At 36.0% G+C, this 72,089-nt stretch overlaps 1 protein-coding gene across 5 annotated transcripts; it reads left to right on the forward strand.

Moving 5' to 3' along the window:
* The first annotated feature begins 24,442 nt into the window (after positions 1 to 24,442).
* On the forward strand, positions 24,443 to 31,195 carry LOC131063464 (reticulon-like protein B1). Of its 5 annotated transcripts, none has more exons than XM_057997268.2 (7): positions 24,443 to 24,652; positions 24,821 to 24,953; positions 27,957 to 28,184; positions 28,768 to 28,948; positions 29,296 to 29,437; positions 30,098 to 30,167; positions 30,579 to 31,195. In XM_057997268.2, the coding sequence occupies exons 3-7, from the start codon at positions 27,962 to 27,964 to the stop codon at positions 30,743 to 30,745; spliced, it is 783 nt and encodes a 260-aa protein (XP_057853251.1). In that variant the 5' UTR covers positions 24,443 to 24,652; positions 24,821 to 24,953; positions 27,957 to 27,961; the 3' UTR covers positions 30,746 to 31,195. The 5 variants fall into 5 exon arrangements, with proteins under 5 accessions (XP_057853251.1, XP_057853250.1, XP_057853252.1 ...); XM_057997267.2 differs by having other exon boundaries at positions 24,868 to 24,953; XM_057997270.2 differs by lacking the exon at positions 24,443 to 24,652 and adding an exon at positions 24,659 to 24,781 and having other exon boundaries at positions 24,868 to 24,953.
* The last annotated feature ends 40,894 nt before the right edge of the window (positions 31,196 to 72,089 follow it).

Raw genomic sequence — 72,089 nt, forward strand, 5'->3', positions numbered from 1 at the left:
TGTTAGTAGTAAAAGTTGTTTGATTGCTCAGATTGATAAAAGTTGGTTATGGCATAGGAGAATGTGTCATGTGAATTTTGATTGCATGGTTAAGATAAGTTCCACTCAAGCTATAAGAGATTTTCCTAAGATTGTAAAGCCTACTAATCTGGTATGTAAGGAATGTCAGTTAGAGAAGCAGACAAGAGTTTATTTTAGAAGAAAATAGTATACTTCTAATGGGATATTCGATCTTCTGCATACTGATTTGTGTGGTCCCTCTAGAGTGAAAATTTTGTAGGGTGTTGAAGGTATTTCATGTTGTTGATTGATGACTATTCAAGAATGATGTGGGTTACTTTCTTAAGGGAGAAGTCTTAAGCATTGGAGAAGTTTGAGATTTTCAAAGCTAAAGTTGAGACAGAGACTGGCATGATCTAATAGAGGTGGAAAATTTACCTCCAGTGAGTTCAATTTCTTTTGTCAAGAGCATGGGGTGAAGAGACAGTTATCTGCTCCACGGACCCCTTAGCAAAATGGTATTGTGGAGAGGAAGAGCAGGTCACTTCAAGAAGCTGCTAGAACCATGGCGATTGAAATAATTTTTTTGCATATCTATTGGAGAGAAGTTGTGAGTACTGCAGTATACACTCTAAACTAAGTGTATATTAAAGGTGATACCGGTAAGACTTCTTACGAGTTATGGTTTGGTCATGCTCCTACAGAGATATTTTAGAATTTTTGGTAGTAAATGGTATATCATAAGAGATGAAGATCTAGGGAAGTTTGATGCTAGAAGTGATGAAGGAATCTTTTTTGGCTATTGTACTAAGAGAAAGGCCTACCAATGTTATAATAAGAGATTGAGGAAGATAGTTGAAAGTACTAATGTGAAGGTTGATGAAGGAAATGAGTATCAACCTAGATACTCCGGATATGATTCAGATGATCAGGTTGTTAGTGCAGATAAAGGAAAGCAAGTGCAAACCCAGAATCAAGTTCAGATTGCTCCGAAAAAGCTTGAGAATGAAGGAGAAGCTAGTGCAGAAGAAAGAGTTCAAGAGTCTAAAAATCATGAAAATCCTAAGACTCCTAGGTATGTAAGGTTGAATCATACAGAAAATCAGATTATAGGTGATAAGAATAAAGGTGTAATGACTAGGAGAAGAAATGCTGAAGAGTATTGCTTGATTTCTAAGAGTGAACCTAAAGATGTTGATGAAGCTTGTAAAGATGACAATTGGGTTAAATCTATGGAAGAAGAGTTGAATTAGATTGAAAGGAATAACACATAGATTTTAGTTCCCAGACCTAAGGATAAGAATGTAATTGGAAATAAATGGGTATCTAAGAATAAGTTGAATGAGTAAGGTGAAGTTGTTGGGAATAAAGAAAGACTTGTTTGTAAAGGTTATTCTCAAATGGAAGGTATTGATTTTGAGGATACTTTTTCTCTGGTAACTAGAATTGAAGTTGTTAGATTATTTATTGCTTATGTTGCTTACAAAGATTTCAAGGTTTATCAGATGGATGTCAAGTCAACCTTTCTTAATGGTGAGTTGGAAGAAGAAGTCTACATTGAGCAATCAGATGGTTTTTCAATTGACAAATTAGAAAGATATGGTTTGCAGGTTGAAGAAATCATTGTATGGATTGAAGCAAGCTCCAAGAGATTGGTATGCTAGATTGGATAAGTATTTGATGAAGCTTGAATCCAATAAAGGTACTATTGATAGTAATCCATACTTCAAGATTGATAATGATAACATCTTGATTGTTGAAGTTTTTGTTGATGATATTATTTTTGGTGGAAATGATGCTTTGTGCAAAATGTTTGCTAATGATATGTAGAATGAGTTTGAGATGTCTATGATAGGTGAGATGAATTTTTTTGGGGGGATTGTAAATTACTCTGTTGGATAAAGGTATTTTTATATCTCAATCTAAGTATGTGAAGGCATTGTTGAAGAAGTTTAGTTTGGATGATGCAAAGCCTATTGGTACACCTATGGTGACCAGATGTAAGTTGACAAAGGATGATGATTCTCCGAAAGAAAATCAGACTAGATACATATATATGATTGGTGGTTTATTGTATTTGACTCAAACTAGACCAAATATTATGAATGTTGTTTGTCTTGTTGCTAGATTTCAAGCCGATCCTAAGGAATCTCATGTTGTTTTCGTGAAAAGAATTTTTAGATATTTGAAAGGGACATATGATTTTGGTTTGTGGTATCCTACAGATGATGATTTCACTTTGAGTGCCTATACAAATTTTGATTGGGTAGGTGATGTTGACGACAAAAAGAGTACTAGTGGTGGTGCATTTTTCTTGGGTAAGAGATTGGTTTCATGGATGAATAAGAAGAAGAATGCTATATCTTTATCTACTGCAAAAGTTGAACACATTGATGTTGCCAACAACTATACTCAGGTGATTTGGATGAAGCAGATGTTGAAGGATATCAGAGTTACTTTTGATGAGACTTTTTATATATATTGTGACAATTCAAGTGCTCTAAACATTTCTAAGAATTCCGTGTTACATTCTAAAACTAAGTATATATCAATCAAGTTTCATTTCTTGAGAGAGAAAGTGAATGAGAAGGAAGTCAGATTGGAGTATGTATCTAAAAAGGAACAAATTGTGGATATCTTCATGAAGCCTTTGCCTAAAGATACATTTGAGTATCTCAGAGAGAAGCTAGGGGTGATTGCCCCTCCTGATGAGAACTAAGATGCATGAAGTTGCATCAGTCCAATGAATTTCACATAGATATCTTGTGATCCGTGACTACTCTTCTTAATGACTCAATAATTTAGACCTTGAAATCATACCTTGGGGATTATACATCCAACCAAGTAATTATCTTTTACCATGAAGGTTCACTTAATTGTCAACCTGGGGCATATACTTGAAATGGGTCTGCAAAGTATATGCACTAGAAAGACTAAACAACCACTTTTCCTATTGTTGGAATTAGAATGTTGGGAATAAATAACTAAAATACTTGTAAAGAAAACTAAGTACCTTATGGAAATCAACTAAGGAAAACAAAATTTATCCATGATCAATAAACAAGATTCTACCCGGTTCATAGTGGCTACAGACACAATCATAGGAAATATTCTAGTAGCTGCAAGAATAATTCGTGATCAGAATAATACTAAGTACATAACAAAAAATAACTAATAAAAGAAAACAAAGGAGTACTCGTTAAGTGCATCCAGATATATGAACCAAATGACTAAAGCTTAAAACACCAACTTTATTGATTTTAAAATACTTGACAACATAAGAATTTGCTAAAAGTCTATTTCTTTTAATTCAGAATTGTATTACTATAACTGAAACTATATTTTTCTCTCTACAACCACAAGAGAAGGTGGGAGGTTTATTTAAAGCATAAAATCTAACTAACTAGCATACCACTCCCACATTTTAAGGAGGAAGCATTTATTGAGCAAGGAGAAAGAAAAAGGCAAGATTACAAATGCCAAGAACCAATCAAATCTCGTTAGAACAACAGAGAGAACCTAGCATCATTTCAATCCTAAATCTACTCCTTCAACAAAGGGAACCATTAAGTCTTCAGCAAGTCATAACGAACCACTTCCAATCGCCAGCTAACTTCTTCAACAACGATCCTTGTTGTCCCTTCCTTGGCCAACGTTTCCATCATCTTTATTGTTGAGCATCCTGGACCGCTTCAACACCCTTCTTCAATCCCACATGAAGTTGTTTACATGCACAAATATAGGCCTAACTATTCCTACCAGAATAACATTCAAAATCTACATGTGTTATTGCCATGGATATTCCTCATAACACATTTATCTATCATATTGCATCAAAAAGGAACATATATCAGATAAGTTTATGCCATATGAACATATCACCAGGACATATAAAATGATATCACTTAAAAAAAGGGTTCTAAACTTAAAGATATAAACAGACTCCTAATATCCCATAAAAGACACATGCATATAGACAAAATAGAGCCATTATTTTTGGCTCATCAATCTGAATTGATGAGTGAGGCTGCTACTCAGGGGGAGTAGTTAGTATGTGGTTCAGATGTTCAGAATTATTTGTGTGTGTGTGAAAGGGGGAGAGATTATCTAGTAAGTGTGAGAGAATAATGATTTGTGTTGTATATGCCTTTTGCATTGATTTCAAAGGGGGAGAGAAGCATGTGAAAAATCCTATGGGGGAGAGAGCTTTGTTGAGTTGTGTGCATAATCTCAGGGGGAGATTGTTGATTTCTTTCTTTGCATTGATTGTTTTTCACAATCATATGTTACCATCAATACCAAAGGAGGAGTTTGTTGGATATTGCTGAGAAGTTTGTTGGAATGATGTGTTGTCATTGATGTCAACATATTCTTGTGTGTATTCTAGTGTTGCAGTCAGATTGGATGAGTTGGTTTGGCTAGTGTGTTGTAGTTGAGCTGTTGTGGTTTGATGGGTTTATATATACTTATCTCTAGTTGTTTTAGTAGAAGTTTTAGTAGTCCGCATGATTATTTGATCGAGTTATGAGATCTGGTATTATGGTTGGTTATTTAATTGTTCATGTTAATCGATATTTTGGTTTGTGCTCTACATTGCTCCAGAATTACTATATCTTGGTTTACGGATTTGGTAGAGTATTTGCGATATTCATGTGTCCTCAATTCAGATGATTTGTGATTTGGAAGTCCGTAAGTTAATCTTTCAGTTTGACAGTCGGTTTGGTCGGTGTTTTTGAGGTTCGGTATAATGATGATGGAGATTCTATTAAGTGGTGATGTTGCAGTTGTTTCTGGTGTGATTCACGTTGCTTGTGGATGTTTCTAGATAAAATCTTATATGTGTTGATGGTCTGCATTGATTATTGTGCATATTATTGATCATTTTCTTGATCTAGTGGTGTTCTTCATGTTATGCGACATTCTTGGTGATTGTAGCATGTTGCGGATGATCGAGGCATAATTGTTGGAGGTGTTGTTGTTAGTTAGATGAGAGGGGGGGTGAATCAGATAAAATCACAATACCAAATATTCATCAGATTCAACCTCGGTAGAACTTACTTGATATGCAACTATGACTGTAAATCATTCAAACTCATAAACTAATAAACTTGAAACATCAAAACACATTTAACACCAGATTTAACATGGAAACCCAAATAGGGAAAAACCACGGTGGGATTTCAGACCCACAAAGAAAATATACTCTTCTAGAGTATGCTCGGTTAAAAGCCAATCCTGTTAAAGATTACATAAACACATTGCTAGATGTGACCCGGTCAAGGGATTTCCCTCTGATCTATCAGAATCTTACACTTTGTTAGAAGTGACCTTGTCAAAGGATTTCAAACACTCATTCAGAATGTTACCTTGCTAGAGGATTTACAAATAAGATTGTTAGGTCCACTCGGTTAAGAGATTTCCTGTCACTTACAAAAATAAATAACAGTAATAAAATATATCTGCAACTTCACATCTAAAATATTAAAGCAGACTCTATGTGCTCAAAATAATCTTGTCATAAGACTTATCTTCCTCCTTGCTGGGCTTCTCAATCTGTTCTTCAATCAGATCTTCAATCTTTTGCACTCGATAATCACCTCTGCAGTATCCTGCTCTTCTATTTGCCCGCATCCTTTGTTCATCAACTATTCCTTATTTATAAGCAATTCTTAACCGCTTAATCTCCTTAATCACATTTTCCATGATTAATCTTAGCCATCAGATCTTCAAACTTGACTAGGTTCATTGAATCCTTCGAACTGAAAAATGTTTTATCTTGCCTTGAAACTTGTATACCTTCCTTGGTACTTGTGCTTGGTTATGACCGTTCAATCTGTGTTGTAGATCCAACTCTTGAATTTTCATTGTCGTTGATCCTTAACAAACTTCTTGCACGACATTCCAATCTTCTATAAATCTCCAGCTCATTGGCATCCTTCATTTAATAATGTATTTATTCATCCAATGCATTCTGTTACTGCTCAATTGATACTTGGTAAATACTGAACTTTACTCGGTAACTTCTTTCTTCTTTAACCGACACTGATAACCTTGGTGTTTACCGACTAGCTCCTTGCTCGATAAAATAGAACAGTATCAAACCTTTACTCATTCTGTTGCATGAAATCTTTTCTCCTTCTTATTCAGTCTTTGAATACACATATATAGGATATCAAAACAATCAAAATATCATAATCTCATCACTATCTAACTCGGTAATAGTTGTCCATTGAATAACTCATTACTCCCCTTCATTTTCACATTCTTTCTATGTCACTTACAGACATCTTTATACTCATCAAAACATACGCTTTAAGATATGGCAACATCATACTGAATCAGAAAATCAATTGCTTGACATCAATGACAAAATAATATTATTAAGATAGTAATCATCCTTTATCAATTATATCATCAATCTCCAACAACCTTCTCAATATCATCATGCCAACAAACTTAATGTAATGCCAACAATCTCCCCCTTTGGCATTGATGGCAATACCAACTTGATTTATTCCAATTGATTCGGACTGCTGTTATTCTTCTCCTGTTATCCTTGAGCTGAAAACTTCTCCTGTAATCTTCTCCCCCTGTCATTAGTCTTCTCCCCCTTTGACAACAATGCCAAAAGTAAAATTGATTCATGATTACTTCCCCTATGAAGTAATTTCCTTGCTGTTAAAATATATACAAATGTATCATCTCAGTCTCGGTCAGGGCATCTTGTCTTCATTCACTATTTCCTGCACAACTTTAGGCAACCTCCTAAAGTGTGTAAATCAACATCAACTCACAAATAGTATTCTATAGAGTCATAGAATTGATGCTTTCACCGAACTCTGTCAGTGAGTACTAGATAGGGGTAGGACCCCTAACTTACTTCTGAGATACTCAAAAGTGTCCCTTGGCAGTGGCTTTGTGAAGATGTATGCTATTTGTTCCTTTGTGCTAACATATTCCAACACAACTTTCTTTTCTTGAACTTCTTCTCTTAGATAATGATACTTTATAGAGATATGCTTTGTCTTAGAGTGCATTATCAGATTCTTTGAAATGTTAATAGCACTTGTATTATCACAAAATATAGTTACTGGCTCGGTAAATGTCTCATTCATACCTTCCAACAATTGTTTGATCCATGCTATATTGGTACAATTCAATGCTGCAGCGACATATTTAGCTTCAGCTGTTGACTGTGAAATGCATCCTTGTTTCTTGCTAGGTCAACTCACTAGTCTTTCTCCCAAAAAGAAAGCTCCACCGCTTGTGCTTTTCCTGTCATCAATATTTCCTACCCAATCAGCATCAGTATAGACTTTTAAGTCAAAATCATTCCTCTTTTTATATATTAAACCATAATCTTCAATGCCTCTCAAGTATCTGAAAATTCTCTTGATTGTTGTCATATGGGTTTCTTTGGGATCTGCAGAAAATCTTGTAGCTATACCTACGGCATGTGCTATATCAGGCCTACTGTGAACTACATATTGCAACTTTCCAATCATAGATCGGTAGAGTGTCTCATCAACAGATGCAGATTCATCATTCTTTAATAGTTTACAATTAGTAGTCATAGGAGTACTTATAGGTTTAGAATCCTCCATTCCAAATTTCTTCAAGATTTCCTTTATATACTTGGATTGAGTAATGAAAATCCCATTTTTCATTTGCAGTATTTGTAAACCTATAAAATACTTTATTTCACCGATTAATGACATCTCAAATTTTTTGCACATTTCATTTCCAAAGTTCTTGCATAAAGAATCATTTCCACAAAAAATAATATCATCAACAAATATGGCTGAAATCAGTATTCCATTATCCTCATCATTCTTCATATACATGTTGTTGTTTTCACTAGTCCTCATAAATCCAATCTTGATTAAGTAAGAGTGCAACCTTTCATACCATGCTCTAGGTGCTTGCTTTAGGCCATATAAAGCTTTGTTCAACTTCAATACCTGATCTTTATTCTTCTCTTCAATAAATCCTTCAGGTTGTTCAATGTAAACTTCTTCTTCTAGTATACCATTCAAAAATGCAGATTTAACATCCATTTGATATACCTTGAAATTTTTGTAAGCAGCATATGCCAACAATGTTCTCACTCCCTCAAGTCTTGCCATAGGTGCAAAAGTCTCACCATAGTCTATTCCTTCTTCTTGAGCATAACCTTTGCAAACTAGTCTTGCTTTATTCCGAATGACCTCACCTTTTTCATTTAGCTTATTTCTGAAAATCCACTTTGTACCGATTACATTTTTCTCTTTTGGTCTTGGGACCAATGTCCATGTTTCATTTTTCTTGATTTGTTCAATCTCTTCTGTCATAGCATTCACCCAATCTTCATTGCTTAATGCCTCTTTTACTATCCTCGGTTCAAACTCGGATATCAGACATGTGTTGTGTCTCAGTTTGTTCCTTGTCATCACTGAATCATCCTTATCTCCTATAATCTGACTTGATGCATGATTTCTTATGACATATTTTGCTAATATAGGCTTGGTAGGCTCTGTATGATCTTCTTCATCACTCAGTAACTAAGTAATTTCTTCATCGACTTTCTCGGTTGTACATATACAAACTCTTCATAATCTTCTAGTTTTTTGGATTTTCCTTCATCATTCCTTTCTGTAAATTCATCAACTTTCACATTTGCACTTTCCACTATTTTGTTAGATGATTTGATCAGACATTTAAATGCTTTACTCCTAGAGGAATAACCAAGAAATGTTCCTTCCTCAATTTTTTGATCAAATTTTCCATTTCTGTCATCTTTGTGATCATAACATCTACTTCTAAATATTTTAAAATAACTTACATTTGGTTTCTTGTCATACTAGATTTCATACGGTGTCTTCATAGTTCCTTTCTTCAGTTGAACTCGGTTCAGGGTGTAAAGTGCAGTGCTTATTGCTTCTCTCCAAAATATTTGAGGTACTCTCTTTTCTATCATCAAGGTTCTAGCACAATCTACAATTGATCTATTTCTTCTTTTAGCTATCCCATTTTGTTGTGGTGTTTTCGGTGCAGATACTTGTCTCTTTATACCATGATCATTGCAAAATAACTTAAATTCATCTGAAATGAACTCTCCTCCTCTATCAGATCTTAGACATTTCAACTGTCTTCCTATTTCATTTTCAACTCTTGCCTTATACCATTTGAACATTTGAAAGGCTTCTGATTTCTCTTTTAAAAACATAATTGACATCATCCTTGAGTAATCATCCACAAATAATATGAAGTGTTTATCACCATAATGACTTTGAAATTTCATATGACCACAAAGATCAATGTGTACAAGATCTAAAATTCCTTTAGAAGTGTAAGACTTACTTGTAAAGCTTTATTTTGTCATCTTACCCATCTGGCATCCTCGGCATATTGCATTCTCAGGTTTTTCCAAGCTCGGTAGACCTCTTACTCGGTGCTTCTTACTTATTTTGATCGGGTTATCAAAATTTACATGACAAAATCTTTTATGCCATAACCAGGTATCTTCTATTTTTGCATACAAACAATTGTTCCAAGTTGAGTCAAGATGAAATGTATTACCTCTTGTTTGAGTCCCGGTAGCAGCCAACTTTCCATGTTTGTCATGAACTTTGACAATTCCTTTCTGAAATTCTATTCGGTATCCTGTATTGTTTAGCTGTGCTACACTCAACAAATTGTATTTCAGACCTTCAACCCAATATACACCATCACATTTAGCATTTTCAAGAAGTGTGATAGATCCTTTACCTTTCATAGGACATGGTGCATCATTACCAAATCTTACATAACCTCCATCATAATCTTCTAATTTAACAAGCTTGTGTTTATCACATGTCATGTGATGTGAGCATCCACTATCTATGATCCAATAATCATTATTATTTATGTGTGATATTAAGGCTTTTTCTTCATACCTTTCTTCATCTAATCCATCTTTGATAGCTACATATACAACTTCCTTTGTCTCAATCCCATCAGATTTATCATCATTGATTCCTCATCAGCTACTAGGCATGTCTTTCTATCTCTCCTTCTGAAGTCTCGATGTCCTCTGTATTGGTTGTCTTTCTGTCTGTCATCTTGGTATTCTCTCTTTTCACTAGATTCTTTGTCAGGACAATTTGAAGCCATATGTCCAATTTTATCATAGTTAAAACATTTCAAAGGTAACTTTCCTTTATACTTACCTTTGCCTCTCGGTAACCTTCTGGCCAATAATGCTTCAAACTCTTCTTGCTTTCTGATTTCCTCATATAGTTTGTGTACTTCTTCCATGTTTTTGAAAAATCTCTCACTTGCTCCACTGTGATTTCCTTCAACATACTTATACATTCTATCATTGTAATCATTAGATTCATCAAGATGAAAAGAACTGAATGTAGATTCAACTTTGTTAATCGAAGACCTATTGTTATCAAAATTACTCAACTCAAAAGCATGTAGCTTACCGATAGTAGCATCCAAAGACACTGGCATGTTTGGTACAAACCTTAATTCATTAATTGCAGAGACTCGAATGGCATAAGCAGGTAGAAGAGTTCTCAACAACTTACTTGTTACATCCTTTTCTTCAATAGTTCCTCCTGCTCCTTTAATTTGATTGATAGTTTCCTTTAACCTTGTACTACATTGGATTATGTTCTCACCTTCATTCATTCTCATGGATTCAATTTGTCCTCTTAGACTGTCTACTTTTGCTCTTTGAACATGTTCATCACCACCAAACACAAATATAAGCTTATTCCTCATAGCTTTGGCATCATTACAACCTTCTAGATCATTAAACTCTGAGTCGGTCAATGTTGATGTTATTTCAATCATTGCTTGAATATGTTCTTGCTTTGCCTTTATCTCTTCCATTGTCATCGGGTAGGTGCTAGGTGCAGTGTAATCATTCTCTAGATAATATGTTGCCTATTCTCCAATTCCTGATAAGTGCAGCTTCATCCTTTTCTTTCTTGTGGAGAAACTTGACTTGTTCAACTTTGGTGCATCCCTTTTATACATCTTCAGATCTTGCCTCAAGTTCCTTTAAACTTTTCTTTCGGAGTTCTAGCTCTGATACCAATTGTTAGTTAGATGAGAGGGGGGGGGGTGAATCAAATAAACTCACAATACCAAATATTCATCAAATTCAACCTCGATAGAACTTACTTGATATGCAACTATGACTGTAAATCATTCAAACTCATAAACTGATAAACTTGAAACATCAAAACACATTTAACACTAGATTTAACATGGAAACCCAAATAGGGAAAAAACACTATGGGATTTCAGACCCACAAAAAAAATATACTCTTCTAGAGTATGCTCGGTTAAAAGCCAATCCTGTTAAAGATTACATAAACACATTGCTAGATGTGACCCGGTCAAGGGATTTCCCTCAGATCTATTAGAATGTTGCACTTTGTTAGAAGTGACCTTGTCAAAGGATTTCAAACACTCATTCAGAATGTTACCTTGCTAGAGGATTTACAAATAAGACTGTTAGATCCACTCGGTTAAGAGATTTCCTGTCACTTACAAAAATAAATAACAGTAATAAAATATATCTGCAACTTCACTTCTGAAATGTTAAAGCAGACTCTATGTGCTCAAAATAATCTTGTCATAAGACTTATCTTCCTCCTCGCTGGGCTTCTCAATCTGTTCTTCAATCAGATCTTCAATCTTTTGTACTTGATAATCACCTCTGCAGTATCACTACTCTTCTATTTGCCCACATCCTTTGTTCACCAACTATTCCTTATTTATAAGCAATTCCTAACCACTTAATCTCCTTAATCACATTTCCCATGATTAATCTTAGCCATAATATCTTCAAACTTGACTAGGTTCATTGAATCCTTCAAACTGAAAAACGTTTTATCTTGCCTTGAAACTTGTATACCTTCCTTGGTACTTGTGCTCAGTTATGACCGTTTAATCTGTGTTGTAGATCCAACTCTTGAATTTTCATTGTTGTTGATCCTTAACAAACTTCTTGCACGACATTCCAATCTTTTATAAATCTCCAGCTCATTGGCATCCTTCATTTAATAATGTATTTATTCATCCAATGCATTCTGTTACTACTCGGTTGATACTCGGTAAATACTGAACTTTACTTGGTAACTTCTTTCTTCTTTAACCGACACTGATAACCTTGGTGCTTACTGACTAGCTCCTTGCTCGGTAAAATAGAACAATATCAAACCTTTACTCATTCTATTGCATGAATTCTTTTCTCCTTCTTATTCAGTCTTCGAATACATGTATATAGGACATCGAAACAATCAAAATATCATAATCTCATCACTGTCTAACTCGGTAATAGTTGCCCTTTGAATAACTTATTACTCCCCTTCATTTTCATATTCTTTCTGTGTCACTTACCGACATCTTTATACTCATCAAAACATACTCTTTAAGATATGGCAACATCATACTGAATCAGAAAATCGATTGCTTGACATCAATGACAAAATAATATTAGTAAGACATTAATCATCCTTTATCAATTATATCATCAATCTCCAACAACCTTCTCAATATCATCATGCCAACAAACTTAATGTAATGCCAACAGTTGCGTGTTTGTGGTATTGGTTTAGGTCCAGACTATACCTTAGCTGACATAGTTTTGGTCCATATATATTGAACTGTAGCATGTGAGGTTATTTTTTTTTAATTTGTGTTGAGGGTTTGGCCAACCTTGAAATATAGGTTGATGATTTGTATAAATATATGTAATATTCATTTGTGAGATGTATCTGCTCTGTATCTTCGAGTGTGTGATCGAGTAAGTGTGTGAACAAGTGTCATGATCTTTCATAAGTGTGAAGAGAAGTGTGTGGCAAAGCAGATCAAACTGTGCTTAACCAGAACTGTAACCAGGCATGTGGAGATGCTATTTCATCAGTTCATGTAATCCAGATTATCAAGTCCGATCTTTGTAAGGTAGTGAGCCTTCCTCAGGGTTGTAGCCCTTCGTGTATTTGAACAATGAGCTCTAGGCAATGTGCCTAAATGCATGTGCATTCCCCATTGTAATATTTGCACTTACTCTTAATAGGGTATTATCTCATTGTGGGTAGGCTCCCACCATGGTTTTTCCTTAACTAGGTTTTCCACGTCAAAAATCTTGGTGTCATGTGTGTTATTGGTGTGGTAATGGTTTATGCTTTCATTGTTAATAATCAAATCTAAATTTAAGTTTGAGTTGTGTAGAGTTTGTGAACAAACTGATTCACCCCCCTCTCAATTTGTCGCATTGTTGCCAACAATAACATGTCTTTTTTTACACTTGTAAAGTCTTCATGTTTTTAGACAAATTATCCATCTTATCACAAACATATTCCTATCACCTAACTCGAAACATAAGTTTTTAGGTCAATTGGCGAGGGTGATGATATGTTCCTTGATTACGTCATCCACCAAGATTCAAACCCTCAAATGTATTATATAAGGGATGCGGTCAAGATCGTGCCTTAGGCTACTTGAACAAAATGGATACCCCTTAATCTCTGGTTCTCAATTGAAGAATTATCAACAAATTATTTATATTACCATAACTATCTTATTAACATCCAAATTCAAATAGATTATTTAACATCTAAGTTTAAAGTCAAAATAATTTCACATATTTTTGATAAACAACCTATATTATCACAACCATTATCATAATATCAAAACTAATAACAAACCCGATTTTTTAAGTTGTAAAACTTCATATTTTTTCATAAATGAATTATATTATAAGAATCATCTTCTAACAATAAAAAAGCATCTTAAAAAAGCACACATCTATAAAATCTTCACTCATGTAGTTACCTCATATACACAAAAACACATATATTCATGTTATTATAATCCACTTTCTAATGATTTTATTTATTTGTTTATTTAATCAATAAATTGTGGGATTAGCGTCGATGCCCAAAATATAACAAATAAAAAAATAAGGGACACTTCAGACCCATGAATGGGGAGCACAAAAAATACATAGTTGGCTAAAAACCTAGAGAGAGGTCAAGATTCCAAAAGAGAATTCAAAATTCAGAAAAAACATGAGTGAGCATAGCTACTAAGATCCCAACAAATCGTCTCCCATGTCAGAGGAGCTCAACTAGCCTTTTTTGCTAATACTTTCCTCATGGAGGAGGGCATCTATTGTCCACTAAGTTCCATCATCAACTACTTTACAACCTTATAAGCATAGCTTTTCTTCTTCGAGTTTGTGTCATTTCCTCTTTTTGATTGGTTAATTAGGTTTTGGGATGGCACTAGCTCTGTCTGAGACATAGTGTATTTTTTGACTAGAACAACCAAATCATCTATGAAACCTGCGTATTCCTCATCAAGATCCTCCAAAAATGGGTATGTGCCCTCTGAATTAGAATAATCCTTGCCATCCTCTTACAACTAAGCACCACCTAAGGTATCATCAACAGGCTGAGAGGAAACTAGAACCAAAGCCTTGTGCATGTCGCCCCTGGGTTGAGAGGGGGAAGACACCATAGGAGAAGTAATACCAAGAGGACCTCAAGATCCTGAGCAAAGAATTTTCTTTGATGCAAGCGCTAGAAAAGGTCCTCATCTGGGGTGCCTATCTTTCTAAACCATTTTTTCAAGCTGAATTTCCTCGAGACAAATTGCTTGGAGAAACACCTAGTAATCTTGTGACCAAGCAGTAATCTTGTGACCAAGCATGTTGCAACAAAAACACCTAAAGGACAATCTTTCATAGTTTAACAATTATGTCCGAGTTCCATGGGAAGAATGAATCACAATAGAATGATGCACTGTCTTAGAGATATCAATGATATCACAAACTTTGGTAAGTCTACAATGGGAAGCTCCACACTTAGTATCCAACTTCACAAAGGTACCAATTTGATCAACTATCTTGCTTATGAGCCCAATATCATGCATTATCAGAGGAGGATTATACAACTTGATCTCCATATGGGAATACAAGTAATTATTGTAGCAAGAAGATTGGAGAAAGGTGACCAAGGCGAAATGAAAAGGCCAAACTGGCCAAAAAAACAAGGGCCATTTTGCAACACATAAGGGCAGTCTTCCACAAAAATGAAACAGAGGAAGAAAAAGCCAAAATCTATAATATCTATTTCTAGGGTGAACATGCTACCCTAGGATGACTTCATCCACACAACAAATTGCTCAACTAATGGTCTTTTGCTCATGCACCTAATGAGTAGAGACCTCTTCCCAAGGTCCGCAACCACATTATATATGCACAAATTTGATACATGAAAGTCAATAGGGGTCTCCTCCAAAAAAACCTCAATGTCTCTAAGATTACAAACATGCAAGCCCTTTAAAATTGAAGTAGCAGAAGTCTCTAGAGAAGGTGGGGCATCCGAGTCCACCAAAGGTGGATTGTGGGGAAGATTACCTAGGCTAGCCGCAATGATACGAGATTTGCAAAATTTGCTACACTAGTGGTAAGGGTTGCACCAATTTTTGCAACCCTCAACAAAGAAGGGTGTCATTGGAGGGAACATCAAAAGAGGAATTGGAGAAGAAGGCTTACCATTTGTTGAAGCTCTAGGCGGAACAAGACTTGATCCAGTGCCCAAGAATTTACCTACAAAGAGGAGCAAGCCTTCAACACAAAACGTAGTTTGAGACCACTAGAATGTTGAACATTTTGCAAGGTGTGTGCCCTTGGTATCCTTGTGTTGTGCAACATAGTGCTTGGTTTTGTGGCATGACTCAATAGCCTCATGTGGATTCATTAAATCTCGCGGTTATAGCGAGCATTAATAGGTCGGTCTTTTGGTGCAACAACAACTGGGTTTCTAACAAGGGGTATCAAAACCTAGGTCACAGGTTCAAACCCCTTGCTTTCTCTAGGGGGATTGTTGCAAGGTGTGCACCCTTGGTCTCCTAGTGTTGTATAGTGCATGTTCGGGTTCACGCCATAGCTTAATCGATTAAATCTTGCGATTGTATCAGGCATTAATAGGTCGATCTTTTGGCGCTACGACAACCATGTTTCTAACAAAACCTTCTCCTTACCCTTGCACACCCGAGCCACATCACACTCCCACTTAGCAACCACCAAACTCCCACAACCCTCACACTCCTTTGCTATCCTTTCCTAGATATGTGAATTCGCGCATTGTGCTTGCCTTCATATTTATCCCCTATATATAATAATTTTATCTGAAATTTATATGTTTACTTTTTTTTAAAAGATGTTATATTTCCACAAATTTAAAATGTGTTTGAGAGTGTTTTGAATAAAATTGTGTCATAATTTTTTACATCAAAATTTAGAACAAACTTTAAAATTCATCATTAAATGGATCATACTTTATAATCTATCATCGAGATGGATCACCCTCCATAATCTATCATTACAATGTCTTTAAACAAGATTTGAAGCCAATTTAAATTCAAAACCTCTTTTTATATACAAATGGTACATAACAATAAATTGTTATAATTTGAACATTAACATATAATGTTCAAACTCATTTTAAAACTATAATAAAATTGAAATATAGTAATTTATTTTGCATATATAAAATAAAATCACTATTATTTGAATTTTTTTTTTTATCGATAACATTATGTATTATATTGCTAATAATAGAAAAGTTTTGCATCCAAGGTGTAGAAAGACAATCTGCATCACTAAGGGGTCGCACCCCTACTACAAAAAAGAACCCAAGCACCATCCCACCATGACCCACAACCACAAAAAGGGTCATTAGCAAATACAAACAACCACACATTAAACCCTGACCAACCCAAACCTAGCTACGAAACCACCTCAATGCCTCCTCTCTTGAGAAATTGGGAATACCCCTGCTGGGTCTAGCCTTCTGCGTCACGCTCCCTCCACCTGGCACCTTTCCCGGCCTGCTTCTACACAGTGACCCACACTCCACCACCTTCACCAAGGCCTCCCATCCATGTCCAGAGGGGCCTCGGACCGAATGGGAGTCACCTTCTCGCGAATCTTAACATGTTCAGTCGACCCCAATTGGCGAAAAAAGTTTACAATCTCGCCCCAGCCCTTCCTTGCGTCCTCCTCCTGCAAAGCAACCGACCGAGAAGTGGACCAGATGACAAAAGGCTGCAGCTCCCCAATGACCACACCAATCCTCCTGCACAGGCCTTTCGCCATCTTCAAACCCTCGCCAATGACAGCTCGGGCCACCACTTCCTGCAAACCACCTGCCCATTTGGGTCTTAACACCAGGGAAGTAATCCGTTGCACCTCCTCTACCGACGTCCCCACCTGCAAGGCCAAAGCTATAAAAAGCGATGAAATGTCAAGATTTGTTCTAGGCCACCAATCCTGAGTCAGAAATTCCTCTCCCAACAGTAGCCTAACTGCCCTCCAGAAAACATCTCCATCCACTCTGAAGATGTTCGTTAATCTAATCCTCGAGACCAGCCCATGAAATGCAGGCAATTGTCCATCCGATTCCAACGAAAAATTCGCTTCCATCCTTGTGCTCTGCTACAAAAGATGAAGCCCTGTACACTCCGCCTACCACCAAGAAATCACCACAAAATGCCAGGACTCAAAACACAAAGGCCTTTAAAGTCGCCTCCATCACATGTCATGAGTACATCACACGCTTCACTGAGCTCAAAACATCATCACCAGTCACTCCCACCACTCCCCTCCATCATCAACCAACACCTCAAGGCCACTTGCAGTAAAATTGTAGAACACACACCATGAGGAACTTAAATTCCCACAGAACCAAGGCAATGAATGGTCATTTCAAATCGATCTTGGGTTCACTTTTCTACCATAAGCCATTTACTCAAAATCATAGTCAAGAGGACTAAAATTTTTAAAGTCCTCAAACAAACTAAATCTATTTTCCAAAGAGCCATTCGCTCCCACATTGGAAAGTTTGTCAGCTTCCAAGGTTGCTTCCCGAAGGACGTGAGCCACCTTAAAGTCTTCAAATTCATTTAGCAGAAGTTGCATTCTATGCACCTGCTTGTCTAAATGCCATGCTTCCAATCGCCCTCGAGCTATCCCATTCACCACAACCTAAGAGTTGCCTTCCAAATGAAGTTTCTTGACCCCCAATTTCCCCGTCATAAGGATTGCTTCCAACTCTGCATTACATTCAGCAACGTTGTTCGTTCCATCCACCAATCTCTTGGCCCCAATGGCCAGAATGTTTCCTCGATCATCACGAGAAATCACCCCAACACCCGAGGCCCCTGGATTGCCCCTTGATGCACCATCAAAATTAATCTTAATCCACCCCTTCTTAGGCGGAGTCCACTCCGGGGTTGGTATCCCCTTATTCTGAAGATTAGCCCTCAGTAGCCCATCAACAGGCCTAAATTTAACCAGAGGCTAGCTTGACATAACACTAGCATCAAACTATGAAAAAGGAGTCTTGGCTAAATTCACCTGGGAGGCAGCATTAGAAACCAGTTCCGAAATGGCCCTCTCCAATCTAGTCAAAAAATGCTTACAATTTTTCGCTTTTCCTTCAAACACTCTTCGGTTTCGCTCCTTCCAAAGTTCCCATAAAACGGTAGAGGGCAAAATCTTCCATATGGTGGCAAAGATAGAATTTTTACCCCAAATCGGCCAAGATTCCAACCAATCACACAAGTTCCCAACCATGGGGCCCTTCCAATTCAATCTTTGTAGCCCAAAAAGCCACGCCTTCTGAGCGAACTCACAATTTAGCAGAAGATGGTCCACATCCTCCTTCGCCTTTTCACATAGCACACAACGATAAGGGCCTGCAAACCCCATTTTCCTCAGACGATCTCTAGAGAGGATCCGCTTATTGCCAACTAGCCAAGAGAAGGCTCCAGCTTTCGGAAGGCACACATTGTTCCAACACACCTTAGTTTCCCACTCCTTCAACTTGACATCACTTTCCAAAAGGGAGACTCCCACTTTCACAGAGTAGCAGCCACTCTTGGACCCGCACCAGAAAATTTCATCCTCCTCCCTTGAAAATGAAACTTCACGATTTTCCAGGATCTTACTCAAATATCTTTCCTCGTCTTCCCCCAAATTTAACACCCGAGGGTCTTTCCAACTCCATCTCTGTCCCAACAATGGCATATCTTGCGACAAAAAATCACTCACCTTTGATCCCCAAACCTGACAAGTCTTTAAAACTATTTGCTGGGGAGCCTGGGACTCTAATGATGGATGACCATCCCAGGAATCATGCCAAAAGTTCGCCTTACGCCCATCTCCAATACGCCAAGAAAGGTGATTTGTGATCAGGCTCCTACAACTCACCAAAAAGTTCCACAAAGCTAACCCTCTCAGGGGATCTCTCACTGTAAGAATCCTTTCCTTTTCTCTACTATCCAAATATTTAGCTTGGAGAATTCTGACCCATCTCTGCTCCGGTTTACTATACATTTGCCATACCAACTTAGCCCCCATGGCCTCATTAATAATCTTCCAATCATGGAGTCTCACCCCTCCCCCACCTTTGGGTTTACAAACTCTGTCCCATCCCATGAGCGGGATCTTATCCTGATCCTGATTTCCATTCCACAAAAACTTTCTCATCTTCTGCTGCATACTCTTAATGGTAGAGCCTGGGAGTTTGAAGCATGCCATTGGGAAAATTGGCATAGCCGATACAACTGACTTCAGCATTAGAATGCGACTAGCCAAAGAGAGCCACTTACTCTTCCATCCCTCCATTTTAGCTTTTCAACCATCTAATAACCCTTTCCAAATGTCTGACTTACCAGCTCCAACAAAGAGCGACATACCAAGGAACTTACCAGGCAGATGTCCGATCTTAATCCCAAACAGTCTAGCAATAGCTCTCTGGGACCAACCTTCCGTTTGGAAGAAGAAGATCTCCGATTTGAGCCAGTTTATTTCTTGACTAGTTGCCCAAGTAAATCTGTCCAAAACTTTCTTCATAACCGAAGCCTCATGCATAGAAGCAACACCGAAAAGACAGGTGTCATCAGCGAACTGAGAATGAGTTGTGGAGTCCACCCCTTGGGCAATCTCAATACCCTTCCACAACCCTTGAGCTCTCTTGTGAGCAATCGACTGACCAAGAACTTCAGCCATCAAAATAAAGAGAAAGGGGGATATCGGATCCCCTTGTCAAATACCCCTAGACGTTGAAAAGAAACCTTGAGGGCTGCCATTGACTATAACCGAGGCTGAGAACTGCATAATCATACTAGAAATCCACTTAATCCAAGACTTACCAAAGCCAAATCTAACCAGCACATCCAAAAGGAAAGACCTATCCACCCTATCATAGACTTTTCAAATGTCAAGCTTCAGGATCATTCTCCTTTGTCCACCCTTCATAGCCGTGTGAATAGCTTCATGGGCCACAATCACCCCATCCACAATATTCCTTCCAGGGGTAAAACCACTATGTTCACAAGAGATCAACTTTTCAAGAATTACCTTGAGCCTGTTAGCAGCAACTTTTGTGATAATTTTGTAGATGGAGTTGCACAGAGAAATTGGACGAAACTCCTCCATCCCATTCGGCTTGGCCTTCTTAGGAATAAGCGCCACTAAAGTGCAATTGAATTCCTTCAAAACAAAGCCTCTGGACCTAGATTCTTCAACCACAGCTAGCAAGTCTTCACCAAGCTCATCCCAAAAGAACTAAAAAAAGAAAGCTTGAAACCCATCTGGCCCTGGTGCTTTCTCCCCACCTAACCCAAAAACAACAGCTTTGACTTCCTTCAGTGAAACAGGCTCCTCAAGCATGATGTTGTCCTCCCTTGAAACTAAAGGAGGGATTAGCTCCAGCAGCTCAGTCTGCACGCCCGTCTGAGCAATCCCACTTCTCTTCCACAACTTTTCGAAGAAGTCCACAACCTCTTTACCTATGCGATCCAGGTCTTCAGTGATTGTTCCATCCACAAGCCTCAAGGAAAGAATTCTGTTAAGACTTCGCCTTGCTTTCACCGAACTATGAAAGAATTCCGTGTTCCTATCACCCGCTTTCGGCCAATTTTTGCGCGACTTCTATTTCCATTAAATCTCCTCCCTTTGCAGAACTTCTCCATACTTACTAAGAAGATCTTTCTCTGTGAGGAAGTCCACTTCATCCATTCCTTCCGCCATGACTTTTGCATTCAAAGCCCCCAAGTCTCCTTCAAGCCTACTCTTTTCATCAAAAATATTACCAAACACCTCCCTATTCCAAGATTTTAATTTATGTTTCATAAAACTAAGCTTTTTGAAAAATTGATAGGCCAAGAACCCTTCCACCACAGGGACCTCTTTCCACCACCCAACTATGCGTTCTTTAAAGCTCGATTCCCTAAGCTACATCTTTTCCACCTCGAAGGGACATTGGATTGGAACTACATCTTTCTGCACTACCAAGGAGACCGGGAAATGATCCGAACCTAAAATGGCTAAAACCTCAGCCTCAAAAACCACAGGGGCTAAATTCCAATCCCCTGCAAGGAAGAATCTATCAAGTTTTTCAGCAATATTAGAAAAGCCTCTGCGTCTATTAGTCCATGTAAACTCCCCACCTTTAGCTACCACTTCAAACAGAGCATTCCCATCAACAAAAGCTTGGAAGTCCAACTGCGGCCGACTCAACCTCCTCACTCCTCCCCGCTTCTCAGAGGAAGAAAGGGTGGCATTAAAATCTCCAGCAACAATTGCTAACGACAACCTCACTTCCTCTAACCGCTTAGAGATATCCCCCCATAATCTGCACTTATCTACAACCAAAGTCGACCCATAGACATTAAAAAGAAAGCAAGAGAAGTTCATAGTCTTTGAAATCACCTTAACCAACTGCTAATGCTTAGAGCTTGAGACAACTTCCACTTGAACAACCAATGGATTCCACAGAATGCCCAACCCACTTGATGCCCCATCTAAATCCACAAAGTGTCCAAACCATCTCTGCCTAACCCCAAAGGTACAAGCAGCTGCTTCACGACCCAACTTAGTCTCCTGAATACAAATTACATTCGGCTTGGTCTGATCAAAACCTCTTTTGATCAGATGTCGCTTGTCAGGGGCATTGCAACCCCTGACATTCCAGGTTAGGAACTTCATTGCTACCTAGGAGAGAATAAGTCTCTCCTGGATCTTAGAAGTCTTATCTGTCCCTTCATGTTGCCTGCTTCCTCGAGCAACTTTTGCCTATTCTTCCTTCCTCTCAAGTTCCCTTTAGACTTAGAGGGTTTAATTTAGTCTGTTTGATAGTCCTAACCTTTGTCTCCCCTATTTTTGCCGACAGCCCTAGAGAATCATCGCTAAATCCTTCCTCCTCCTCTGACTCCAGCTCTGTTGATAAACCTTTCACCTTGCCTAGGGACATGTGGATGTCCTTAAAACTGATTGCTTTACCATCCACATTCTCAATCAAATCCTCTGCAACTACCAGGGACTTGGCACTTAACCCCATCTCCTGTCCATTCAACCCATCCGTCAAGGTGTTGTAAAACCTATGCTGGGTTGGATAACCCCCACCGACTGCACAATCCTTTAAAATGGACCCATACTCAACCTCCATTATCTTCCCTTCTAAAAGAGAACCAACACCCCCACCATTTCCCATCCAAGCTTGGCCCACTTTTTTCTCACCCAGACAATCTCCTTGAACCCGAAGAAGCTCAACCGCCGGTTCTTCCACTCCGCCCGACATCATCTCAACAGACTTTACTCCATCCAACACATAGGCCTTCTACAGTTTATCTTGACCAGAGCAAGAGTCTAGTAGTACTTCCATCCCTTCTTGCATGTTTGGGCTATGGCGAAGCACCTCATCCCTTGCGGCCCTCGAAACCAAACTCAGATTGGCCTTCTGAGTTCCCAAGCTCTGGACTGCTTCCGAGCCTGCTAAAAGCTGCTCCTCCAGAGCATGATCTGCCCTTCCTTTCCCCTTTTTCCCAGATAAACAATCCCATTCCTCATGACCCCATTCTTTACAGGACTTACATTTGACCATGATTTCTTCTATTTCTATATCTTGTCTCCATACGCCCTCTGGAGACCTAATCTCAACAACCTTCGGGAGCCCTGGATGAGGCTTCCACATTATATAGATTCGAACATACATGCATGAGCTAAGTTTATCAACCACTTCATCCGACCTGATGAACCTCCCTATTTTCTCACCTATACTCTTGAAGACTTCCTTCTTCCAGTATTCGTGCGGGAGATTGTACAATCTTATCCAAATAGGAATTTCCTCAATGGTGGCTTGTCTTGGGTCAAAATTAGGGGTCCAATCCTTGATAAAAAAACCAACTCCTGACATCAAAAAAGGCCCCGATTCCATCAGTGCAATCTTCTCCTCAGCCGACCCGACGATTATAAGAAAAAATCCATTTGTTAGAGTTTTTATCTCGAAGTGGTTCCCCCATTCTTCATTGACCTAGTTTCTCACTTTGGGGAAAGCAGGCCAATCACCCCCCCATTTCATGAAAAAAGCCCTGTCACGCAAGATTTGTACCGATTCCTTCCAAGCCTCTGACTCAATGCAAATGCTAACCGTCTGCTTCTCAGACGTTGACGGTATCCCACCAAGGGAAAGGTCCTTAGGGGGTAGCTGGAGTTTCTTCCTCATCCTTTCTTCCGTCTGCTGCTTGTTCCATTTCAGAAAGTTCAGATACCTTGAATGGCCCCATTTGGATTTATCATGCTCGAAAGGAAATCGGTTATTCCCCCAACTAAAAACCTCTCTTCGTCTCCTTCCCGTCTCCTGTCGATGCCACTGATTTGAACGTGGTGGACACCATGGCCGCTGGTTCCCCCTCTATCCATGATCATGATCCCATCCTCATGATCGAGCAACACCTCCTCCTGAAAACCCTAGATTCCTCCCGCGCTCCTCCATCCTATGCAATCTAACTATTATTTGAATATTAAAACATTAAATTCAAATCTCTTTAAAAAAGGGAAATTAGGTCTTTCAATTATAATATACTCAACTTTAAAAGCTTTAAAAAACTTTTATAAATTTTGTTTAATGTAAGACTCTAAACATCACAAGAGATGAAATTAGAATTGTACCTCAAATAACATGACTAGAAATAATAAAAAAATCAACATAAAATCATATTTTAATATCAAATTAAAAACCACCTAAATTTAACATAAAACCCTTTCCATAACTACCTTAATTGACTCCAGCGGATACCTAATTGTCTTCAAAGTTCAAACATTATATTATAAATAATTTAACAATGATAAATAAATAATAAAACAATTATAAAAACTACAATTAACTACTGAAAATAGTTCTAGAAATAAAGCGGATATATAGACAAGACGAAGGAAAGAATCTCATGAATATTCACACTAATCAAAATCAAACACGTAGCAGCCGCGGAACCCTCTCATCCAACGGTCAACAGTAGGCGAAAAGCATCAACGGCTGTGAATAGCCACTCTATCTTGGCCGTACGATCTAAACAAATTTGAGATTCAAAACGACGAGAGGTCTGAAGAGGGTTTGGTGTGATCAACAGACGGGCGAGATGACAAGAGCAGGAAAAAATCAACGGCCAAAATTGCGTCGTTGAAATCACTGTCTACTTGTCAGCTAAAATGCCCCCATTTCTAAATTCTATGCGGACCGCATCTTAAATTGATGAAATTTCGCTTGTAAAATTTTCCCGATCATCATAGTTTTTAAAATTTCTTGCTGATCTTCATCCGGTAAATCTTAGTGGCGAAGAAACCCTCTAAATTTTTTGCTTTAAATTCGGTATTTCTTGTATATTTTTAAGTGTACTGATCAGCTTTTCAGTGTTTGTTATACTCAACTGAAGTTTAGTGCTGGATTTGGTAAAAAAAATTGAAGTTTGTGGTTATGTGCTTTTGCAGCATTTTTTTCTAGCGATTTGAGGTCTTTCGGCTTTGTGCTTTTGCAGTGCTTTCTTTTTAACTTTTTTTGGGCGATTTTAAAGCGGGGAACGCGGTTTTATCGTATCATTTGGTGGCTTCTTGTGCGGACGAGGTATGTAATTGAATTCTTGTGCTCAGATCGGCTTTTTGAAGTGTTGATTTTGTGAAATGTTTTGATATCTTACAAGATCGGAGTGCATCTCTTCGGTTTAGCACTCTTCTGGTTTGTTCTTGTCTTAAAGTTTTTATATATGCTCCAATCAGAGTGTAGCGCATTGATTTTGCATTTCGGAGGCTGTTCGTTTGATCTATTGCAGATTCCATTGCATTTCGTGGCTTTCGTTGTGTGTCTTTATTGGTATTTTGCAGAATCTGAGTGTAGTATATTGATTATGTGTTTTAGAGATCTTGTTCTATTGCAGAATCCGTTGCATTTCATGGTTTGTTTTTTATTTTATTTTTTTTGGCTAGATTTTAATGTTTTGTAGAATCTTAGTTTGGCATACAGATTTTGCATTCTGTTTCATTTTATGGTTTGTTATTCGTTGTGTTAATTTATTGATGTTTTGCTTAATCTGAGCGTGGCATATTGATTTTGCATTTTACGGGAAGTTATTTAGCAGAATGTCTGGCGTTTCATGTCTGGCTTTTTTTGGTGGGTTATAATTGATATTTTATGAAATCTAAGTTTAGTATATCGATTCTGTATCTTACTGTTAGATCTTTAGCAGAATTAATTGCATTTCATTCTTTGTTTTCGTTTTTTGGTTTGTTATTCTGCGGAATCTAAGTGTAGCATAGGTATTATGGATTTTACAATTAGCAGAATCCGTTGTTTTTCATGTCTTTTGTCAGTTAGTTATTACTGTTATTTTGTGACAGCTGAGCGTGGTATATTGATTTTGCGATTTTGGGTTGATTTTTATGTTTCGGTGTGATCTTTTGTATTTTTTGGTTTGTTAATGTGCCAAAGTTTTTGAACTTCTGCAGGATGGAGGTGTGGCATGATGATTTTTCTTTTTTCTCTTTGTTCTTTCACTTAAGTTTTTTTATTATGCAGAATGTTACTGTAATGGAATTGTTTTTTTTTTTGCCCAGTCTTATTTTGCTCAGGTTTTAGGTATTTCTCATAGATTTCACTTTTTTTTTTTTTGGCTGTTTGTTCTGTTTAGTTTATTTTAATGTGAATTGGAGTGAAGCATATTGAATTTTTACTAGACGCATTGTTCTCTCGTTTACGATGTGATTTTTTTGCTTAGTCGGAGTGTATCACTTCTGTTCTGTTTTCTCCAGTTTGTGTTTGTTTGAATTTAGGCATGTTGGGTGGAAGCAGAGTGTAGCCTGTGGAATTTGTAGTTTCTCGTTTGTTATTTTGCTCAGGTTTTGGTGTTTAGTAGACTGGGAGTCCAGCTTTTTATTTCAGCTTGATTTTGTTTTGTACAATTGTTCCTGTGCATTGTTTTATGTTTTTTTTCATTGCAGAATCCATTGTATTTAATGGTTTGTTCTTGTACATCGCCATTGAGATTTCGCAGAACTTAAGTGTAACACATTCATTTCATATTTTGTGGTTTGCTCTTGAGTTCAGGCTGTGATATTTTGCTAAATTGGGGTGTATTACATAGGTTTTGCATTTCCTATGTTAATCTTGTGTGTAGTTTTAGATGTTTTTGAAGAAATGGAGTGTTTGTACTTTGTACTTTGTGGTTTGTTCCTCTCTGTACGTTTTGATATTTTACAGGATTCGACTGTAGAACATTGATTTTTCATTATTGGGTTCGCTTTTATGCTTAGTTTTTCATAACTTGCAGAAGTGGATGTAACAAATGGATTTTGTATAATCACAATCGAACATGAATTTTACTTAATCAGAATGTAAAATAACGATGCTGCATTATTTGATTTGTTCTTTGCGCATAGGATTTCATGTTTTGCATAAATGGAATGTGTAGCACATATATTTTCTACAATCAGAGTGTTGGGTATAATTTTACATTTTCTCTTCTGATATTTGTAGGACACGGAGTTTGCTTTTTTATAGTTTGTTTGATTTTGCAGTATTTAGGTGTAGAACATAACATCGATTTTACTTTATTTGTTAATTAGAGGGTTTCTAGCAGAAAACTGTTTAAATATTTGTATCAATGTTTCAGATCACACAATTAATTCTAATATTTGTATCAATGTTTCAGATCACACAATTAATTCTAATAGACTGAGGGAATACCATGTCTTTAATTTGTTCTTGTGTTTACGATTTATGATATTTCACAGTCACTTTGTAGCATATTGACTTTGCACCTGCTTAGATTTTGATATCATTCAGAATTTAAGTGTACCACATTCATCTGATTTTACAGAGGCCAAGTAATAACTCTGAATTTTCCAGTTTGTTGTTGGCTTAGGTTCTTATATTTCACAAAATATGAGTTTGGCACATCAAATTTGCATTTACAATCTGTTTTCCTGCTCAGGTTTTTGACATCTGCAGAATCAGAGTCTAGGCATTGATCAAACATTTCACAGTTTGTTTTTGTTTTTACGTTTTGATATTCCATAGAATCTGATTGTAGCATATTGACTTCGTTTTTGACGTTTTGTTTTTATGATTAAGTTCTGATATTTTGCAGAATCTGCAACGGAATATTTATCTTGTATTTTCGTGTTTGTTCTTGAGTTTAAGTTTTGACTTTAAAATAAACAGTGTATTTACATCCACTTTGCATTTTTCTGGTTTGTTTTTTGCCTAGGTTTGGAGAATCAAATTTTAAATCCACTGGTTTTGCATTCTATATCGTTCATATTGGAGTTTAGCACATTGACTACATTTTACTTTTGTTCCGCGGATAAGATTTTGCCGTATTGCAGAATTTTGTTGTGAAATTGCTTTTGCATTTCTTTTTAATTTATTTTGCATTTACACTTTAGCATTTAGCAGATTCAGAGTGAGTAGCATGTTAATTTTCCATTTGCTGGTTTCTTCTCACCATTATGTATTGGAGAATCTGATTGCCATATTGTTTTTATAGTTTCCAGTTTGTTTTTCCTTTTGTTGAGGTAAAATGCAGATTGCAACAAGTTCTGATCATACACATTATTTTTCCTTGTTTATCAGCGAAAATGGCGGAACATACTGAGGACGCTGCATCTTTACTTGACAGCGTGCTGGAGACCATTCATGATAAGCTTCCAGGCCATCACTCATCATCAGATTCAGATTCTGATGATGAAAAATCAAAGAAGAAATCCGAGGTATCCTCAGCTGCAGCTTCAGTTACAGCTTCCGTAAATCGTCTCTTCGGTCGGCAAAAACCTGTGCATAGTCTCTTTGGTGGAGGCAAATGTAATTTTTCGCATTTTCCTCTTCTCTTTTGAATATTTGAAATATGTTGGATAGCATAATGCAATTGATCACACAATTATAGAGGTTTGTGTTGCATTTATTTCAATGTACTATTCATGTATCAGCTTGAACTTTTAAAGAATAATGACAGTGTTGCTCTGAAATTGTGTCCTCACTTTCTTTACTTCTATAGTCTTTGTTACAGTAATTGGTATTACATAATCCTGTAATCCGTTGTAAACTTGTAAAGTGTCGAAATTGTTTGTGTTTTTTCATTTGATTGTGACTATCTTTTATTGTCAGATATTTTATTCTCCACTTTATTTTGAATCTTTCGATCTTTTTTAAATATGCACGCTTTTAGGTTTCAGAATTTTTGGAGTTAAATAAGTTAAGTTTCCAATTTCCATGGAGTACCTGTCAATCTAGATTTCTTTCTCAGATTTTGTTCTTGAAGGCTATTTTGAAAGGATTTTGTGTGATTTTAGACAATTTGAAGTATTCAGTTTCATGTTTCTTAGAGTAATTTGTTATAATTGTTTTTGTTTTAAATTGATTCTAAAATTCTGAAGTGAATATGCAGCTGCCGATGTTATACTATGGAGGAATAAACAAGTCTCTGCTAGTGTTCTGGTTGGAGCTACTGCAATTTGGTTTCTATTTGAATGTATGGGTTATCATTTGCTTACGCTTATTTGCCATCTGCTGATACTTAGCATCACGGTTACGTTCTTGTGGTCGAAAGGATCAGCTTTCATTAACAAGTGTGTACTTTCACTCTTTGGCCTTTTACTGATTTCTATTCAGTCTTGTTGAATCTTGTTGCTGGATGTATATTTTCTATTGTATACTTCAAAATACACCCAAGGGAGCTGTTTTAAATTTACCTGAGGCAGCCCTCATCCCCATTTCTGCATTGCACGTTATTCAGGCAGGACATCCAGTGGCTGAATTGAGCCCTAGTTGATGCACGGAATCTTGAATGTTTTATTTGCAATCTCTAGTCTGCATCACAAGTATATACTAAAACAAGAAACATCTAATAGAAATTTCAGAATATAAATCTATTTAGTTAAGGACTGAATTTTTTGTTCATGATCTATTTTGACAGGCAATCGGCAGACATTCCAAAGGTAGCATTCTCAGAGGAGATGTTTCAGAATGTGGCTTCAGCTTTTAGATTTGAAATCAATCGCTTATTTGCTGTGTTGCACGATGTTGCATCTGGCAAAGACCTGAAAAAATTTGTTGTGGTATGTGCATTTAATTTCTCATCTTTTTTTATATGATCTATTCTTGATTTCATTTTCTTATCTTTGATTGCGATTGCAATCCCTCGATTAACAATGGCATTGTGATTATACAAACAAATGCAAAAACAAACGTGCACCCAAGTTTAAGTGTCAGACATATTTAGCTAGTCAAAGGAACTTCATGAACTGCAACATGATCACTGTCAGGACAATCTTATAATCTTATTGTAATTGGGCATAAAACAGGAAATAACACGTGCAAATCATATGATAAAAATTGATACAGGCAATAAATTAAAAATCATTCTAGCTATCCCTGGTGTTTAGAAGATTTACGTCATGCACTAGAAGAAGGCGAGCCTACTGTGGTGGGTGGTTTCACTCACATGGGGATTTGTAAAACAGGAATTGGAGAAGATAGAACTCATGGTTAAAATCTGAATTAGATTTTGAGTAGACAATATGTGTTTGACAGTCAAGAGAGCCAACACTAAAGCATGTCCTTCTACTTGAAATGAGAAACTATATGTAGTCACTTCCTTACGATTGGATGGAGCCTTATGTAATAAATCCTACCCATCATTACAAAATGTGCTACTGGTTTAACCAAATTGATAAATTTCACTTCAGGAAAGCTTCTTCTAATCTTTTTTTTAACAGGTTGTTGCCGGTCTCTGGATACTCTCTTTGATTGGTAGCTGCACAAGCTTCTTGACTCTCTTTTACGTTGGTAAGAATGACACTCTCTTTTGTTGGTAAAAGTTCTCAAATGTTGTACTCTATGCTTTAAATGATTGGGACGAGTTCTTCAAACAGTTTACAGTAACTCTTGTGTATGTTTCTTTTCCTCGATGCGGTTTCTAAACTGCTATATTTATGACAATTCTTAGTAGTACAGGTAGTACATGCTTCAGTACTACAACATTTTAGTTTGAAATGATTTAAGTAACATCTCAAATGTGGAAATTTTATAATATGCTCTCTGATTGAAGAATTTAACAACTCAAAGAAAATCCAGATTCTCAACATTGATTATTTGACAACTAAACACTTGAGCAGACTAGAGTCCATTTCTAATTTGATCTCTGATGTGAAATCAATAAATAAATATTCTGACATTTACTACCATTGTTCTATGCAGCTTTTTTGATAGCACATACAGTGCCTCTCCTGTATGAAAAATATGAGGACCAGATCGAATCCTTTGCAGAGAAGGCATGGGAAGAAATAAAGAAGCAATATAGGATATTTGATATTAAAGTTCTGAGCAAGATTCCAAGAGGGCCACTCAAGGAGAAGAAATTCTAGACAGGCTTCTCTGCTTTTAAGAACATGCTATTAAAAGGAGTACATTTGTTGTTTTTCTCTTTTATTATTTTGGCTTGCGTCTTCCAAAAACGATTGGTGTAGAGGGTGGCATTTTTGTTTTCTTAGTTGCATCCGATGTAATTTTGAACTTGATGAGCTACATAGTTTCTGTTTCTAATTGTTTAGAATTGCCCTCAATATCTTCGAAAGTATTTCTCATTTCTGTCGATGTGCTCTGACTGTTTACAACAAACGCACTCAGGCAATCTGCACAAACAATGATGGCCACTAATTTATTGTGATAGAACTTAGCTTGCACCACACTACAGAATTTTATTCCTCTCCAGTATATTTTTTCTGTAATCATAACATGCATTGTAACATTCTGTTGCATCTATCAACCTTGGATATTACATATATTATTGAGAGGCGCCAATTATATCTTTTTAAGTTTGACCATCTTTTTGATAAGCATATACTTTCTTGTCACTCGTAGCATGAAAAGTTTAGTTGTATTTGATTTATGGGAATTTTGTTTGTTTGAAAAAGCTACTATCTGCCAATAAAAAAGTGTTTTCTGTCATCAGCGTGCATTTGTCATTCCTCACAATTCATGCGTTAGGACTAGACTATCTGCGGAAGTGCTTTGCAGAAAGGAAACATAAAAACACATTATAAAAGCAATAAATGTTAAACTTGAGCATGTCCTATGTCAGGTTTATTAAATGTTGAATTTATTTAGTGTCTATACATTTTCTGAAATCTCACAATAATGAAAAATATGAATAGTCATTTCTCCAGGAGAAATCTATTAGCTTTCATAGTGTTTACTACCTTTACCCCTTGTAACATCTGTGATATCTGTCTCTAGACGAATAATATGTTTTGAATGGTGAAGAGGGAAGATTCTTTTCAATTTTGACCAATTTCCTCAATCTCCACATAATGATGAGATCTAACAGTGAAATACATCTCTGTTGAAAATTTGAAATCCAATGTCTTAACAGTTAAAATACATAACTATTGAAATCTAATGTATTGGGGCTATACTATCTGTGGTACCAAGTTTAGGAAGAAGGGGTAGTATGTGTTCGAGACAAATGAACGTTGGATTTTGTCTAGACCCAAAAACTAAAGGTATTTTTAATCAAATTCATGATTAAGGTGTTGGACAGATGGAAGTAAGGCACATCTAAGTAAAAAGTGTGATTTCTGAAGATCTGATAAAATATCTCTGTAGTTTCCTCTAACAATTTAGTTCATGTATGGCTCAAATATTGAGAGAAATGTGATCCATAGTTTGTTTTACTGACTTAATTTAACCTTGCTCATCTGTATGAACAAGAGATTCCATAGTTTCAGCCTATATGCCAGAAGTGAACATCTTTTAACTTCACATGTTATTTGGCCCACATTTCAGATATTCTAGGATTTGACATTCACACTTAGAATCGAAACTTAACTATCAAGGATAAAAAAATTTCATTCAACATTCAATTCCTGTTAGTTGTCATGTTTATCTCAAGAAAATCAAAGTTGGACTGTGAGATATTTAGCAAGGATTGATTTATTTTCTTGTGATCATCCAGGTGGTTTGTGTTATGATAATATATTGAGATTCTAAAGTTTATGCTTTTAGTTTAGAAATATTTCTTATCTAGCACGGCATTTATGCCATGTTTTTCTTTTCGGTTTAACCTGGTAAATTTTGAAGCCCCTGGGAAATATGCTAGTTGCAGTTTTCTCATTTTAATTTTTCTGTTGAAGCTTACAGATGTTTTTGTGGCGTTTATTGGATATATTGTCTGTACATGTTCTTGTGGTTTACTTCAATGTTCAAAGTTATGCATATTGCTTTCCAGTGGGGGCAGATAGATAGGTGGTACTAGCTGCATGCTATAATTCTGTTCAATGCAGTTAAATAAATTGAAATACTTTAATTCTATAGAATATATTGGCAATAAAAAATGGGGATCCTTAAAAAGTTGCACACTGGATGCATGTTTTGAGAGCTTCACAACAATGTATTATCTTTTGTACTATTTTTATGATTTTCATTGGGAGAATGTAAGTATATTTACATAGATATAATTATGGGAATTGATTTGGTGAAAATACGATGTATTATACGAGTAGTCTGTACATTACAATGAGAGATGTTAGTACAATTGCATTGATATAATTATGGGAATTGATTTGGTGAAAGTATGATGTATTACTAGAGTAGTCTGTTTCCATTACAAATGAGAGTTCTGCAATAAGAAGTCACATTGCGTATTACCATTTTTAGCAGCCTGCAAGAGCAATTGTAAGTACTTGAAAACCAGGTTTTTGTACTAATAATGCTTAAATAAATCTGGCAATGGCCTGAAGTACCGACCCTTTTTATGCTGATAGGCTGGTCTGGATCTAACAATGTCCTTGCAAATAAAATCAGAGGGCATGTACAGACACAGGAAGCACTTACTTTCCTTTGGAAAGTAGCAACATAAATCGAAAGGTCTCTAGTTGTCGATGTAAAAATTCCTTTTTTTCTTTGGAGCCTGGAAAGAACTAAGAGCTCCAATAAAAGGGATTCTACATGACAAGATTACTCTAGTTGTTCACCCCCCCTCACTAGACATTTAATGTGAAGGTATATTCTACTTCTGGGTCTAAATTTTTGTTCTACTGTATATTATGTGCAAAAGCAAGTTTTGATTAAAATGTTGTTTGAAATTACCTAGGCCCGGAAGTGCCTATTACCTTAGCGGGAAACTACAGAGGTATGAAAAAACTGGTAGTCTCAATTGAATGCCGTGCACAACAATGCTATTATTGCGTTGGTTGAATATGCAAGAAAATAGACCTTGGGTGGTTAGCAAACCTTAGTTCTACATACCAAACAAAGTTAACATAATTAAAAATCCTGTAAACCTCACAATGGAACAGAAATTAGATCTAAAACATTTTGAAAGCTAAAACCTCCACGAAGAGAGATTACGGATGTAGAGGACGGGACACCCAACAACAGAAGGCAACAAAGAACAAGCATGATTTAAAATCAATGGAATGGTTATCACCATTGACAAAACAAAAGGAATTGGCACCCGAAATTATCGATCTGAAGGAAAATGAGATGAAATGGTTCATTTGACGTTAGCCGAAACTTAATGTAAAGCAGCAGCCCAATTCGCAACCCAGTGAGTTGTCTATGCAAATGCTACTGAATTTGCCAAATACAATATTTTTCAATTATTATTGAACAAAGCTGAAAACAATTACGAATAGGAAAAAAATAGCAGTCCAATAAAGGAACTGCGGAGAAAATGACAGGGTAACCAAAAACTTAAAATGAATAGCCCCATTGAGATTGATACAACTATCAAAAGTACAATATTAACACTGACTTACACTGAGAATTGTAATTAAAATCTTCAGACTGCGAATTAGATTTAAAAGTGATCACTCTATAAGAAGATAAATATTCTTCAACTGCTGAGGTGAAACTACGATTGAATTCATTTTTGACATTTTGTAAGCCAACTTATGAGTACATAGTCTTTAATAAACTTTAATTGGTTTAATCCATTGGCCGAAAGGAAGGACGTACATATATTACAAACTGTGTAACAGATAGTAATTTTGTTTGAGCGAGCTACACATAAAGAGAGTTTTGCCACATAACATCCCATGCTGTAAAGAAAGAGATGGTATAAGTTGTTTGGGTGAGCTGCACATAAAGGAGCTCTTCCATATAGTGTTCAACTTCTGGCATCGTTTTGTCTTATGTGTTTTGAGTTATTTGTATCAAGTGCTCAAGGCTTCTGTAGTCGTTGCGTGATGTGTGTGTTATTTGCGTTGAGTATTGAAGGGTTCCCTAGGCATTGTGTGATATGTTGTGTTATTTAAAAATTGTAAGGTTTTTATAGGCATTGTGTGATGTGTTTTATGTTATTTAAAAATTGAAGGTTTTTATAGGTATTGTGTGATATGTTTTGTGTTATTTAAAAATTGTAAGGTTTTTATAGGTATTGTGTGATATGTTCGATGTTGTATTAAACAATGGAAATGAAGTTTTCTTATATAGATTTACTAAGATGATGTTTCTAAAAGAAACAATCGTGAATTAAAGTCATAATAGAAACTACTTAAACTAACTAGACAACTAGATGATCATTAAAGAAACAATACAATATTCTAACACCCTCCCTTAATGTTCATTGTGCTAACTACCAAGAGAAAAATAGAGAAGGTTGCCCCCTTCTTCTCAAAACGCTCTGCGACAAGACCCTGCCATTGACCCTCTCAGAATTTGCAGAACTTCCTAGATATCTCCACAAATCATCACAACTTTTGAGGAAAAAATCGCCAAACCCAGAAACTAAAAGATTACAAAGCATCGTTTTTTCGGAAAAAAATGGTAAAAACCTTAAGACAGGGACACTTGTAAACCCATGATTTTTGAGGACGAAAAGTCAAGCAAAACCCAAAATCCCACACGAACATCGAGAATTACAGGTTAACAGACACAATTTTTTAGGTGAAAAATCGATCAAAACCCAAAATACAAAACTTCGTTTTTGAGGAAAAATGATAAAACCTTTTTACAAAACAATTTTGAAGGCAAAAAATTGCACAAAACCCACAATAAATTTTTATGAATAAAAATTATAAAACCCTCTAGAAAAAAATTTCAAGGAAAAAAAATTAGAACCCATCCACTAATTTTTTTTTTTGGATAAAAATTAGAAAACCTAGAAATAATTTTTTTTTAAAGGATAAAAAATTATAAAAACTTGACATTTTTTTTTTAAGGGACAAAAATTATAAAACCCGACATGATTCAAACCCTCAATCGGAAACAATGAAGCAACCATTGCTAAACATAGAGATCATCCTCCGAAAAAAATACCTTCATTTCGACGAGAGCAGAAGAAAACCCACAAAACTCACAAAAACATGGGTAATAAACCCTCACGTAAAAAAATTCTATGAAATCCTCTACAACGCAGAAAAAACACAGATACAATGTGCAAACCAACATAAAGATGTCGTAGAAAACACTTCATCGCGCACAGAGAAGGAATCACGAAGAGTTAAGGTCCACGAAAAACAAAAAAAATGCGTACACAGAGAAAAAAATAGCGACTCAGAAAAAAAACATTTCCCATCAAACAACAAATTGCAGGTTCACAAAGTCGTTGAAAACCCTAGCCGTGAAGCAAGACAAAGTTGCAGCTCACAAAATCGTGTGCCAAAAATCACTCCTGACAAAACACAGAGACTGAAAAACGTGACCCAAAAAAAAAACCTAGAAAATCGCGACGAACATAAACCTAGTTATGAAACAAAAAGAACGTTGTCGGAAATTTGTGCCTAGAAACAAATGCGCGAAAAGCACAGAAAACCCTCAGGGATTAATCACATGTAGCAACCAAACACAAATCTGCCACCAAGAACCACCCAACAGACAGGTAAAAACCCTTCACGAGTTTGAACACAAAAACTTGCCCCCCCTTTTTTTTTGTTGTTGTCACAGATCGCACTGAAACCCTAGAAAAATGGTTTTCCCGAAATCCTGAGCCCTCCCGTGAGGGAGACATGCTCAAACCTGCTCTGATACCATATTATTAAAATATTCGATGTTGTATTAAACAATGGAAACAAGTCTCCTTATATAGATTTACAAAGACAATGTTTCTAGAAGAAACAATCGTGAACTAAAGCCATAATAGAAACCACCTAAACTAACTAGACAATTAGATGACCATTAAATAAACAATACAATATTCTAACATTATGTTATTTAAAAATTGAAGGTTTTGATAGGGCATTGTGTGATGTGTTTTGTGTTTTTTCTCATAAATATTTAAGGGCTTTACATAGATTTGTGGGGCTTTGAGTTCATATGTTTGAGCTTTTCATATTTTATGTTTTTTCTAAGGTGAATTTTTCGAGCATGCAATGTTTTATAAATTACCCTTTTTAACAATTTTTCATTATATTGCATTTGTTTATTATTGTTAGTTTTCATGGTTATTTTTAATAAGAGGCGCGTGCACACACACACACATGCAAAGTAAAACATCAATTTGGATATTTAGTAGTGATTTCAAAAGTCACCATAAAATAATTGAAAGAGAAATTTGAAGGGTCATTGCTTATTATTTTTGTTTTAGAACATGTGAAAACATTGTTGCTCTATGTAGTGATGAAGCCACCACTTCTATATGTTCTTCTTCATTAAGTAAATTTATTTTGAACTGATTGGGAAGCTTGTGCATTAGATGGAAGGAAGGAAAACATACTTGCAAAAAAGTTTCCAAACAAAAAACAATACAATTGCAACCAAGTTGCTAAGCACAAAAAGTGTATCTAAGGATCTAGCCTAAACAATGCTAGACCTTGGCTTATTCAGTCTCACACCCTTCACTTTGGTGTGCGGTTTAGAGGCAAAATTAAGAAGACCTTTTTTTATGTCTTTGAACAATTGTCTAGGATATGCTATCGACAAAGTTCTCAAACCTAGGAGAATGGGCAAATTCCCCTTCAAAGGGCCTATTCGTGGGTGCAATAGAAATAGAGGGGAACAACAAGTTGGAGTTTCCAATCATTTATCAACCACATTAGGATTAGGTGGATGTTGTATTTAAGCCTGATGTCAAATAATAGTAGAGGAAACAAGACATTGAGCAATCAAAAGAGACGAAGGGTGGAACTCAACAATAGGATTTGTAGGAGCAAGACTTTCTATAGTCATATTAATTTCATGAGAAACCCTATTGGGAACCTGTCTCGCAATAGGGGAAACAAGAAGAGAAGACCCAACATCTTGAGAGGATTCATCATCATGAGAGTTGGAGGAGTGAATAGTCAAGTGCTCATAGTGGGCATTCCTCCACAACACAGTAGCCCCCTTGTGTCAAGAGAGTGGGCAATTAGAAGCCAAGTAACTAGTGGAAAAAACATCATTTGTGTTTGAAGGGGAGACCCTCATAGTCAAGTGGTCGGGTTTATGGCTTATCTCCCACCATCAAAACAATATCGTTGTGAAGAGCCTTGGAGATTTATATGTCCACTAGATTCAAGCAAATGCAGAGTGACCCATGTAGGAAGTAGTAGACTCCATCTCCAAGTAGTAGCCGATAACATTTCCAATAGCCTCATACAACCCAAACTAGTCTAGCATTGAGAGGTTCAAATTGAAGGAGATAGACCAAGGCTTGGCCAAAAAAGCGTGCTCTCCCCTTATCCAAACCTATCATCAAGCTCCAAATTTATTTTATTTGAAGAGACAAAGTTGATATGAAGAAACCCCTATCACTACAAGATAAAATCTAGATATACCATTGATAAAAGGGTTCCATGATTCCAAAACCTAGTTGTGAAGGTCAAGAAGAGAAGACCACAAATTGTTGAATATGTAGACCAAGCCTCATTGGAGATAAAATCCTTTGTTTACAATCACATCCTATATGCAGAGGATTGCAAATAGGGGAGGAGTTGTATTTTTCACACATCAATGGGCAATAAATAACTCCTAAGCTAATGACAATTGCATAGGATTGTTGGTGACCAAACATTGAATTGCTAAATTTCTCTCTATTAGCAATACAATGCCCAAGATAATCCAGAATTGCTTTACCATAAACTTGCAAACCCAAAATCATCAACAAACTTGGAAGCCAAACAACCACAATTAGGACAAAGATCAACCAAATTAGGCCATCATTAACAAACCCATGAGAAGAGAGTGGCAAAAAAGTAATCATGTAAAATATAATAGACATGATTACCATGTCAAAAGAATACTCATAGAGGCAAAGAAGACATAAGATCCTAGTGATTGAGGTCCATGACTAGGGGAGAAGCAGATTTCAAACCCATACAAAGATGTTGCACATATCAAATACAATCAAACATTATGGTGGGAGTGAACCATTTAGCAAGGTTTCAAAGGGTGATAGGAAGGATATGAGCGATGATATCACATAATAAAATGTTAAATAAAATACTTCTAAATAATTTTTTTGATTAGGTAAAATGGTTTTGATAGGATTAGAAACCTTGTACATTAGAAAGCAAATTATGAAATCACATAATAAAATATTAAATAAAATACTTCTAAATATTAGTTTTGATTAGGTAAAATGGTTTTGATAGGACTAGAAACCTTGTACATTAGAAAGCACAACTCAAAGTGGATAGAATATTCTTCCAAATAGGAGTAAGACATAATTACATCCAAGTTAATAAGCACAAACATATGCAATCACAACCAAAATTTAGACAACAAAAAACACACCAGGATTTAGCCTAAACAAATGTTAGACCCAACCCTACTCAGTCTCACACTTGAGAAGACTCATCATCCTGAGAAGAACCATCAAACAAAGAGTTAAAAACATTAATAGTTAGGTGATCTTCATAGGCGTTTCTCCATTAGGTTGTTGTGCCCTTACACATAGAAAGTGGAGAATAAGAAGTTAGGTGGTTGATAAGTCATTATCTACATTTGGAGAGGAGACCCTCATAGTTGAGTGGTTGATTCCAAGGCCTATCTCTCACCATTAAAATAACATTCTCTTGAAGAGATTTGGAGATATCAATGTCCACTTGTGAGAAAACATAAAGTGACCTATGTAAGTGGTAGAGTCCACCTTTAGGAAGCTTCTAATAACATTGCCAATAATCTCATAGTAGGACTGTTCCCAGAATTGGAGTGAAATATTCAAAAGCCAAACCAATGCATGTATAACATTGACAGGTTTAGAGATGAGTTTAAAGTACATAAAGAAAAACTTGATTGAGAGAGAATTGTCACCCCACATCCATAACTTATCAACAAGTACCAAATACCTTATGAAGAAACCCTTGGCACAAGGAGACAACTTCATTTTGCACTCAATGAGAAGCTTCTATGAATCCGATACTCAATTGTGTAAATTATGATGAGAAGGCAATTTTTTTTGAATTTGTAAACTAAAGCCCTATGCAGATAAAAATCTTCATTTCTAGACATGTCGTACCCAAAGACCTAATGAGCACCAATTGTGGCATGAAGGTCGGATGCAAAAATGTTACCTAAATTGGCATGAGTAGGGGCAAAACAAAATCTCTATTAGTGTCCATGATGGGCAATGCAACTCGCACTCCAAAGGCACCTAGACACAACCGAGAAAGAGAGCATTTGGCAAAATAACTAGGAAAATAGAAGGATTGAAAATATCGTTAACATAGTGACCTAGAGCACGTTGGGAGTGGCCCAAAGAAATTTGAGTATGTTTAAGAGCCATTAAAAGGTAACATAATTGAGAAAAAATCAAAAATCTATTTTTTTGGTATTTTCTATCTTTCAATAAACTGTATTTTTGGAGGTCTTTAGAGCAAAATTTGGGATCGAAAGTGTTGTTAGTACCTTAACTAGATTATCAAAGGCATTGTGTTAAGGAAATCAAATTAGATCACTTGAAGACCTTTCCAATGGTGTAAGTGGTTTCAAATTTCGAGCACCAAGTAGGGAGTTATGACCTCGACAAGTTGGGGCATCTAATTTCATAGTTTTTTGGAAAATTTGTAATTTTGTTTATTGTTTTATTCTCCAAAACTCTTCATTTTTAATTTGTTTGAATCTAGAGACTATTGGGATTCCATAGAGATTTTAAAAACTCATTTTGGACAAGTTAATGATGACTTTTGATGCATACAACTCTATACGGGAGTTGATTCATGAGCAGATCATTGATCTCAAGTACTGTCCAACGTCATATTAGGTTATAGATACCTTCACTAAACCCTTCACTAAGAGAAATTTACTTCATTTGCAAGCTTTCATGGGGGTGCGACAGGCGTCCACTTTAGAGGGGCTTCTTCTCTCTCTCTCTCTCTCTCTCTCTCTGGAGAAGGGATGTCATTCTCTCTCTATTTGTCTTGGGGGATTCTTATTTTGAGGGTGACTTATTTGTATTTAGGTACCTAATATGACCTCATTTGTTAGGACCCCATAAATCTTTTCACCCACATAAGTTGAGCTTAACGAGGAGTGTTCGCATAGGTTTTTATTTCCCAGTTGGTTTTTTATTTTCTTATTCTTAGGTTTTTCCTACACTTTTAATTGAACTTGTTTAAGATTAATTAAGTACTAATGTGAGTGGGTGCAAGGTGTCAACATCTTCTATTGGAGTTACAATTGCCTTTTTTAGGTTATTGTGGTGCTCTCTTCCCATTGGTCATATTTCATTTCCTATATAGATACTCCTAATTAGTCTTTATATTACATTGTAATTGCATTCTGAAACTTTTTTCTCTTGCACTCTCCTAATGCTATTTTTCTTTTGCAACATTTGCATCTCTCTCTCATTCATCTTTTTAGATTCTAACACAAACTAAAGAAACAAAGTGTTTCAGAGACAATTTGTGATAGAAATTGTGTCAAAATTAAATACTTGTCAAAAAGAAATTTTGAGAAGTGAAAATTGTAAGGTCCTTAAAAGAAATGAGTATCGATGTAATTAACATATGATCAATAGGAACCTTATAAATTGGAAGGATAGATGGTCAAAATGATTCCAATTTGAGTGAGATTGGCTGAAAAGTCACCATCCTAGCATGGGTACATAAAGAGTTGAACAAAGTTATCATTCAAACTAAATAGAGTTATCATTATTGGGTTCCTTTGTGCAGTATGAACATTTCAAAAAAATATTTAGTATTTTCGTAGATTGATGCCACATAAGATAACACTCCTCCCATAGCCTTATGCACTTTTACTTCTTCTTCTTTTTGTGTCGAGACCTACAGTAACCACAAAGATGTAATTGAGATTGAAATAGCACTTCCATGCAAATTCATGACAATATAAACTATAAAGGATGAGTATTCCAATCAAATAGCTTCCCACCATTTTTTTTTTGCCATATAATAGTTTTTGATGTAGTTTTTTTATTTTATACTGCCTTATAAAAAAAATTATGGTTGTGGCAGATGTAATTTGTTTTTGGTTTGCATGGTGATAAGTTATCATTCGTTTCATTTTGTGCCCATGAAATGAGCTGGCATGGACTAACACAGGGAGCTCTAAAGCAAATTTTTTTATTGTTGATAAATCTAATATAATTCTTAACTTCAAAATTTTATTGAAAAATTAGACCTACAACCTCAAGATGTTAGTATAAAAAACTAATGTGAATCTTGAAACATCTCTTCTTTTGCCTCAAAGCTATTTATTGTACTACCTTCCTCAAATTCCAACAAGATTATTGTTTAAAAATGAATTCAGGCATTGTGTGATGGATTTTGTTGAAATAATATAATGTGGGTTGAAAAACATGAATTTGAAACCTTATATTCAAAACATTGCACCAACCATATAATTATGTAATAGCAATTATACTTTATCTAAGAATTTTTTTTTGTTGTTGTCTATTTTAGTGATTGAGAGAGTTTTTAGATTAAAAAATAATTCCCATCAACATTCTCATCACACTATAATCTATAAAAAAAAAAAAAATTAAAAATATATATGTATATCAAGAATTCGAGAAAACATCAAAGCAAATAGATATCAGCTAACCACAAAGCCAAATTGCAATGAAATAAATCCTAATTATACTCAATAGAAGAATTGAAAATAAGACATTCAAAATACATAAAAATCCATCACCAATGCCTCTTTCAATTGACCTCCATTGTCCTTCTTTCTCCTCCAAATAGTGGATTTGTGTGGATCTCACCTACAAGTGCAAAAGCATGAAGCAAGATTGATTTTGATAGCGTGAGGATACTAGAAGCGTGGTTGATTGATTCGATCCTTTGATTGAAGAAACTCATCCAATTTATAGACAAATTGGAGAGAGGACAAGGACAAGATTAGCATGAAATTGATATTTTAGGCAATTGATTTCAAAAATGGCAAAATTGAGTTGAAGGAAGAAGGTTATGACACCTTCTATGTCATGAATTATGACATATTGCCAATGCAAAGGTTAGAGGACTAAAAGCTTTATGACATCTTGCTATGCCAATAGTATGACGCATGAGAAATTCATGCTTCCATCGAAGCACAAAAATAGGGAGAGACTAGAGAGGAATTGATTAGGTGGAAATTGAATTTAGAAAATGAGGTGGAAATTAGGAATTAGGAAAATTAGAAATAAGGTTAGAAATGATGAATTGGAAATTAGGAAATTAGAAATTGATGAAATTAGAAAATTAGGTGAATTAATTAATAATTTTTCATTCATTAATTAATTCACAAAAAGAGGGGGAATTAATTAGCCAATTAAATAAATATTTAATTGTGACAAGAAGACTTAGGATAAATAAATAAATTATTTAACCTAGAGGGAAAATGACAAACAAGATTAAATGAATAAATCATAAAACCCTAGAAGATGAATTAGAAATGCAAGGACGACAATTAGGTCTTGACAAAAGATAATTGATGTAGGGTTGATTTGATCATGATTCTGACTGACAAAGGACCAGTGTTGATAAATGATTAAAATTGGTTGACAAAAATTAATGACAAATTGACCAAGATTGACAAGGAGATCAAATTGATAGGCTCCAATTGACAAGGAACAATGACTAATCGATCCAAATTGACATGATTGAAAAGGACAAGGATCGATGACAAATCGATCGCAAAATGACAAGATTGACAAGTTGATAATCACAAATGATTACTAACAAGCTAAAGATGATTGACAGATTGACAAGAGGACAAGGATCGACCAAAATCATGACTGAAGATTGCTATCGACAAGACCTAATTTGAAAGCGAGAAAAATGAGGAATGCAGAATGACTCGATGCTTGCAAATGATAAAGACCAAGTGCGCAACATAGAAGAAATGTTAATGCAACGCAAGAACCCTAAAATAAGGCAATGCACAAATGTTAAAGTATGACTCCACAAGTGTTGACCATTTTTAGATGTCTACAATATATAATAGATTTCAAACATTGTTCACTAAATTAATAAAAGGGCAAGAGAATAAAGAAAGAAAAAGTAGAAAAAAAATCACTTATTTAAACAAACATATACCAATCAAATTTAATCTAAAATAATAATATATTTATAAACTTATTATTAAAAACTAACATTATATTTATAATAAGAACAATATAATTCACATGCTAGTCCCTTTTGATAGAAAAAGCAAAGAAATAAACAAAAGTTATAACAATCTAACAATAAAAATAGTGCAACCAAAGAAACCAGGTGATATAACTATGTTAAAAAATAATATTTGAAAAAATATTGTTATAAAATATTGAAATTGTTCAAAGACTGATATAGTTATTAATGATGATGATAATTATTTTAATGTTTTTTATTAGGTAAGGAGTTTTATTCAGAGATGAATTTAAGAGAGTTTTGAGAAGAATCCAAAATCACTTTTAACAATGATTTTTAATATTGTCGCTTCTACCCGAGCCTTTGTAGTTGCTCACATGACTTCTATTCATGTGCCTACTAATGTAGGCTCTGTGTATGCTTCAGGGGCTCTCGTGCCTTCTACGACCCTATTTGGTGCGACCCTTTAGTCTTCTACAACCTCTCTAGCAATCTTGAGTTATGGCATGGCCCCTCTGTTTGTCACAACCCCTCTTGTGGATATTACTACTTCGCAACCCCCTCCACATTTTTCTACTAGATGCTCTCTATCTATGTAGAGATTTTTTGATCCTATTGGCTTGATTGTGCCTATGGATATAGCTCCTATGTAGGGTGTTTTTGTTGTTGGGGGAAGCCATAAGGTTCCTCCTAGTGTTAGAGTTGATCCTAGTGGTTCTAGCCCCCCTTAGGGTCCAGATCTTTTGCCCAAGCTATTAGGTTTGGCCCTTCTCACCCTTCGTATGAGATTCAACCTCTCCCTTATGCTAAATCTTCCCTCTTGATCAATTGTGTTGCTAATGTTGTTGAGAATGAGGAATTATTCCAAAGGAGAGGTTTGGTGTGTTGTTACCTAGCCTCTGGCCTTCTCTTTTTGATATGCACAATTGGGTCCTCACATCTTGGAAACCTATTGTGGTTAGTATGATTAAGCTTTTCCTTGCACAAAAGGTTTTTTCATTGCTTCTTTTGAGGATCATGATATGGTATTGGGTCAACTTTGGGCTAGGGAGAGCAATCCCTCTCCATTAAACCCTAGTCTACTTCGTTCAATCCCCTCATTGAACCACTTCATATGAGATATTTGGATTAGATTGTCAAATCTTTCCCTCCAATTTCGGAAGGAGTCTTTCTATGAGGCCATAAATAACTCAGTAGGGGTTTCTTGAAGAACGATGATTTTACTTCTTGTATGGGTCATTCCACCTTTGCTCGCATTTTAATTGTCATTGACATATCGAAACCACTACCTAGCAATGTATTTTTGATGGTTAGGAGGCGACCTTGGACTTGGTGGTTGGACTATGAAAGGCTCCCTTTCCATTGTTGTAGTTACTTTGTGACTTGTGACTTGGCTTCAGACTACTCTTTGTGGCATCATAAAGGTACTGCTACTTGGTGGAAGAATGCTAAGGAAGATCATTTGACTGTTGAGATTCTCATTCTTTTGAGGCTTGATCTTCCCAGGATCTTGACAAGGGTCTCGATTCGAATGTGACTTTGTTGTTCCTGGAGGCCCCTTCTGAGGTCCCTCCTCTTTTGTGTCTGGCCCTACTAAGGTTCCTCCTACTTTGTGTCTGACTCAACTTGCTTTGAGTGTTTCCTCATAGCTTTTGTCTTCTCTTGATATTGTTGATTGTCTTCTGCCATGTAACTTTGCTTCCCCTTTTGTTGTTGTTGTTGTTGATCCTTTTGTGGGGGGTTACCTCTTGTTTGCATTGGGGCCTTGGATGATAGTATTGCTTGGACTATAGTTCGTAGAAGAGGAAGGGTCCTTCTCCTTCTCCCCTTACTCTTTCAAGGGTAAAATAATTGTGGGATTATTTTAGTTACTAGAATACTATTGGAAATAAGAAAATAATTTCTATTGGAAAAAATTAAGCTTTTAAAAAATATAATGACATAATTATTACTAGAAAAAATGAAAAAAATATTAAAGTATTATATAGAAAAGAGGAATTGAACACCAAAGTAAAGGAATGTGGTGGAAGATTCAAATGCAAAGGATGTGAAGAAAGGGTGTACAAAGAAAATACTAAAGTGCATAGAAAGGAAGGATAAAGGATAAAGGAAAGAGATGCCTATAGGAAAACTTGGAGGGAAGGAAGGGAGTGAAAAGAAAGGAGAGCCATTCAAAGAAGAGGATTTTTCTTAATGAATTTAGCATTGGGTATCAAGAAAAATTCAAGCTCCACTCATCATTGTAGTTAAGATTAGTGTAATATCCTGAATAAATTGAATTAATATATTTATCAGATTCTAATCATCAAGATTTCAGAGGGAAAAGTGGGAGCATATTGATTGATATTTAATGGAAGTATTAATGGTAGAAAGTGGGAAGTATGATATCAATCAATTTACATATGTAATTTAATTTAATGATTCCATGATCCATATGAGTAATAATTTGTGTATTTAATCCTTTCCTCCTTTAAATCAACATGTAGGAACTTTCTATCAAGAGCAGAAATCTTCATCATCTCACGTGGGAGCACTCAATTATCTTTGACAACCTTATGCTCATTGTCAACACTCCAAGATTATATTTAATTCATCAATATAAGATGGCAATGTCATTGGTAGTGTTCCATTTATTTGCTAGGCACACTTGATGCTTACATGTGCCAGATGTGTAGATCAAGTACCCAAAAATGATAACCAATAATGATAACCCAAAAATTGTGGCAGACAAGTGTATGCAAGCACACTTTGATGATGATAATACCAATTGGAGGTATGGGGATAAATCATATTATTCCCTTTATAATAGTAGCAACATATCTCCTTATACTCATGACATGACAACCTTCGTACATGGTGCTAGCAGTGATATGATATCTTCATGTGATGATACTTTATGTTTGGCAATGGGACTTAATAAAGGTATACATTCAGAAAATTCATTGGTAGAAAAATAATTGCATCATCCTTTGATTTACTGGGTACATGTTTTGATTCATCCCTTGATGTAGCCAATATGCTTGATGACATTGTTATTCTAGATTCATTTGACTATATGGATACACAAGTGGGATCATATATGAACTTTTTTTTCATGGGGAAGGGTCTATACATGTTGTTATTGGCTTGCATTTGAGTAGTATTGCATGGGATGATGGTTTATTTTCACAGACAACAATTGTTGGGTCAAATTTTGGTGACTTATATCATCCTTTCTTCTTTGGGAAGTGGTATAGTGTTGGAGCAACATTGCTTCTTGTCTCAAAAAGTGTTGGCTTCATCATATAGAGTAATGCACTTCTTTGGTTATACATTGTTCCAATTTATAACAACAATATTGGATAGACTATTCATGGTGACTTGATGAGATATTTCTTCTTCATCTTATACAACATGTTTAATATTTTGGTGTGTGATTTGGGTATTGATTTGTTGGATGCATTGTCACACATGCCCCCTATTGTGTTGCTTCATGATTTTTGTCAAGTTTGATATGCTAAACTCTATCTTATGTGACTTTGGATTAACTTTGTCACTTCAAAGTCTTAAACAATTTATATCCATTTTGTTGGGCATTGATGACCTACTTATGAATTAGGATGAGTGCAAGATATAACATTAAATGCTAGAAACAATAGTAGGAATCTGGAAGCAAATAAGAGATGAGTCCAATACACTAGTACACCATGGTTATAGTCATCATCACTTATATTCTCATGTTTTCTTAATATGTATATCCAAATTGATCTGAAAAGTTGATATTGATTAGAGTAACATTATATTAGCTTTATTCTTTTATTAGTTCCTGCTAGGGAACTATTGCAGAGGCAATGATATTAAACAATGATTAATTATTTTCACTAAACCAATCAAACTATCCTATTTCTTTGTATAAATTTATTCTCCAATATACATTATGTACAACTTGAATATTTTTTATTTGAAATACTAATCCAAAATATTTTGACAATCTATGATTGCTGTTGCAGGTTGTTGGCAGATGGGTTTGTAGATACCAATGCAAGAGAATGCACCACCTACAAGGTCTCTGCTAGTATGTTGTAGGAGCTAGTATATGTAGACTGTTGGCTTCTCCCAATTTTTTTGTCCCTTGTGATTTTTTTTGGTGGCATTTAGTTTTATCGACATGTATTTTGCATGCCAATTAGGGATGGATCTAGTGACAGAAATAACATAGACCTCATGGTGGGCGAACAATAATAGCCTATTTAAATGAAATTAAAAAATATATAATAATGTGGACAAAAACGCAAATAGAATGGTGAGCAATCACCAACCTTATCAACAGACAATCTAGTGTTTGATGCATTGAAAGTGAAGCAGATGATGAAGTTGTTTACGACAACGGTGGAGTCAATTGCTTAAGAAAGACCACATAGCAAGTCTCATAATACAATTCAAACAAATGGGATCACAAGGAGGTGAACAATTTTAGAAATGCCTGCAGGTCTCTCTTTTGAGTAGGAACAGGTGCCTACACAAGTTGTTACAAACATCACACTTTATCAAACAATTTATATCAAAAGTTATTGCCAAGAGTTCTGTAATGCCCCGCCAGAAACCCTAAAGGAAAACAATACAACTAGGCAACTAAAAGGGCGTAATAAATTTTTTTTTGTTAAAGAACAAGTGCCTTAATTATATCACTTGAATGTTTAATCACACAACGGAAGTCTAACACTTGATTCCCTAAGGGTCACCAACGAAGATTAATTCGTAGATTATATTTACACTAGGGTTAATCCAGATGTTCAGCTAAATAGAAATATTAAATGTTAAAGATAAAAAAACTACACACATCTGAATTCCATAATGAAAAAAATCAAAGTACTCCAATGCATCCGTTTTATATATACAACAGATTAAAGCAATTGAATTAACATACATACCAATGATTCTTTTTTACAATATCCATAAATGCTTGTTTACAAAAATAACATGAATTAGCATGTTACAAAATCAAGATTACATAAAAGTTTGATACAATGACCTCAAGGTTTCAATTGAACAATGATCACGAACAAGAGCTGGTACATAAATCACGAACCAAGAACATCAACGAAGTCCTTCCTCGCCTAAAGATACATTCCAAAACATTCGACGAGAAGTGACACTACCACTTGACCATGTGATCTCGAAATGGAACCACCCCACCATGCTAGGAGATAGTAGAAAACCCTCAAGCAAGCAAAATAAAACAAGTACGAAAGAACTACAAGACTCCGCAAACATTCATGTGATTCAACTCACAAACACTAGTGACTCTAAGGAGAGAGTGTCATCGCATAGCTTAAGATGGATACCATGGTATAGCCTCCTAGGTCCTGGCTCTCTGCCCTGGTAACCTCTCCCAGCTTCCAGCTCCAACTAACTCTCATGCGGACCCTACCAATCCTTTCATGAAGACAAGGTGGTAAGTTTGCCATTCCAGGCCTTCTCGTAACATTATGAGCCCTGTACAAACACTACACCTATGCACGAGGCACATTATCTTAATTAATATTTATTTCCCCCCAATATATTATTAGGTTATCACTTTTTAACTAACTTTCGACGGGTTATCCTGTCATCCACTTTGGGCACGACCCCCGCTCGAAAGCCACTCTCTCTCATAGGACACTACAGGAAAAGTCTCTCTATGAGAACTCTATGGCGAAACAGACAGCCATACGTAATCCTAACAAACCACAGGTGAAGGATACACAATCACTAACCAAAGATTGACCATTTGGACAAAACACACAATGGCTCACATCAATAAGGTTATACATCAACACCTGACCAAGGAAATATAATAACATTGGACACAATGACTTCTCAACCAGAATTACAACGAAATTTGAACTTGACTGAAAACACTATTTAAACAAGATCCTAATATAGGTAATCTTTCCTTAAAACAACCAAATGCATAAACAACTTGCAATTTAAGATTTCCAGAAAATAAGAATTACAACTATATTAATACACTATTTAATAAATCATAAACCTAATATTTCATATTTTTCGTAGTTCAATTTCAGAGTTTCTCTTTCTATCTTGCTATCTTTTTCTTTATTCCATTCTCTAATCCTTCATTGCATCTCATCTCCTCTTCTCTTCCAACTCAATGGTCTATATATAGTGTTGTCATCTACCCTCTTTCCTACTTTTGGCTATCTCTTTTAGTGGTGGATTAATTCTAAATGACACCACTCATGGTTTTATTGCAACATAATAGTCCTAAATGGTTTTGAATTCTTATTTGTTCACCATGCAACGTTATCCATTACCTACTTTGTGACACCAACCACTAAAGTTGTTTAGTTCATAATTAATGATGATACACGCTGCTTTTAGCTCTCCAAATACTTCTAGCGAAGTGACTAATAAGTCCTAATACCTAGGTTCTGAAAACACAAGCAAGAATTTTCTTTCATATAACAAAAGGTGTGCAATATGTTCTTAAATTGCAATATAACCAATCATTTAGACTATTATAGCAATTAACTTAATTACATCTATTACTCAATGATTTTTCATTCATCTCTTCCAAACGAATAATAATACTTTTCAATAAATAATGATATAAGAAAGATCATATTAATAATCATAACCTACAACCGAAACTTCCATAAATAATAACCCGAAACTAAAAGAAATGCTGACCTCTTGTGAGCTTGACTGATTTGCAAGACTTCGACGCTTTTCCGCCAAATAGCACTATGCCTCACTTGCCAAACTCAATCCAATCTATCCTCTAATTTGTTAACATCAAATTAGCTATCCTATCTTCGATACTTTAAAAGTATCTTCTCTATTCTTCTCCCTTAGCCTATTCTTCTCTTCATGTATCTATCGTCCTTCTTTTCTTACCAAATGAATCACTCCTCTCTTCCTTTCTCCAACCTCTATTTATCCTCAAATTTCCTATGATTTCTCCCCATTCATAGGCTCGATGATTGTGATAGACGAGGAGTCTTCTATGAAATACGTTGAGCTTTCAACTTGACTTTATCTCAAGACTTAATTATTCTAATTGTTTATCCTATCCTTTAGTTTACACGTCTAACAAGTTACTGTAGTTTGGAGTGCATGAGTCGACTATGCATCTCTCCCTATCGTTGGTTTTCCTATTTCCATGGCACACGTGCCTCCTAACTCATTTTCCTCTGCAGATATAAACCAAAGATTGTGGACTATGTAGCAGTCGACGTCTTCCTTTGCAGACTGAGGGAGTTGTCATGGGCGAGTTAAAAGCTCGCGCTACCAGAACTACTCATGGTTTCCACGTTACCTATTATTCTATCCATAATTGGCCGTACCTGTATCTAACACATGGGTTATGCTTTGGAAGGAGCAGTCAATGTTCATTGTGGAGTTGGTTACCCAAATGGGAGGAGCGATCGACGTTTGTTTAATAGAACGCGAGAGGTGTGGTTGGTGATAATACCGACCCCTCCCTTTTATGAGAGGGGTGGTCGATATTACTATCGGCCACCCTAGTTAATAGTTTCCTTTTTTAAAAACAAACTTACTAACCTGCCACCTTCCCTTTATCACTAATTTTTAGTTTTTAATTTATTTTTTAATTTCCATTTATTTTTTATTATATTTTTAATATATATAATTAATGACTCCTTCACTAATATATATTTTTAAACATTAATCTTCATTTAACAAACTAAATATATATGTAAATATATATTTTGGTTTTCCATTAAAACAATATTTATAATTTTTTTTTTTTAAATATGTTTTTATATATCATAATTACATATGTATATATATTTGTATATGGTCGATTCATATACATATACATATATAATACGTATATATACTTATTTTAATCTCAAATGATTACGTAGGCATAAACAAATTTCTTGACGTAAACAAATTTCACGATTATTTAATTACCAAATATATTTAACTTGCATCAGTATAACAAAACGATTAATTAAAAATCAATCATTCTATATATAAATGGTACGTTATATTGTAAACTCTAATTTATTCAACTTCCAAATAATCCTATTAAAATAATCAACATAATTGAACAAGACTCCTAATTACCTACACCTACACGAAGGACGTTAAATCATAGAGTCACTACTTAATTCACATTATTAACAATTTTTCACCCTTCATAGACAAATAAAACATAGCATGCAATAATTAAAATCATTAAACACACAAACTGAGTAAAACTCAAGCAAAACTCATAAAAGATCAAACAACAAAATACGAAGGCCGAACAAACTAACTGGACGACCAACTGACGACACTCACTCGAGTGTAACTGAACAAAATAGGGTCAACTACTATCTCCTCCACTTCCATCGGAAAATATAAGGCACGCTCAGACCTGTGAAGCCAGGTGGAGACGATACCTCGTACCTACCCGGTACTTGTACCTGCAATATCCTGCATCACCGAACCACACATGCATATATACAATATAGAAAACATGACATACACACCGATGAAGGAGAATCGAGACGTTCCCTGTCTCACCGAAATGAGTGAAGGAAAATCGTCTCTTTGCATCCAATACACTCGCAGACACACAACATACATTGCATAGAAAAAAAGTAATGTGTCAGTAAATAGCAATAATCCATAAAATGTCATAAATCATAAGTACTGAAATACTGCAAATAAGTTAAGCATCTCATATCCAGATGAAGCATGAAATAATGTCATATAAGTCTAAATAACAAATCATGGTAATGTATCCACCGAAAATAACCTATAATAAAATATGAGTTCAAACGAGTAGGGGTACTACAAGTTCCATCAAACTAGGAAAGGATGTGCATGGCATGAGTAAAGATTTGGATATAAAAGAAACATAACATAGATCCCCTAAAACCAAACTATGGGTGGTGATTGAAATCAAATTTTTGCTGGAAAAGGAGCACATAAACATAAACAAACCATCTTCTTGGGATACAGAAGCAAACATATCCTACTTGGTCTACATGTATATAGATGGATGTTCTCTAGATGACTCCTTGTGAGGAAATTGTATGAGGTTTTCCTACAATTGGAAGTAGATGCTCAAAATGATAATGAGTATACCGAAGGGAATTAAATTCTTACACCTAAATAAAATCACTTACATTGATCTCAAGCCTCTAAATGGTTTGGTGGATGCTAATAATAATAAGGTAAATCTTGTTGATTTTGGGTCTTCTGGGTATGTTGATTGGCATGACACACACCTATCAATCCATAAAATAATGGGCACAAAAGGCTATTGGGCTCCAAGGTAGTGTCAAAAATTCAAACTCTCTTATAAACATGATATTTATAGCTTTGGAATTGTTGTGTTAAAGATTATATTAGGGTAGAAGCATATTGATCAAGCATGAGGTTACAACTAGTAACAAATTCTAGGATAAAGGCACACAATAGAGAATAATTATTTTGAAGAAGTTGTTGACATTAAGATTAAATAGAATGGTCGAGACATCTTTGTTGTAGGAGACATCGGAAAACCTGATACGAATCTTGTTAGTTTTTAGTAATCAAATAAGCATTAAGGAACATAAAATCAAGATGCAAGATAAACAACCACAAAATCAACACGACACACAAATACCCTGGGAAAACCTCCCTCCTGGAGGTGAAAAACCCAACAATAATTATCTCAATTAGATCAATCATAGTAGCCCAATTACAATATTCTTATGCTAGAGCAGACTTATCTGAAGTGCTTCAACTTGATAATCCTTCAAATGTAGGTCGTTGTCATTGTAACTTCATTCAACAACACTAAAAGGTGTTCGTTGTCCTTGAATGATGTTTATGCAGTCATGTATAATGTTTGCTTAGTCTGGAAGATGAATTGCCAGTCTTAGACATAATTCGCTTGAAGGAAACACTAGTTCACATGCTAATGTTGCTAATTAGAGACATGAGGTGGATTGCTATCTTAATTAGCAAATATACTTTGCTGAGGATGATTCGCTAGCTTGTTGGTAATGTACAGAGGTAACTCACATATTAAAGGATAGATGATCCCCTAAAGAATGATTGTATGAAATGAATTACATTGTCTTGATTATATAGGCGATACAACTAATTTATTTTGTCTTAGTCGGCTATAGCAACCTTGGTACCAAACAATACAATAAGTTTAGAATACATTGCAAGTTACATGAATAGGTATTGACCTATCATGCCATTACACACTGCATTAGTATTGCCCTAGCACATTACCTTTAGTTTATGTGCCCAAGTAGGACCAATCTCATATGACCACAAGTTACATTATTACAATATGTTATTTATAATGCTAATTTAAATAATCTGATTCTAGCTATTGATTTCAACAAATCTTGTGCTCACAAAACTCAGTTCTTTGACAAGTACCATAAAAATTATATATTTCAGATCTTCTTACAACAATTAAGTTCTTGAGAATATATGCATTGTGTTTGATAAACATTCACAACGACATTGCAAATTGATAAGGAGTTGGTAAGGAGATAATGTTTGAATTTGGCGAGTAGTCACCAACTAGATCTACTAGGTGAGTTACTCTGCAAAAACTTGGTAGGCAAGTGCTCACCATAAACTAGCAAGGTAATCTATTTTTTTTCCCTCCCATGTTGTTGACTTGAATGATGTTTGAACAATTTTCACTGCTATGCATTCTCTAAATTTATTTATTATTCTTTTTAACAATATTTTGCATGTTCTTTTGACAAATTGAATGAGGGTTTAATGGGAGCCCTACCAAAATGATAAAATGATATACATAAGGCTTATTAAATCCATATACATCCAAAAAAAGCTACTGAAGACACATACATATGTCCCCAAATAGAGTATAAAAAGGCATGAATTTAAAACCAACACAAGCATACTAAGAGGCCATAGGATTTTCTTCCTTGGTATGTCGAGCCTAGGGTTAGGTTGGTGTCCTTGTAGATCCTGCTTGCTTTGGATTTGTTAATAAGTAAAGTTAGGTCATTTCCTATAAACATTTATGTAGCAATAAAACTTAAGAATAATGTGATAAATTTAGTGGTATAATGGTATTATTAGTTAAAATTCAAGATTCATATCTACTTTCAATCCTATAAATCTTACGTTGAATTAGAGTTGTTTCACACTCTACTAAAGTTTTTATTATTAGAAAACAAGGAGGTACGACGTGGCACTTTATATCTAATACATTCGTTCTAATATTAGTCTTTCAAATTTTTGATGAGCATTGAAAATTAAGCTTTCAATTTCTGTTTGACATTTGTTGTCTCTGAGAAGAAATATCACACTCAGTGAGATTTTTTGTATGTGATTTTATAATCCTAATCTAAAATTTAAGTGCAACACATTTACATAGGCTATAATGTTGTCTTAGGATAAAACTTAAGGATCATTTGTAGGACCTATTGAATCTTTTATTTTACAACAAATTATGAATTTAGAGTCACTTCATATTTTGTACTATAATTTATAATACCTCAATGTATTTCATTAAAGAAGTTGAGATATAATACGGTATTATCACATTTAATTGTACTAAGTAGTTAAGAATAATATTTTTGCTTAATTGATTAGTTGGTGCTTATCACGAATATCATGATTGAAGAGAAAATAATGTATGCACTGAAGAAGGTGTTGATCCAAACTGATTAGCAAATACATTTGGTGAAACAAGAGATACAAGTGTCACCTCTTCTAAACCATTCTAATCTGCTTCCTCTTCTTGATCACTCCATTATTGCAGTGAAGGTTGTGTCCTCAACACTTATATTTATTACCTTTGTTTGGGCATTTTAAACAAATTCAAGACCATCTTAAATGTTTTATGGGGATGTTTGATGATTTTGTCAATCATGTAGCCTTCCTTTGTTCCATTATTGAACAATTTAACTAAACAATGTCTTCTTTAGATTCAAGAGGACTCCCTTATTGGCTTTATTTATTAGCTAGTTTATTCTAGTTAGGTTGTGTGATGTGTGGCAAGAAAAGAATAAAATAGATATTAATAAAGCCAATCAAGCATATTGTATGTTTGGTAATTGTTTACAACAATCATACTTTTTGGTGGGGTTTTGCTCTAGCTTTTATGTTTTGCTTGTTCCTATCAAATAAAGCACATTGTAACATTACAAAGAAAATCAGTTATAGCAACTAAATAAATCGCGAAAGAAGCATAACAAATTCATAACAATTACATGACAGGTAAAAGAACCATACACAAACAAAAATAAATCCATCATTGCATTCTATGGTAGGAACTTCACTTTTGTGCAACACTTATTTGAATAGATACTCTCTTCTATAAAGATATGGGATGGTTTGTATGTGCTAAACAATATGCATTAAAGCTTTTGATTAGTAAGGATGGATGTTCTAATAATCACATATGTAGGGGAATTTGTTGAAATTCAAAATAATATTGAGTCATATCTAATTATTTGGATATTTAGTTTCTTAAATGAATACACTAAATTTAACAATTTAGCATTAACATTAGTTGTTTTATTGTTGACCTTTAAAACTTGATCTCGAGATCTAGTAAGGATGGATGTTCTAATAATCACATGTGTAGGGGAATTTGTTGAAATTCAACATAATATTGAGTCATATCTAATTATTTGGATATTTAGTTACTTAAATGAATACATTAAATTTAACAATTTAGCATTAACATTAGGTGTTTTATCGTTGACCTTTAAAACTTGATCTCGAGATCAAAATAATTTATATTGTTGTTTACAACTTATGGACATGAAAGAAGAAATGTCAACTGACTGAGTTTTTAGGAAAGGAAGAAAAATGCAAAAAGCTTTTAAATGATAAAATTAAAATTATTACGTGTAATAACAATATTGAAGTGTTAGAAAAAGGAGGAACGATGTCGCTCCCACACCTGCTCCCCAATGGCTCTCCTGCCTCCAACTTTTCGAATGTGCTTGCTGCTGCATTGACTAGCAATGGCTCTTCGCTCCCCTCTGCGTTGGGTCGCGACTCATCTGCCCGGGTTGGGGTTTGTTGGTGTAAATAAATATTCATTTTGGATATTATTACACTTACTTAAGTTAACTTAGGATAATGCATCTCTTCGTAGTTTGTATTTGAGACACTTAGGGAAGTGTGCACATAAGGATAGAGCTTGTAGGAGAAATTCCACCTTTTGTGGTCTTATTTTGCTATTACACTCCACATTCGGTGGGTCATCCACCTCTTGTGGAATATTATATTATTTCTCCTACCTACCCCTAGTATTTCTTACCTACCCTTGTTTCTCATTGAGCCACATGTCATATTTGTGTGCTCATACATCCATATGGCCTTGCCTATATAAGCAGGCCTATATTCATTGTATTGGCGAATCCAGTTGATCATTTGCATATTAATGAGAATACAGTTTTGTTCTTGTCAATCTATTGTCTCTCTTATTTGTGCTTTCCATTGCCTCTTGATCTTAGCAAAATCTCACATGGTATCAGAGCCATTAGAGTGCCATTGGTTTGCCAATTGAGAGAATTTTGGGGTTTTGCATTTTGGAGCTTTCTATTGCAGGTTATTATTGGAGCTTGTTGGGTCAGATATGAGGTTACCATTGGATTGAGGAGGTTCGAGAAAGTAAGAATCGCCTTTTATTTCGTCCAAATCCGACATCCGAGGCCAAATCTAGAGTCGTTTGAAGGTGGAGGGTGGTGACTTGTCCCGGCAGCGATATGCAATTTTGGAGCATTTTTGGTCAAACTCGTCATTGCCATTGCTCTCAGAAGGCCCAAAAACCCCAAGATCGACTGTCAATTCATCGAAATCGGCCTCTGTCACCCTGAGTTGAAGAAATCTCCCCTCCCAGCCTGTCGTACGGACTTGCAGGTATAGGTCTGAAAATATTTTTTTAATTTTTTCGTTTTTTTTAAATTATTTTCGGAAATTTAAAAAATAAAGAAAGAAATATTAAATTTTATTAGATTTGGGGGGGGCATTTTTATTGTTTTCGTTTTTTAAAAATCCAAAAAAAAAAAAAGGCAATTTTTTGGGGGAAGGGGGGGTCTGTACGAGCCCGAAGGCCACCTGCGATTCGCAGGTGTCCCTTCGGGGTCCGCAGGCCACCTGCGGCTACCGTAGGTGGTACCTGCGGCCACCTCCGCAGGGTACCTGCGGGTACCGCAGAGTACTGCGGCCCGCAGGCTCTGCGGTAACTGCAGGCCACCTGCAGTGGTCCCCGCAGAGGGCCTTTCTTTCTTTTTTTTGAAATTTTTTTTAATAAATAGAAAAATGTTAATTTTTCTTTCTTTTTACAAATAAGTTTTTTAATTAAAAAATAAACTTTTTTCAATAAAGTTTTTTTTCTTTAATAAATTTTTATTAAAGTTTTTTTTTAATATCATTTTTTAAATAAAAAAATGGCTATCGCTTTTTTCTTTATTTTTTAGTAAATTTTTTTTTGCATGGCATAATAATTGTTTTTATTTAGATTTTTAAAATCTTTTAAAAACACAAACATCATTTAATAAGTCAAATTGGGAACACTTTTTTTTTCTTGTCACTTCACACCTGTCTTGCAGTGCTTCCAACCGACAGTCAAGGGGGGGGGGGGGGGGGTTGATTTGCTCCTTTATATCTCTTGGCCGCATCCCAATCGGAAGCTTCTTTTTCTGCAATATTCTATAGGGCTTCTTGATGGCATCATCTTCATGTTTCCAGATTTGCACTATCATGTTGTATGCTCTTGCATGAGCCATGTTGTACTCGCACTATCATAACGTGCCACACCTCTTTGTATCTTGTCATTGTTGACATATTTGACATAATCCTCTTATATACATAGATTATGAATATCTTGTGAGACTTGGTGCATGGCTCCAGTTGAGACTTAGATTGTACACATTTGTGCATGGCTCCCGTGAGACTTGGATTGTACCAGTATTTCTGCTATTTCTAAGTATCCAGATGATGCTCACAGTAGGTTGTCTCCATGCCTGATCTTCTTTTTGTTGCAGCGAGTGATTCATCGTCATCGACTTGGTACCTGGTTTTGTCACACTTTGACATTATTGGTGCAACATTGGCTCTCTTTCTTCCTTATGGGGAGGTATTTTGGTCATCATCATTGGACCATTTTTGCAGGAGATTCGACATTGAGGAGGGGCTTCATGGTCTTTTCTTCTCTCTTATGGGGGGGACATAGTTTGTTCTTCTCATTCATCATTGAGAGCATTGTGTGCTTTCATCATCTCTCTTTTGGGGGAGGTTTTTTTCCCATTGGGTTTTTCTCTCTTTCCCCGCTTTATGGGAGATTGCATTTGCATTTGTACATGGGTACCTATCATGGCCTAGTAGTCGGGACCCATCTTGCATTGCTTAGTTGCATTGTTGACTTGAGTCTTCATTCCCCTAAGTTGCACTTAAGGGGGGGTGTTGGTGTAAATAAATATTCATTTTGGATATTATTACACTTACTTAAGTCAACTTAGGATAATGCATCTCTTCGTAGTTTGGATTTGAGACACTTAGGGAAGTGTGCACATAGGGATAAAGCTTGTAGGAGAAATTCCACCTTTTGTGGTCTTATTTTGCTGTTACACTCCACATTCGGTGGATCATCCACCTCTTGTGGAATATTATATTATTTCTCCTACCTACCCCTAGTATTTCTTACCTATCCTTGTTTCTCATTGAGCCACATGTCATATTTGTGTGCTCGTACATCCATATGGCCTTGCCTATATAAGCAGGCCTATATTCATTGTATTGGTGAATCCAGTTGATCATTTGCATATTGATGAGAATACAATTTTGTTCTTGTCATTCTATTGTCTCTCTTATTTGTGCTTTCCATTGCCTCTTGATCTTGGCAAAATCTCACAGGGTTGCGGCTGCTGCTCCACGCTCCTCTTTTGAGTTGGTGCCTCGGTCTACTGTTGGTTGGGTCTCTGGAGGTTCCCACAACGTTGGTGAGTTTCCCCCACTCGTTGCTGCTACTTCTGGTGCTGGTGTTGTGGCGGCTCTGTCTGCTACATTGGGTGATTTTGTTGCTGCAAAAGGTCTTCCTATGGTTTTGGGTACTAATGTTAGGGGTTTGGATGCCAAGATCCCTGTTGGTGGTTTTGTTCCTCCCAAACCTGGTGTCTCTGATCCAGTTCTGGATTTGGATACCTTGGCGACTGCTGCTGGTGCTAGTGACGACCTTCCTGCGATTGAGACTGCTATGCCCAGACCCTTTGCTGGGAAGCGTAGCTTTGCCCGTGTAGCTAAATATGATGCCCAACCTTCTAGGGGGGTTCGTCCTCTTCCTTGTGCCAAGACCTCTCCTGTTGTGGTCTGTGGCCGTGAGGTTATGGAGAATGTGGACTTCTATCAACGCAATGCTCTGGTCTGCAAATTTACTGGGTTTTGGCCTTCCCTCCCGAACCTTCATCGTTGGGTGAGTGATTCCTGGAAGCCCCATATTTCTTATGGCATTGAGCTTTTCCCTTGTGCTAAGGGGTTTTTTGTTGCTTCCTTTGCCTCTACTCATGATCGTGATTTGATTTTGGGTAAGCTATGGTCTTGGGAGGATCACTCTCTCTCCCTTAAGCCTTGGACTCCTTCCTTCAACCCCCTTACGGAATCTCTCTCTGTTCGTTCAGTTTGGGTCCACCTCCCCAATCTCCCCCTCCATTTCTGGGAACCTTCTTGTTTTGAGGCCATCGGTAACTCCATTGGTAGCTTCTTGAAGGTTGATGATGCCACATTCTCCATGGGTCATTCTACCTTTGCTCGCCTATTAATTGATGTTGACATATCACTGGCCCTCCCTAGAGATGTGGTTCTTATGGTCGGGGACAAGCCTTGGACTCAATCGTTGGATTATGAGGGCCTCCCGTTTCGCTGTCGAAGGTGTTTCTCAATGAGTCACCTTGCTTTTGACTGTTCTCTCTCTCTCGCCGCAAAGGTGCTGCTACTTGGTGGAAGGATGCTATGGATGACCACTTGATGATTAATGCTTCAGATTTTGTTTCGGTTGATTCATCTCAAGATGAGGTGCCCCTTACTATTGATGAAGCCTTGGTTGATGTTACTGTTGTTGCGGCCCCTTCCGCCCCCTTGGATCCTCCTGCAGCTGCTCCTGCTTCTCACTTTCACTCTGCTCCTGGTGTCTCTTCTCTTGCTATTGCTCCGCTGCAACACCCTGTTGCCGCTCTGCAACAACAGTCTGGCAGTGACTCTGTAGGGTATTCCCCGCTTGTTTCTTCTTCGAAAGTTCCTATTGATAGTGTTTCCTGGACGGTTGTTTGTTGTAGGCGGAAAGGAAAATCTAACCACCTTTCCCAAGCCCTCCTTTCTCAAGATTCGGGGTTTTCTCCCCCCTCTTGATTTGGATTGGGTGTTGATGGTTTGACAGGTTGGTTAGGCTGGTTCGACTTTGTCCTTTTGGGGTTTGCACCCCTGCTTGGTCTTTAAAATCTGATAGCCTTTGTCTTTGTTAAGGGTCAATGCCCTTCTTAATGTTGCTTTGTTTCAAAAACAATTAGCAATAGTTATCGCTAATTGTAGAGGGATTATGGTCTCTTTGTTAAGGGTCAGCGCCCTAGTTAACGCTGCTTTTTTAATCAAAAACAATATTGAATACTAGCAAGATAATAATATATGGTTGGTTGTATTTTTTAAGAGGCTTTTGGTTAAAGCATTTGGCTTTTGTGCAAAACTTTGAAGCAATAGATGGAGCGTGAGCTAGGTTTTCAAAGAGATGACAGAGCTTGACTCGTATGGCATTACAGAGGTTGGCGGATTGAAGGATACCATAACAGACCATGGTAGGATCAGGCAAACATATTCAAAGATGAACAAAGATTGTGGAATAAGGGTTTTGTCCATGGACAAGACCAAGGTCCTAATCAGTGGGGGTATGCAGCTATTCTTGGCCCTAGAGTTGAGTTCAAGACCATTGAGAAGAAGTTTTGGAGACCGAAACAACTAGAGACGGAGCCATAAGCGAAGAAGTTATGTATGGGTTTTGACCATTCTCGTGTTGTGTCCCTTCTCATTGAAAATATTCAGTGGAAAGAATCGGTTCAAATGCTTAAAAAAAGGGCCTTTTTCATGAAATGAAATGGGAATTGGCTTGCATTCTCAAGGGTGCGCACTTGGTGTTATGAAAATTGGGCTAGGGATTGTGTATTAAAAACTCTTCCAAATGGTTTTTACCTGGTCATTTGTCCATGTGAAAAGGACAAAGAAAGGATTTTGAATAGTGGTGTGTTTCTTATGGGGGGAAAGGTCTTTTTTTATCAAGGATTGGATTCCAAACTTCAATGATCCAAAAAAAGGCAGAGATTGAGAGGTTCCTATATGGATTAGGCTTTATAACCTCCCTCATGAATATTGGGATGTTGAAACTCTCAAAATGATTGGGAACAAACTAGGTGTTTTCTTGAAAGTAGATGAAGCTTTGATGTCAAAGGAATTCAGTATGAATACAAGAATTTGCACTTTGTGGCAGTCTATTCATCCCCTTCCACAAACTATAGAACTAAAATTGAGGGAGGGAATATTGCAACAAGTGATCAAAGTTGAGAAGCTCACAGACATATGCCCAATATGTAAAGAAAAAGGGCACACAAATGGAGAATGTATGAAGAACTCGAAAGGTAAGGGTTTGATGCAAAATACTCTACAAGAATTACTGACCAAATTGAGTGAAGGGGTTTTGGAGGAGAATGAAAACGAGAATGGAACCTCTTTGAAGCAAGGTGGTACTTTGGATGACAATGGTCCCCTTGAGACAAAAGTCGCCCCTGGTTTATATGGTGCTATGCAAGATGTAAATTATATTCCTGCTAAAGCAGTACACATTGGTTTAAATTCCTTTTCTGAGAAGGAAACCTCTACTTTTGTAAATGAGATGGACAACTTTAAGCAAGATGATCGAGAAATGGTCAAGAAGAACTCTAAAATACCTAATAAGGAGATAAGCACAAATTGCAATGAAAGGATGATAACTGATGTGGATTTGGTGGATGGTGTGAATAAGTCGATGAGTGAAGATACTTCAACAAGCAAAATATTAAAACCTACTAGCACTGAACCAATAGACATTGGAGGTCCTCATTTCAATCTTGATTTTGGCATTGATGATTTAGATAGCTCTAATGATGGGGTCTTTAAGGACATTCAGATTTCTCCAATTAGAATCCATAATTTCATCTAATTTCATAGATGAGGAATTGAAGGATTTGGATTCCTTTGGAAAGGAAGTTCCAAATTCTCAAGATGGAGGGGAGGAGGCTAAAGATTTGGGAAATTTAGGTTTTCAAGCTAAAATTGGAATCTCTGGGATAAGGTCTCTAAATCAGTCAAATTTTGCATGAGAAGATAAAGGGTAGTGAAAAGAAACCAAGAGGAGCAAAACTGAACAAGGTTCGACTAGAGCTTGCTAGAAGTGCTAAAGATCAAACAAAATTGAGATTGAGAAAAGGTTGTTCTTGGAAGTAATGAAGTTCCTTTCGTGGAATGTCAGGGGCTGCAATGCCTTTGACAAGTGGCAATTGATCAAAAGATGTCTAGATCTATCACGACCGGATTTTTTTAATGCAAAAAACCAAGTTAAAAGGTGATGAGATTCAGGATTTTCAAGCTAGATTTCCGTGTTGGGGGACCTTTTTATGGAGGTTGAAGGTGCTTTTGGGGGACTTGGTATTATTTGGAATAGCTCTACAGTGGATGTTCTAATGATCAAGCAAGAGAAGCACTAGCAATGGGTGAGGGTCTTTTCGAAAATGTTGCATAAAGCCTTTGAAATTTTCAACATCTATGGTCCCACTAGCACAGTTTGTAGAAGAAATTTATGGCATCATATTTTTGGGTTGTTATTAGATTTGGGTGATGAGGTGTGTGTTTTAGGTGGTGATTTTAATGCCACCTTAAGCTCTGAAGAAAAAAAAAAAAAAAAGGTGGTTCTAAATGGTTTGGTCATGTGCAAAAAGACTAGTGATTTTGTAATTGAGAATGGTTTGATGGAGACCAAGTTTAAGATGAGGTTTTTTACCTAGAATTGGTGGTTTGGTTTCTCAAGCATTGCTGAAAAGTTAGATCAATTTTTTTTGGCTAATGATTGGGCTGAGCAACCATGGGTTGTTGAAGCAAATATTTTACCTTTACATGGCTCTTATCACTATCCAATCAGTCTTATTATACAAGATGAGTTTGCACCTCCTAGGTGCCCCTTCAAGTTTGAGATGACGTGGCTCACGGTAGATGGTTTCAGAGTACTGATTGAAGTTTGGTGGAGGAATGCTCCATTTCGCTTTGGGAATTAGGCCTTCGTTTTCTTTAAGAAGTTACAATTTTTAAAAGAGTGCTTAAAAAAATGGAACAAAGAGAAGTTCAAAAACATCTTTACCGAGAAATACTCGATTGAAAGGAAATTAGAGGATCTTCACAACACAATAATTCAGTGGGTATGTCTGCGGCTGATTTTGATGAGGAAAAGTGTTTGTATCACAAATATAATTAAATTTTGTCGAAGGAGGAAATTTTTAGGCAATAGAAATCTCATGAAACATGGTTAGAAGGGGATATAAACACCAAATTCTTTCATAACTCGGTGAAAGCAAGAAGGTTTAACAACAAAATTTTCTCTATTCAGAACCAAAATGGTGAGTTAATGATGGATCAAAAATGTATCCAGGAGGAGGCTGTTAGATATTTCCAAAGGCTTTTGTCAAATGAGAATCCGCAAATTGAGAATAATGTTGGCATTTGGAATGTAATACCAAATTGCATTATGCAAACTCAAAATGATATGCTAATGAAGTCTATTTCTTTAGAGGAAGTGAAGGAGGCTCTCTTTGCTTTGGGTGGAGATAAAGCCCCTGGCCTAGATGGTTTCTCTGTTGTGTTTTTTCAAAAGTTTTGGGATTTATTTGCTAAAAATTTAAGGCTTGTTGTAGAGGAATCTCGCGTCGGTGGATTTTTGTTGAAAGACTTAAATAACACTTTTGTTGCTCTTATTCCCAAGAAAAATGAGGTTGTATCTTTTGATGATTTTAGGCCCATCTCACTGTGTAATACAATATACAAAGTTGTTTCAAATGTGATAGCCAATAGATTGAAAAGAACTTTGGACTCAATCATATCTGAAGAGCAAAGTGGCTTTCCCCCGAAGAGGTCTATTGCAAAAGGCATTATAATAGCTCATGAAGCTATTCATTCAGTTAAAACTGCAGGATTATATAGGATGATTGTTAAACTAGATATCAAAAAGGCTTATGATAAGGTTAGATGGGATCTTTTGTTTAAAGTTCTCCAGAAGTTTGGTTATTGTCAAAGATGGATTGAGTGGGTCAAGGGTTGTATTTGTACCCCTCAATACTCTACCTTGGTGTATGGTAGCCCTCAAGGATTTTTTTGAATTTTCGAAAGGGCTCGAGCAAAGGGACCCAATTTCCCCATTCCTTTTTATCATTATGTCAAAAACCTTAGGGCGGTGGATTTCAAAGAGGAGGTGTGACGATACCTGGAAAGGTATTAAAGTGGCTTAAGGGATAAGATCAATCTATCATTTACAATCTGTTGATGATACTCTTCTATTAGGGAAGGCCTCTTTTCAGAGAAGCTCAAGTAATGAAGAGCACTTTAGATAGCTATAGTTGTTTCTTTAGTCAAATGAACAACTAGAGAAAATCTTAAGTTTTCTTTTTTAACACCTAGTCCAAAAACAGAGGGAAATATCCAGAATTTTAGAAATGAACATTGGAGCTTTACCAGGGAAATATCTTGGCATCCCTCTTTTTGGAGGGGCAAGTCGTTCTTCTATATGGAAAGGTCTGGTTGACTGTTGTTTGCAATGGATGGATGGGTGGAAGAGTAGGTAGCTTACTTTGACCGGTCGAATTTTGATGTTGAAGGATGTGATTTCGGTGATCCCTTTGTACTCTATGATGTGTATGAAGATCCCTCTCAAAGTTTTAAAAGTTATTGAGTAGAAGATGAGGAAGTTTTTTTGGAAAGGTGCAAGAGTGGAAGACAAGATACCGCTTCTAGCATGGGGATAAAATTTATAGATCAAAGCATGATGATGCCAAAAAATTGGCAAGAAATTAATGAAGCCATGGGTGCTAAATTAGTTTGGTTCATTTACAAAAATCTGAATCAACTATGGGTTAAAATTTTGAGGGCGAAATACCTAGATAGCCAAGATGATCAACAACTGTTTGGAATTTTATTGTCTCGTGTAGAAGAATTATTACAGAGCACATCTCATGGCAAATTGGGGATGGGAAACATGCAGATTTTTGGTTGGATTCATGGGATGGGTTGGAAGCTTTAGGAGGTGATTGAAATTTGGATGAGTTTAGGAGAATTCTTTGTTTATAATGGAGGATGAAAGTTAGAGATTACATGGAACCAAAATTGGTAGATGGCATAATGGAGTGGGGGTGGAAATCAATGGAGAATGTTTTGGGAAATGCTCAACATAGATGATTAGTTGAGGATATTTTTTAGGGCAAGGAAGATCTTTTTAGTAGAGAAGGAAGATAAGGTGGTGTGGTGTGGAGCAAAAGATGGTAATTACTTAGTTAAAATTGGCTATCAATTCATTGACAGAGTTGGAAGAGAGGAGGGGTGGCCGACGAGTTTATGTTGGGGAAAATATGTCTTCCCAAGGCAAGAGCCTTTGCATGGTTGGCCATCAAAGGCAAAATTCTCACTGGAGAGAGGAGGAGAAAAATGGGTTTTATGGGCCCTACAAAATGTGTTTGTACGACAAGGCGGAATAAAATGTTGATCACTTATTGTTGAATTGTGAATTTGCTAGACAATGTTGGATGATGGTTTAGCCAAAATTGGAGTGGTATGGGCCTCTACCTACATTATTGAAGGATGTTTTCTTTGAGTGGCCAATTTTTAGGAGGAAATCAACATTTTCATGTGAGTGGAAGATATGTCCTTCAATGATAGTCTGGGAGATTTGGAAAGAAAGAAATGGGAAAATTTTCAAGATAAATCAGAATCTATAGACATACTCTGCAGTAGAATTAACACAGTTATTGAGGAGGTAGTCGGAGCTGCTGCTTCACAGCTTCACCTTGAAAAGGTTGAATTTTCGAAGGAATATAGTCAAATTCAGTAGTGTTGGCCGAAGATAGAATTTCGGTATGTTCATGGGCTTTGTCGGGTCAATCGAGTTGAGATCCCGAGATGTGTAGTGAAATGGGTGGCTCCTCAACAAGGATGGTACAAAGCAAACTTCGATGGAGCATCAAAAGGAAATCTAAGAGTCTTAGGGCAAGTTTCATAATCAGAGGCTGGATGGGGAATTTACCTTGGTGATGGGAGCAAAATAATTATCGGAGGGAATGGACAATGAGGCTGAGGCTAAAGTGGCTATGTTGGCCATTCAGTGGGGTATAAAATTGGGAATTCAAAACTTACACCTAGAAGGTGATTCCCTAATAATTATCAATGCAATAATTAAAAGAGAAGCTCAAGCATAGCACCTCAATAAATTTATTATTATTGCAAATGATTTTAAAAAAATTAATAATTATTGCATTTCATATGTGCGGAAGGAGGGAAATGAAGTACCTGATATACTTTCCAAGTGGGTGACATCATTTGTTGAAGTGGATGAAATTCATGTGGAGGATTTTCGAGATCTCACGGAGGATGATCTCGGCAAAGACATACGTTTTGGCATTTAATTACCATAATTACTCAGCAAGGCCAAGAATGTAGGGAAGGTGATGGAGTATTATTTAAGGATGATCATGCCCATTTGTGGTTGTGTCCTATAGTTATTGATGTCAAGGTGTCAGTGAGAATGGAAGCAACTTTTACGCTCTACACGTCCAAGTAATAGTTGGCGTTTGTAGGCGATGTCACTGCTAAATGAATCAAATGCATTTTCAAGTTTGGAGACGAGGTGTTTGTGCAAATAGTGGAAACCCTTTTAGGTGCGTGCTTTCTAAAGACCATGCACAAATACTACATGAATGTTGATGTAATGCAAGTAGTTTTACATATTGAAACAATTCTTAAGCAGAATCTTAGTCCAACTATTCATACTAGTCTTACATGTCATATTTGCAATTAATATAAGTAAAGTAAATGTTTTTTATGTAATGTTTATGGGATAAAGCTCTACAAGAAACTTATGTGGTATCTACATGAATCACCCTATAAAAAATGATATGTACACATGCATATATACCATATAAAGTGAGAAGATCTATCCTTATTCTATTTTAAGCATACTTGAAGGCTATTTCCTCTTGATTAAGATGGAGATAGTGGGGTCCAAGCTCACCATAGAGTCACATCATAGACGTTCAAGTGCTTTGGATGGGCAACAAGCCCAAAAGTTGTATAGGTGTAGATATTATTTTTAACTGAGTCATAAAACCAATAGATCTTTGTCTAAAGACATGTAGCTCAATTAGTACCATTTCCACCTTATAGGATTTGATGGCATGCTCAACGATTACTATTGTTTAAGCTTTACTCACTTATGTGAATTTCCTTGTATGGAGCTACAATATTGTTTGGGAAATGAGTGTATAAGCGTGGTATGGTACCTAAGTATTGTTGAAATCCGATAGCTAGATCGGATTATATGTGAAATAAATATGAGCAAATTTACTTACATTGGGCTGGGCCCAAAATTGCCTTATTGTGACTTGTAAAAGCACTAATCGGACCCTTATTAGAGCACTAAAATAAAACATATCGTGCTCATTGTATATTGTAATCAAACCCAAAATTGGGTGGTAAAGTTAAAAGTGAAAAATATAATTAATAGCCAACTTGGAAAAATTGTAAAAGATGAATCTTGTATATAACAAGATTCATCCTAGTCCAAAATTAAATCATTATTAAGGCAATCTTCTTCATATAGCGAATTTTGTTTTGCAACTCAGCTACATCCTTTCAAGTTAGTGAATTATCCTCCAAGCTCAATAAAGTTGTCTTCAAGTTAGTGAATTGACTCTCAAGTCCAGCAAGGTGGTTACCAAGCACAATGAAGTGGTTGGCAAGCCTATTGAAGTCATCCTCAAGCCTTTGTTGTCTTATCCAATGTGCTAGTTGATCCTCAGAAGTCTGGAGCAACAACATCACTTCAGTAATCTAGGAGGGTTGAATTGGGCTCTAATTAGAGAACTAAATTAGATAAGTGATGCTTGTAATTTTGCTCATATATTTTTCTTCTAGGAGAGAGGTTTTCCGAAGGTATTTGTGTGTTTTGTGTTTGTTCTTCATTGCATTCTGATTTTCTGTTATTTATTGTTAATCTGATTGCTAAAATTAACAAGCATGTGATCCATGTATTATCATCTTACATTCATGAGTGTTGATGTTGTGTAATGCATTGTCTTCCTACATATATTTATGTTCTCATTTGTTCTTGGTGTTCTAAATAATGTGGTGTGATCTTGTTGTGTCGAACTAATTTTTTGGTTTGTTAGTGATAATGTGTTACGAACTTTAGCTCCTGTATATGTTTCAAATCTATGTTTCATGTGTGTGCTTAGAGAAAAGAAAATAACTATCATGCCACTTTTGGATTATAGTTGGAGAGAAAAGAGACTTCCTTTGTGTCCAATTCAATGCCTTCCCCATTTCAGCTACAAATGCTTGGAGAAAGGTTTTAAACAAAAACTTATTCATATTATTGGATTTGTAAAATCATTTATAATGTAGCAAATTTGGCTAGATGGACTAATGTCCCCATGTATATTTATTAAAGGGTTGTAATTCTTGACCTTGTTATATAATTGATATAATAAATTGTATTTGACAATACCTTCTAGCATGCATTTGATTTGTCCCTAATTAGAGTTATTTAAATGTTACTTGAAATGATTTATATTAATTGCTTAGTTTTACAATATTGTTCATGAAAAGGAAATTCTTGTCATTTTTTTAGATTTGTTACATTGATTACATTTCATTGTACAATAGATACTACATTGTGCATGAATGATAACTTCATGCTAATAGTTTACAAATTTTCAATTGCAATCTAGTCTGCACAAAGTCAAACCTGCAAACTAAATACAAAGTTCCAAAAAGGCCTAGCTTTCACAAAGTCTCAAAATGGAGGGGCAAGGGCATCAAAGACCTTGATTTAGGGATGGCAAGGAGATGTCAACTGATTAGGGACTGAAGGTGGCACCCCAATGGAACCAAAGGGCAACACCCCTCACCTAAATTAAGGCCTTTAAGACCACAAAAACTTTATGGCACATGCTATTCCATAATTTGTTTTTGTTTTTATCCAACACAAGGTTTTCACTATTTTAGTATTAATAATCAAATATTCATTTTTTTATCCAACACATAATTTCACTATTTTAGTATTTCTAACCAAATATCCATTAATATTCATTCATCAAAGAATTGATTGCGATGTTAAGCAACTAAACAATCTTAACGATGAGTTGCAGGTCTTAATGATGAGACTTGCAGGTCCTAGTGATGAAACTTTGAGGGCAAAGCCTCTCCTAAGTCATTCAACCACATCACTACCTTAGTTACACCCTAAGGAGATAATCATCCTCAAGGGCACCATTATTTGCAGTCCATTCAGAATCTGGATTGATCTTGTTGAGGTCAATCGGCAATCTTTATTTGGAACAGCATGTTCTTAATTCGAATTTCAATATATTGCTACACAAAAAGAATGTACCACTCAATAATTAAGTAGCTAATTGTATGCCAAATCGCGCAAGGTTCTTAAGAGTACATGACAGTTCTTAAGATTACTATTGCCGCTTCACAAGATAAATAGATATGTCGGTGGTATAAATATCACATTATAATTTTAACCTCGTAAACCTTTGTTTTTGATTAAAAAAGCAGCGTTAACTAGGGCACTGACCCTTAACAAAGAGACCATAATCCCTCGTAAACCTTTGTTGATAAAGAATAGGAATGCAATTTTGTTCGCTTAGGCTTCACATGATATACCTTAAAAGATGAAAAGAAAAGTAAAAAATTACAGTTTTGTCGAAGTAATCCATGATGATGGCACTAACAAATGATGGTCCTTTCCATCAATGTACTTCGAAGCAGAGCGTTTCTTCATTATTCATTTCAAGACCTTAAGATAGTATTTCTAATTTAAACATGAGAACAAGGAATGGATATGTCGTGAACTATTTTCAACAACTATACCGGACCAGTGTTCTTTACAAAAATTTCATGGATGTTGGTCTCGCTTGGGTAGTTTCTTTTTTATTTTCAGGACAATCAATAACCCCTTAAAAAAACTTAACTATCATTCAAAATATAATAAAAAAATGTAGTTTCTGCGGATCAAACCTCTTACCCCTTGAATGAACACAGCGCTTGATCTGCATTATGAAATCCGGTAAAATGGTAATAAAATCTAATGCAGGAAGAAGCAAGAGTATAATGCCTTAGCCGCACAAAATATGCTCCATATACGGAATAGGGAAGTAGAATTTGTCCAAACAAATGACTAACGTGTTATAACCCTACTGCACATAAAAAAAAAAGATGAGAGTCACTAAAAATTGGAAATACTAGCCAAGATTCAGACGTTTTCAAAAATTTAATCAAGATTAATTGTTGGAAATAGGTAGTAAAAAAAAGTAGTTAACTGCAAATTCTTTTTAAAATGGCGTTTTTTAATTGGCAGGGTAGGAGGAGTAGAATTAGGGACTGTAGCCACACGAAATATGGCTTCTAAACACGAAATATGCAGTAAAATTTGGCCAAACAAATGACTAATGTATTAAACGCTAGTGCACATTAAAAAAAGATGACCCAGTCACAAAACATTGTACTCAAGATTCAGATGTAATTTTTGCAATTTAATCACGATTAATTGTGGAAAAAAGTGGTAACTATTGTCGACCACAGTTTTTATAAAACATGTTTTTATTTATTTGGTGAGGTAGCAGAGGGAGAATCAAGAAAAGTAGTTATTCGAAATTAATCACATTTTTTTCACAATTTTGGCTTCTAGATTAAGTATCAAAAAGCAACAACGTCAGAAAGCCCTTACATGCTATAACAGGCAAGATGGGTTTCAAAACAGCCTGCAGAACCAGATGAAGATAACCAAGATGGAGACAACTCTTCTCCCTTACTAAATAGCTGTAGCAAAACCAATAATACACTTGTAGTCCAAGAGCAGGATGATTGTTATAAAATGAAGAAGAGTTGCATTCGCTCTATGCCTATTTGCAGATTAAGTGGGGGGTTGAACCCACATCCGAAAGGTCGGGATTCGATCTATCCTAACCTTCAGAATGCATCCGGCTAATCTTATCTTTGTTCCCCCGAGGCTCCA

Source organism: Cryptomeria japonica, chromosome 7 (assembly GCF_030272615.1).
Source record: "Cryptomeria japonica chromosome 7, Sugi_1.0, whole genome shotgun sequence".
Lineage (NCBI taxonomy): Eukaryota > Viridiplantae > Streptophyta > Pinopsida > Cupressales > Cupressaceae > Cryptomeria > Cryptomeria japonica.

What these genes read in the sequence shown, in the direction of transcription:
- LOC131063464 (XM_057997268.2), top strand. Translation starts at nt 27,962, where the DNA reads ATGGCGGAACATACTGAGGACGCTGCATCTTTACTTGACAGCGTGCTG. An exon ending in TCTCTTTGGTGGAGGCAAAT is followed by an intron (nt 28,185 to 28,767) that starts GTAATTTTTCGC and finishes GTGAATATGCAG; the next exon opens with CTGCCGATGTTATACTATGG. An exon ending in GGATCAGCTTTCATTAACAA is followed by an intron (nt 28,949 to 29,295) that starts GTGTGTACTTTC and finishes CTATTTTGACAG; the next exon opens with GCAATCGGCAGACATTCCAA.